The sequence below is a fragment of the Ornithorhynchus anatinus genome, chromosome X5 (assembly GCF_004115215.2).
Source record: "Ornithorhynchus anatinus isolate Pmale09 chromosome X5, mOrnAna1.pri.v4, whole genome shotgun sequence".
NCBI lineage: Eukaryota > Metazoa > Chordata > Mammalia > Monotremata > Ornithorhynchidae > Ornithorhynchus > Ornithorhynchus anatinus.
The window spans coordinates 1421996-1490024 of record NC_041753.1 but is presented as its reverse complement, the minus strand read 5'-3'; the positions used below and the strand labels follow the sequence as shown (position 1 = coordinate 1490024).

General features: G+C 50.1%; 8 protein-coding genes across 8 annotated transcripts in view; 2 read left to right on the top strand and 6 right to left on the bottom strand.

Annotated features, from left to right (window-relative positions):
- The window catches only part of LORICRIN (loricrin cornified envelope precursor protein), a 3571-nt gene extending 2936 nt beyond the window's left edge, over positions 1-635 (top strand). Inside the window, exon 2 of the mRNA XM_029055468.2 lies at positions 10-635. Within this exon, the coding sequence (XP_028911301.1) occupies positions 33-635 (603 nt within the window). The 5' untranslated portion in view covers positions 10-32. The remainder of the gene's footprint in view (positions 1-9) is intronic.
- Positions 636-9456: 8821 nt separating this feature from the next.
- On the bottom strand, positions 9457-21051 carry LOC114808147 (peptidoglycan recognition protein 3-like). The gene is made up of 10 exons (XM_029055863.2): positions 20982-21051; positions 18977-19050; positions 17623-17742; positions 17241-17439; positions 15964-16082; positions 13623-13772; positions 12370-12580; positions 11213-11331; positions 10022-10235; positions 9457-9844 (listed from the first exon to the last, which is right to left on the bottom strand). The coding sequence occupies exons 2-9, from the start codon at positions 19023-19025 to the stop codon at positions 10057-10059; spliced, it is 1146 nt and encodes a 381-aa protein (XP_028911696.1). The 5' UTR covers positions 19026-19050; positions 20982-21051; the 3' UTR covers positions 9457-9844; positions 10022-10056.
- A 4923-nt stretch (positions 21052-25974) lies between these two features.
- LOC114808162 (protein S100-A9) lies at positions 25975-29998 on the top strand. The gene is made up of 3 exons (XM_029055968.2): positions 25975-26048; positions 27797-27955; positions 29645-29998. Exons 2-3 carry the CDS (start codon positions 27827-27829, stop codon positions 29885-29887), a joined length of 372 nt encoding a protein of 123 aa, XP_028911801.1. The 5' UTR covers positions 25975-26048; positions 27797-27826; the 3' UTR covers positions 29888-29998.
- Positions 29999-37545: 7547 nt separating this feature from the next.
- LOC114808145 (protein S100-A12-like) lies at positions 37546-39024 on the bottom strand. The gene is made up of 3 exons (XM_029055861.2): positions 38936-39024; positions 38451-38603; positions 37546-37916 (listed from the first exon to the last, which is right to left on the bottom strand). Exons 2-3 carry the CDS (start codon positions 38583-38585, stop codon positions 37770-37772), a joined length of 282 nt encoding a protein of 93 aa, XP_028911694.1. The 5' UTR covers positions 38586-38603; positions 38936-39024; the 3' UTR covers positions 37546-37769.
- Positions 39025-44575: 5551 nt separating this feature from the next.
- On the bottom strand, positions 44576-46133 carry LOC100093072 (protein S100-A8-like). Its single transcript, XM_029054716.2, has 3 exons — positions 46048-46133; positions 45080-45237; positions 44576-44785 (listed from the first exon to the last, which is right to left on the bottom strand). The coding sequence occupies exons 2-3, from the start codon at positions 45215-45217 to the stop codon at positions 44645-44647; spliced, it is 279 nt and encodes a 92-aa protein (XP_028910549.1). The 5' UTR covers positions 45218-45237; positions 46048-46133; the 3' UTR covers positions 44576-44644.
- Positions 46134-47733: 1600 nt separating this feature from the next.
- LOC114807897 (protein S100-A15A-like) lies at positions 47734-49625 on the bottom strand. Its single transcript, XM_029054711.2, has 3 exons — positions 49471-49625; positions 48232-48401; positions 47734-48103 (listed from the first exon to the last, which is right to left on the bottom strand). Exons 1-3 carry the CDS (start codon positions 49529-49531, stop codon positions 47927-47929), a joined length of 408 nt encoding a protein of 135 aa, XP_028910544.1. The 5' UTR covers positions 49532-49625; the 3' UTR covers positions 47734-47926.
- A 3366-nt stretch (positions 49626-52991) lies between these two features.
- Positions 52992-58154, bottom strand: LOC114807898 (protein S100-A7-like). Its single transcript, XM_029054713.2, has 3 exons — positions 57981-58154; positions 55661-55817; positions 52992-53292 (listed from the first exon to the last, which is right to left on the bottom strand). Exons 2-3 carry the CDS (start codon positions 55808-55810, stop codon positions 53113-53115), a joined length of 330 nt encoding a protein of 109 aa, XP_028910546.1. The 5' UTR covers positions 55811-55817; positions 57981-58154; the 3' UTR covers positions 52992-53112.
- A 4494-nt stretch (positions 58155-62648) lies between these two features.
- LOC103168540 (protein S100-A12-like) lies at positions 62649-64406 on the bottom strand. Its single transcript, XM_029054710.1, has 3 exons — positions 64354-64406; positions 63541-63722; positions 62649-63066 (listed from the first exon to the last, which is right to left on the bottom strand). The coding sequence occupies exons 2-3, from the start codon at positions 63709-63711 to the stop codon at positions 62830-62832; spliced, it is 408 nt and encodes a 135-aa protein (XP_028910543.1). The 5' UTR covers positions 63712-63722; positions 64354-64406; the 3' UTR covers positions 62649-62829.
- Between the last annotated feature and the right edge of the window lie 3623 nt (positions 64407-68029).

Below are 68029 nucleotides of genomic sequence, written 5' to 3'. Positions count from 1 at the left end.
CCGTCTCAGGCTCGACCCTCGGACGCCCCGAGATGTCTTACCAGCAGCACCAGACGACGCAGCCGACCCCCATACCCCCGGTGGGCTGCGGCGGAGGGTCCGGCGGCGGCGGCGGCGGCGGGTCCGGTGGTGGGAGCGGGGGCTGCGGCGGAGGCTGCGGCGGAGGCTCCGGTGGAGGCTCCGGTGGAGGCGGCTACTTCCCGTCTCAGCAGCAGACCCAGCCCCAGGGCAACCTCCCCTCCGGCGGCGGCGGCGGCGGCGGCGGCGGAGGCTGCGGCGGCTCCTCCGGGGGCGGAAAGGCGTCCGGTGGCGGCAGCTGGTCCGGTGGCGGAGTCGTCATCGGGGGCGGCGGAGGAAAATCCTCCGGGGGCGGCGGTTCCTCCGGAGGCTGCGGTGGCTCCGGGAGCGGCGGTTCCTCCGGGGGCTGCGGGGGCGGCGGGGGCTCCTACACCCAGCAGACCACCTACGTGCCGGTGCAGACCTCCGGCGGCGGCTGCTCCGGCGGGGGCTCCTCCGGCGGGGGCTCGTCCTCCGGGGGCTGCTCCGGCGGGGGCTCGTCCTCCGGGGGCTGCTCCGGTGGGGGCTCGGCCCCCCAGACCCAGCAGAAGCAGCCCACCTCCTGGCCCACCAAGTAAAGCTGCGGTCCACCCCGACCGCCTGAACGGGGACCGGTCACTGTCCGTCCGTCCGGGCCAATAAAACGCTGAATCCTTCACTTCATTCGATCGTATTTATTAATAATAATAACGATGATGACATCTGTTAAGCGCTTACTATGTGCCGAGCACTGGGGGGGGGGGGAATACAAGGTGAGCGGGTTGTCCCACGTGGGGCTCACAGTCTTCATCCCCATTTTACAGATAAGGGAACAGGGAAGTTGAGTGACCTGCCCAAAATCAAGCGGCGGAGCCGGGATTCGAACCCATGACCTATGACTCCCAAGCCCGTGCTCTTTCCACTGGGCCACCCTGCTTCCCTGAGCGCTTACTAGGTGCAGAGCACGATCCTAAACGCTTGGAATGCACAATTCGGCAACAGAAAGAGACAATCCCTGCCCAATAACGGGCTCGCAGTCTTAAATCCACCCCTATCCGAGACCCCGAGTCCCAGCCGGGTCCGTTCGCTGGGTCGGAGGGAGGCGCAGGGCTGGAGGCGGGGGACGAGCCGAAGACCCGAGTTCAAATCCTCGTTCTGCCCCCAATCGCGTCAGGGGTTTGCAAGCGCCCACCCGCCGCAGTCAGAGCCCCAAGTGTCACCAGCAGCCTGACCCAAAGGCCGCTCTTTCATCCACTCGTATTTAATGAGCTCCCAGATCTGGCAGTCTGAAGGTCATGGGTTCTAATCCCGGCTCCGCCACTGGTCTGCTGGGTGACCCTGGGCAAGTCACTTCACTTCCCTGGACCCCAGTGACCTCACCTGTAAAATGGGGGTTCAGGCTGTGAGCCCCTCATGGGAGAGGGGCTGTGCCCAACTCCGTTGGCTTGTATCCACCCCAGAGCTTAGTACAGTGACTAGCACATAGTAAGAGCTTAACAAATGCCATCATTACTTTATGATTGAGGGCTTATTGTGGGCGGAGCACTGTACTAAGCGCTTGGGAGAGTAAAGTACAACAATAAACGGACACATTCCCTGTCCACAACGAGTTTACAGTCTAGAGACGAACACACACACGCACACGAGAGCGACGCCTCTCAGCCCCGCAAAACGCAAGCAACCAACTTCCTTTAATTCATTCATTTGTATGTATTGAGCGCCCACAGTGTACTAAGAGCTTGGGAGAATACAACAATGAGCAAACACATTCCCTGCCCACAACGAGCTTACGAGAGAGCCCCAACCCCCCCACCCCCCAAAAAAACACAAGCAAACGACTCCCTGCATCTAATGATTGAAAGCAATCTCCTCCCTCCCCCAAAGCCCCGGCACGTTTAATACACTGCTCAAACCCCCGACTCAAAACAACTTCCTGAGTTCTCGCAGGCTGCGACCCCTGAGGGAGGGGAGGGAAAGGAAGGATACTGTCTGATGTGAAAATGCCAATGTTTCTCTTCCCCCTCCGAACTGCTCTGTGAAAAACAGTGTGGTTCAGTGGAAAGACCCCTGGCCTGGGAATCAGAGACCCTGGGTTCTAATTCCAACTCCATCAGTTCCCTGCTGTGTGACCTTGAGCAAGTGACTTCACTTCTCTGTGCCTCAGCTTTCTCAACTGTAAAATAAGGGATTCAAAATCTGTTCTCGCTCCTACTCAGAGTGTGAGCCCCTTGTGGGATAGAGACTGCATCCAACCTAATTAATTTGAACCTACACCAGGGCTTAAAACAGTTCTCAAAACAGAGTAAGCACTTAACAAATACCGAAAAAAGTTACCTGCCTTGGTTCAACCAAACAGCAAAAAAATCAATCAATCGATTAATCATATTTGTTGAGCGTTTACTGTGTGCAGAGCATCGTACTAAGTGTTTAGGAGAGTAAGATATAACAGAGTGGGTAGAAACGTTCCCTGACTACAACAAATTTACAGTCTAGAGTGGGAAACAGACATTAGCATAAATAAATCAATTAGGGATATAGACATAAGTGCTGTGGGGCTGAAAGAGGGGTGAATAAAGAGAAGCAGCATGGTCCAGTGGAAAGAACATGGACCTGGGAGTCAGAGGACCTAGGTTCTAATCCTGGCTCCCCCTCTGCCTGGATTAACCTGGTGTGTGAGCTTGGGCAAGTCACTTCACTTCTCTGTGCCTCAGTTACTTAATCTGCAAAATGAGTATTCAGACTGTGAGCCCCATGTGGGACATGGACTGGGTCCAACCTGATCAGCTTCTATCTACCCCAGAGTTTAATATAGTGCCGGTCACATAGGAAGCATTTCACAAATTCCATTAAAAAAGGTGAGGGGGGTGGCTCAGTGGAAAGAGCACGGGCTTGGGAGTTAGAGGTCATGGGTTCGAATCCCGGCTCTGCCACTTGGCAGCTGTGTGACCATGGGCAACTCACTTAACTTCTCTGTGGCTGTTACCTCATTTGTAAAATGGGGATTAAGACTGTGAGCCTCACGTGGGACAACCTGATTACCCTGTATCTACCCCAGCTCTTAGAACAGTGCTCTGCACATAGTAAGTGTTTAACAAATACCAACATTATTATTATTATTAAATCCAACCATGAGGGTGTCATAGAAGGGAATGGGAGAAAAGGAAATGAAGGCTTAGTCAGGAAAAACCTCTTCCCAGTCAGCCCTGCTTGAACTGGAAACAAGAGGAAAGCGGCCTGGTTGGACTAAATCCCTGCTGGGCCTTAAGGAAGACACTTTTCCCCCTGGAATCTGAAGGTCTAAATTTGTCAGGTTATCCCTTTGTGTGGATCCAGCCAGAGGGTGACATCAGCTCTCTGGGAACCAGAGCCAGGGATTAGGAGAGGGAAAGGGATGGAAAGCGGTTGCTAAACAAAAGTGCCTTCCAAATCTACCTCCGCACACAACCATGATTACTCACTCTCCTCTCACCCCCACGCACAAAGCAGACCATCTCCACCCACAGGGGGAGAGTCCAGCAGCCCTAACCCCCCCTCACCACGAGATTGCACAAACCTGCCTCCCCAGAGTAGCTGCCCCAGAGTGACAGCACCCACCCACCCACAAACTCTCTCTCTTTCCCTCCCTCCCTCATTTCCCTTCACTCCCTTGTGCTGTTGTTCCAGGTCACCTCCTCTAGGAAGTCTTCACAGATTGGGTCCAAGGGAATGGGGAAGGGGAACCGTTTCCCACCTCTAAAGCAGACACAAATGCAGCCCCTCCTTCCCCACCCATTCATTCATTAATTCATTCAATCGTATTTATTGAACACTTATTGTGTGCAGAGCAGCATGAGGCTCTGCAGCGGAGTGATGTTTGGGGTAAGGGGTAGTTCCCCCCATTCTGAACACTGGGGCTGGAGTTACTACCCTATGCTTCTATAATAATGATGGCATTTGTTAAGCGCTTACTATGTGCCAAGCACTGTTCTAAGCACTAACTCTGTCTCTCTAAAACTCTGACTTTTCCTGAACCTCTCTTTTCTCTGTCTCTAAATGTCTCTGGCAATCGGCTTCTGACTCTGTTCCCCTCTAACCTTTCTGTAACTGTGTCTATCTCTCTGGGTGCCCTTTTCTGGTCTACTCCCTCTTTCCCCCTCTCTCTCTCTGCCTCTTTTTCTCTATCTTTAGTAAAAGTAAGTAGTACTGATATTTACTGAGCTCCCAGTTGGTGTAATGCACTGTCCTAAAGGCTTGGGAAAATAAGAGGTGACATGTTCCTTACCCACAAGGAGCTTCCACTCTAACTGGGGAGACAAACATAAAAATATTTACAAGTAGAACTGTCAACCTAAATAGTTGCATAGTTGAATGCCTTTCTGCCTTCGTCTCTCCTGTCTCTCTACTTCTGTTTCTATCTGCTCTTTCGTTATCAGCTTATATCTGGCTCCTCAGCCCCTCAATAATAACGATGGCATTTGTTAAGCCCTTACTATGTGTCAGTAATAATAATAATAATAACTATCGTATTTGCGAAGCGCTTACTATGTGTCAGGAACTGGGTGGATACAAGCAAATCGAGTTGGACACAGTCCCTTGTCCCATCTGGGGCTCACAGTCTCAATCCCCAATTTACAGATGCGGTAACTGAGGCAAAGAGAAGAGAAGTGATTTGCCCAGGGTCACACAGCAGACAAGTGGAGGAGTCGGGATCTGAACCCACGACCTTCCGACTCCCAGGCCGTGCTCTCTCCACTATGCCAATCTTGCAGCACTGTTCTAAGCACTGGACTGTTCTAAGCACTTAGACGCCCTCTCAGAACTAAATCTCTTCCCCTAGCCTGGGGAGAAGATGAGGGAACTCACCGGTATCTCTGCCTCTCATTAAGACCCTTCTATGGTGGCCCCTATCCTGGTTCCAGTTTCCCACCGAAGAGAGAAACAATGGGTATCTGGCCCCGAGGAAGAGAAGGCTGAAAGCCATGGGAAGACCCTCCTCCATTCATTCATTCATTCATTCATTCATTCAATCGTATTTCTTGAGCGCTTACTGTAGGCAGAGCACTGTACTAAGCGCTTGGGAGAGTACAATACAATGATAACAATATTAATAATATTGACTGAATTTGTTAAGCTCTTACTACGTGCCTAGCACTGTTCTAAGTGCAGGGGTAGATACAAGGTAATTAGGTTTTCCCACATCGGCTCGCACTTAATCCCCATTTTACAGATGAGGTAACTGAAGCACAGAGAAGTCAAGTGGCTAAGGGGTCACACAGCAGGCCAAGTGGCGGAGTCGGGATTAGAACCCATGTCCTCTGACTCCCAAACCCGTGCTCTTTCCACTAAGCCAAGCTGTTTCTCAATGAACAGATTCCCTGACTGTCAAAAGCATCCTCCCCCTACAGTGACAGAAGATTTCCTCCGTACCAAGCTCCAGAAACGGTCAATTATCAAGAGGAATTCGAACAAGAAGCGATGGCCCAGCGTGGCCGTGGGCGTTTCTTCCCGCGTGCGTCTTCTCTCCCACGGTTTCAACTACCATCTCGATGCAGAAGACGCCCAAATCTACATCTCTTCCCCGATCTCTCTCCCTCTCTTCAGGGTCTCGCCTCCTCCTGACTTTAGGATTTCCTCTCGTCACATCGGATTTACATGTCCAAAACAGAGCTCCTCAACTTTCCACCCAAACCCTCTCCTCTCCCGGACTTTCCCATCACTGTAGACGGCACCACCAGCCTTCCTGTCTCAAGGATGTTATCCTTGACTCCTCTCTCTCATTCAACCCAAATACTCAGTCCGATGCCAAATCCTGCCGGTCCCACCTTCACTACATCACTAAAATCCGCCCTTTCCTCTCTACTAAACTTCTACCATGTTAATACAATCACTCGTCCTATCCCGCCTAGATTACTGCATCAACCTCCTTGCTGACCTCCCAACCTCCTATCTCTCCCCACTCTAGTCCATACTTCACTCTGCCGCCCGGATCATCTTTCTACAAAAACGTTCAGGACACGTCAACCCCCTCCTCAAAAATCTTCAGTAGTTGCCTCTCCACCTCCGTATCAAACGAAAACTCCTCTTTATTGGCTTTAAAGTCCTCCATCACCTTGACTTCTCCTACCTCACCTTGTTTCTCTCCACATATTTCACCCCTCTGGTGCTAAATTTCTCACTGTGCCCCGTTCTCACCTGTCTACCCCTCTCCCCCCGCCCCAACTCCTGGCCCACGACCTGTCTCTGGCCTGGAACGCCCTCCCTCCTCAAATCTGCCAGACAATTACTCTCCCCACCTTCAAAGCCTTTCTGGAGGCACATCTCCTCCAAGAGGTCTTCCCAGACTAAGTCCCACTTTTCCCCATCTCCCACTCACTTCGGCATCGCCCTGACTTGTTCCCTTTCCTCTCCCCACGCCCCCCCCCCAACCAGCTCCAAAGCACTAATGTATATATCGACCATCCTTCCCGTCTCTCAGGCCCGCAATCTCGGTGTCATCCTTGACTCGTCTCTCTCGTTCACCCCACACATCCTATCCGTTACCGAGACCTGCCGGTTTCACCTTTACAATATCGCCGAGATCCGCCCTTTCTTCTCCACCCAGACGGCTACCTTACTGCTACGGGCTCTCGTTATATCCCGGCTAGACTACCTTCTCTAGCCTTCTAGCCTTCTCTCTGACCTCCCTTCCTCCTCTCTCGCCCCGCTCCGGTCTATTCTTCACTCCGCTGCCCGGCTCATCTTCCCGCAGAAACGATCTGGGCGTGTCACTCCCCTTCTTAAACAACTCCAGTGGTTGCCTATCGACCTCCGCTCCAAACAAAAACTCCTCACTCTAGGCTTGGAGGCTCTCCATCACCTTGCCCCTTCCTACCTCTCCTCCCTTCTCTCTTTCTACCGCCCACCCCGCACGCTCCGCTCCTCCGCCGCCCACCTCCTCGCCGTCCCTCGGTCTCGCCTAACCCGCCGTCGACCCCCGGGCCCCGTCCTCCCGCGGTCCCGGAACGCCCTCCCTCCTCACCTGCGCCAAACTGATTCTCTTCCCCTCTTCAAAACCCTACTTAAAACTCACCTCCTCCAAGAGGCCTTCCCAGACTGAGCTCCTCTTCTCCCTCTACTCCCTCTACCACCCCCCCTTCACCTCTCCGCAGCTAAACCCTCTTTTCCCCCTTTCCCTCTGCTCCTCCCCCTCTCCCTTCCCATCCCCTCGGCACTGTACTCGTCCGCTCAACTGTATATATTTCCATTACCCTATTTATTTTGTTAATGAAATGTACATCGCCTCGATTCTATTTAGTTGCCATTGTTTTTACGAGATGTTCTTCCCCTCGACTCTATTTATCGCCATTGTTCTCGTCTGTCCGTCTCCCCCGATCAGACCGTAAGCCCGTCAAACGGCAGGGACTGTCTCTATCTGTTGCCGACTTGTTCATTCCAAGCGCTTAGTACAGTGCTCTGCACATAGTAAGCGCTCAATAAATACTATTGAATGAATAATTTTCTTTATTTGCATTTATGTGTGTCTCGCCCTACTAGACTGTGAGCTCGTTGTGGGCAGGGAATGTCACTGTTTGTTGTTGTATTATACTTTCCCAAGCGCTTAGTACAGTGTTCTGCACACAGAAAGTCTTTAATAAATATAATTGAATTGAGTTTCCCGCTCTCGGGTGGCGGCGGGATCTCCACCGTTCCGGCCTCTGATGGAGAGAGCTCAAATCGGGCCAACAGGGGGCGCCCCGTCCCAGCACATAGTCTCATTCATTCACTTGTATTTATTGAGCTCTTACTATGTGCAAAGCACTGTACCAACCCATTCCTCAGCCTCACGAATGATAGTGGAGGTCGGGACTGGGGGGAGGAGGAGGGACAGCTGATCAATCAATCAATCGTATTTATTGAGTGCTTACTGTGTGCAGAGCACTTTACTAAGCGCTTGGGAGAGTACACTCTAACAGAGGCTCTAACCCCTGCTCCGCCACCTGTCTGCTGCTTGACCTTGGGCAAGTCACTTCACTTCTCTGTGCCTCAGTTCCCTCATCTGTAAAATGGGGATTGAGACTGTGAGCCCCACGTGGGACAGGGACTGTGTCCAACCTGATTTGCTTGAATCAACCCCAGCGCTTAATACAGTGCCTGGCACATGGTAAGTGCTTAACAAACACCATGATGATGATAATGATGATTATTATTATTATTCACAAAGTTGGTAGACACATTCATTCATTCGTTCATTCAATAGTATTTATTGAGTGCTTACTGTGTGCAGAGCACTGTTCTAAGCACTTGAGAGAGTACAATACAACAATAAATAGACATATTCCCTGCTCACAACGAGCTTACAGTCTAGAGGGGGAGGCAGATATTAATATAAATAAATAAATGACGGATATAGACATAAGTGCTGTGGGGATGAGAGGGAGTTAAGGAAGGAAGCAAATTGGAGTGATGCCGAAGGGAGTGGGAAAATCTGAGACTCCGTTACTAAAAATACCATCGTTACAGTTTGATGCCAGAGGGTTGGGGTGAGAATTCGGCACCTGCATTAGACTGTAAACTTCTGGAAGTCAGGGACAGTGCCCTCAGGGACACTTCTATTATCCTCTCCCAAGCACTTACTACAGTGGTCTGCATCCAGCAGATTGTAAAAGCATCTGGAGGGCAGGGATCATGTCTTCTCTTCTCCCTCCCCATTCTGTGTCACCCGGACTTGCTCCCTTTATTCATCCCTCTCACCCCAGCCCCACAGCACTTATGTCCATATTTGTCATTTATTTATTTCTATTAATGTCTATCTCCCCCCCTTAGACTGTAAACTCATTTGGGCAGGATTTGTGTCTGTTATATCGCTATATTGTGCTCTCCCAAGCATTTAGTAAAGTGCTCTGAAAACAGTAAGCACTCAATAAATATGACTGACTTCTAACTATATTATATTCTCCTATTAAAGGCTTAATAGGGGGCTCAGTGAATATGATGAATTAACTGATTGACAGCTCAGATGTCCCTAATATCTATTTTGGTCTCAGGGGTGAGGAGAGATTTGGAGGATGGTTTGGTGGAGGAGGGTTGACACACTGGGTCCCTTCTTCTTCAAAGCTGTTGTGTATATTTGGGTTTACAGGGAGCCTGATAGTTGTGGGTGTGTGTAGACCCAGACTTCAGACGATCAGGACATTTCTTGAAGGAACCAGTGTGGGGCAGGGGAGGGAAAGAGGGTTCTTCAGCCTGAGTTATCTGGATAATCAATCAATCAAACTTGACTGTTGTGTGACTTTGGACAAATCTCTTAACTCCTCTCTGCCTCAGTTACCTCATCTGTAAAATTGGGATGAAGACTGTGAATCCCATGTGGAACATGGGTTGTTTCCAACCCGATTAGCTTGTATCTATCCCAGGGCTTAATACAGTGCCTGGCACATAATAAGCATTTGACAAACACTGTAAAAAAATTGATCAAACAACGACATTTATTGAGTACTTACTGTGTACAAAAAGTACATTTTGGGGGAGTACAATACAGTAGAGGTGGTAGATACGATCCCAGTTCACAAGGACTTTACAAACTAGTGAGGAAGAGAGACATGAAAATAAATTACAGGTAGGGAAAGGTTCGGACCAGAAGAAAATCCAATGGCTCATCTACACAGATCAAATGAAGTGAATCAGAGAGATCTAGAAGATGATGACAGTAGTTGAGAAGCAGCATGGTACAGTGGATAGAGCACGAGCCTGGGAGTCAGAAGGTCATGAGTTCTAACTCTGAGCTCCGCCACTTGTCTGCTGTGTGATTTTAGGCAAGTCGCTTTGCTTCTCTGGGCCTCAGTGACCTCATCTGTAAAATGGGGATGGAGACTGTGAGCCCCACAAGGGACAGGGACTGCATCTAACTTAAATTTGCTTATATCCACTCCAGCACTTAGTACAGTGCCTGGCACATAGTAAACGCTTAACACATACCACAAGTATTGTTACTAGTGGCAAGAACTCTGACCCATCCTCCCATACGTACCCCAGAGTTCCACTGGTCCAGGGAGGGGGCGGGCCTCAGCCTTTGAAGTGGGGCCAGGTTTTGATGATGTCATGGGTGGCTCGGCCAGGGGAGATGGAGTTGATGACGTCACTGTGGGCCACCAGGAGGTAGTTGGGGTCCAAGTAGTCTCGGTCCACTGAGCAGCGGATCAGTCGCTGGGCGGCCATCAGCGCAGCCGCGTTGGGAGGTTTGTCTGCGGGTGGGCGAGGGGGCGGAGTAGGGGTCGGGGTCGTGGGCAGGGAGGGCGGGCTGACCGTCCCCGGGGACCTCCCGCTCCCCCACCTCACACCCTTTGTCATCTTCATGTTCTCTTAGTATTCTATTTCATCTCTCTTTTTCACGGTTTTGTGAAGCACTTTTTTATGGTATCTGTTAAGCACTTACCATGTGCCAGGCACAGTACTAAGCACTGGGTGGATACAAGCTCATCAGATTGGACACAATCTTTGTCCCACGTGGGGCTCACATTCTTCATCCCCATTGTACAAATGAGGCAACTGAGTCACAGAGAAGTGAAGTGACTTGGCTGGGAGTCAGAAGGACCTGGGTTCCAATTACGGCTCTGCCACTTGTCTGCTGTGTGACCTGGGGCAAGTCATCATCCCCCTCTCCAGACTGTAAGCTCACTGTGGACAGGGAGTGTGTCTGTTTATTGTTGTATTTTCCCAAGCACTCAGTACAGTGCTTTGCACACAGTAAACATTTAACAAATACGATTGAATACTAATACTACTCCTGGAGAAGCAGTATGATGTAGTGGACAGGGCCTGGACCTGGGAGTCAGAAGGTCATGTGTTCTAATCCCGGCTCCACCACTTGTCTGCGGTGTGACCTTGGGCAAATCACTTTACTTCTCTGGGCCTCAGATACCTCATCTGCAAAATGAGGATTGAGACTCTGTGCTCCACATGGGAAGGGGACTGTGTCCTAACTGTTTTTCTTTTATCCACCCCAGCGCTTAGTTCAGGATCTGGCACATAGTAAACACTTAACAAATGCCATCACTATTAATATTACTGTTCTTACATATGGTTAGTTTGGCTCTCTGCCTCTCTCCAGTGGCCTGGAGGAGTTAAAGTGTCTAAACCCTGAGGTTACTCAATTCCAACAAGGTCAGATGACTGGTTCCTCAGGGAATTTCCAAACATGGCTCTGGCCCCACACACTCACCTTCGAACAGGCCCAGGAAGGCGACTCCCAGGGCGATATCATTGTACCCATAGGTGTGGGCTCCCTCTGTGTCCCAGCCCACGCCCTCATACACGTTGCCGTCTTCCCCGACCAAGAAACTGGAGAGAGGGAGGGAAGACAATCGGTGAGGGGGGCATTGCCTCAAACATCCTCCCTTAGGGCCCACCACCCTCCCCGTCTCTACCTCCAGAGGCAGCATGGCCTAGTGAAAAGTGTCTAGTGCCCTCAAATCCGACAGTTACTCTCCCCTCCTTCGAAGCCTTTCTGAAGACCCATCTCCTTCAGGAGGTCTTCCCCATGTATCTGCTTATTCTTGTACTATACTCTCCCAAGTGCTCAGTAGAGTGCTCTGCACACAGTAAGTGTTCAATAAATATGACTGAACGAATGAATGAATGGAAAGAGCCCAGGAATGGAGAGTCAGGAGACCAAGGACCGAGTCCCAGCTGCATCAGTTGTACCCTCTGTAGCCCTGGGCAAGTCTCCACACCTCTCTAGGCCTCAGTTTCCTTCTCTGTACAATGGGGGTAGGATATCTATTTATTTATATTCATGTATGTATCCCTCTCTAGTCTGTAAACTCATGGTGGGCAGTAATGTGAGTTTTTTCTGTTACATTGTACTATCCCAAAGGGCTTAGTACAATGATGTGCACACAGGAAGTGCTCAACGATTGAATAACTGAACCAAAGTACTTGTTAAGTGCTTACTATGTGTCAGAAAACTTTCTCACTACTGGGGTAGGTACAAGTTAATTAGGTTGGGCACAGTCCCTGTTCCGGGTGGGGCTCTCAGTCTTAAGTAGGAGGGAGAACAGGTATTGAATCCCCATTTTACATTTGAGGAAACTGAGGCCCAGAGAAGTGCCCAAAGTCACACATCAAGCAATTGGCAGAGTCAATCATATTTATTGAGCTCTTACTGTGTGCAGAGCACTATACTTAGAGCTTGGGAGAGCACAATACAACAATAAAACAGACACATTCCCTGCCCACAACGAACTAGAACAATTGGCAGAGCTGTGATTAGAAACCAGTTCCTCTGACTCCCAGACCAGCACTCTCTCCACTAGGCCACACTGCTTGTCCGTCCTAGGCGCTCGCCGGAGCCCGCCCTCCCTGCCCCCCGGCTCTTACTTGTATCCCACGTCACAGAACTTCCTGCCATTCACGTGGAAGTCCTGGATGCCGCGGACCAGCTCCTTGCAACTGTCCAGCTCCGTGCATGGCTGCCCGGCCGTGTGAATGATGATGACGTATTTGGCCGGACGATCCAGCTTGCGGCAGTTGGCCATGGACCCCTTAGCGCCCCAGTCTGCCCGGGGAATGATCGTGGGGCAGCCTAGGACTGGAGTTAGGGGAGGTGGAGGGGGAAGCATTCAGAAGGGCTGGGCCTGCACCTGCCAAGGATCCAGGTTTTCTGGACTGCAGGAACATGTAACCCCAGCCACGGGGAGGGGGGTTGGGGGGTTGGGGGACACTCTTGCCTCATCATCGGGCTCTCGTTGCATGGTACCCATAAGGAAAGAGAGGCAGAGTCTACGGGGATGGAAGATACCTGGCACTCATCCTCCAGAGACCTCCAGCCCTTCGTCCCGCCCCCACCCTGCCACCGCCCTGTGAAGTTTCTGGACAGAGAACATCGAAGTGGCATTCCGGGGAGAAGCTGACCATCAAATCAGGACTGGAGTCAATCGGGAGATCCCGAATCCCACGATCGCCCTCAAACCCCTCTAACCCAACCCCAAAGCTTAGCTCTGATTCCCTTTGAGGATACACCCCTTCATCCCTCTCACAGACCCTCTCCCTACTCTCCTACTCCAACCCAGGCTGCACACTTTGCTCCTCTAATGCCAACCTTCTGACCGTATCTTGATCTCGTCTATCTCTCCTTTGACCTCTCGCTCATGTCCTGCCTCTGGCCTGGAACGCCCTCCCTCCTCATATCTGACAATGACCCTCCCCTCTTCAAAACTTTATTGAAGGCCCAGCTCCTTCAAGAGGCCTTCCCCGACAAAGTCCTCTTTTCCCACTCCCTTCTAGGTTGCCCTAACTTGCTCCCTTTATTCATCCCCCCTCCCAGCCCCACAAAACGTATGTCCATATCTGTCATTTGTTTATTTATATTAATGCCTGTGTCCCCTTCTAGACTGTCAGGTCACTGTGGTCAGGCAGTGCATTATATTATTTTATTGTACTCTCCCAAACACCTAGTACTGTGCTCTACACACAGTAAACGCTCAATAAATATGAGTGACTGACTGATCGACCCCAAACCCCCATCTGAATGAATCAGGGATGGCGGTCTGAATCCCATGGATAATTTGCTCACGTAGCCCTGGCCCTTGCGATAGCAACCCACCCCAGTCTAGTGGCTCCCGGCTCGTTACCTCCTGAGGGGGTCGAGCCAGGGGCCTGCAGACAATCTTCTCCTCGGAAAAGAAAAGGTTGAATGTAGTTGGGAGAAAGATGACGCTTTTGGACCGCGAAGCTGATCAGATGCTGGGCAGACGCCAGAGCTGCTTGGGAAGGAGCTCGGTCTAGAAGAGAAAAACCAGAGGGAAGGAGGCCTCCTGCTCGGAATTGGAGTGGTGAATGACTCCAACAGGCCTTTCCTGACTAAACCCTCATTTCCTCTTCTCCCACTCCCTCCTGCATCGCTCTTTTTTCCTTTATTCATCCCCCTTCCCAGCCCCACAGCACTTATGTCCATATCTGTCATTTATTTATGTTTTTATTCCTTTATATTAATAGCTGTCTTCCAGTCTAGATTGTAAGCTCAATGTGGGCAAGGAATGTGTCTGTTTATTGTTAAATTTACTATCCCAAGCGCTTAGTACAGTGCTTTGCACACAGTAAGCATTCATTATATACAACTGAATGAATGATTTCAATAAAGCCATTTTTTAATGGTATTTGTTAAGCGCTTACTATATGCCAAGCACTGCACTAAGCGCTGGGGTAAATACAAGATCACCAGGTTGGACACAGTCCATTCCCTCTAAGGGGCTCACAGTCTTAGTTCCCATTTTACAGATGATGTAACTGAGGCACAGAAAAGCAAAGTGACTCATCAAAGGTCACACAGCAGACAGGGAACAGAGTGGGATTAAGCCCATGCTCTTTCCACTAGGCCACACTGCTTCTCTACTAGGTCATGCTACATTTATTTCAAACAGTTTAGTAAGGAAGGGGGGTTGTCAGCCCCAAAGTACAGTGTCTTTTTTTTCATTCCCCCACCTGGTTGAAATGTTTCTTTCCTCCAGAAAACATCACTCAGCTGTAAAAACTGATATATCTGTCTCCCTCTCTAGACTGCAAGCTCACTGTGGGCAGGGAATGTGTCTGCTAACTCTGTTGTATTGCACTCTCCCAAGGGCTTAGTGCAGTGCTCTCCACATAGGAAGTGCTCAGTAAATGCCATCAAATGACTGAAGTTGCTGGGGGTGGTTTTCCCTTTCCATTCACTGAGGAAAAAGAGAATTTATTGTGGAGGTTATAAAAGACCCACCTGTTACTGTGGTTAAAACTTTCCAGGACATAGTGAAATACCTTCCGGCAGTCAGGTAATAGTTCTGCACCGGCAAATTATCCAGATAATTCAAATCACCAGAAAACAATCCCATCATTATCTGAGAGTCCTAACAATAATAATAATAACTGTGGTATTTATTAAGGATTTACTCTATGTCAAGCACTGTTCTAAGCACTGGGGTAGATATAAGGTAATCAGGTTGGACACGGTCCCTGTCCCACATGGAGCTCAGTCTTAATCCCCTTTTTCCAGGCGAGGTAACTGAGACACAGAGAAGTTGAGTGACTTGCCTAGGGTTACGCAGCATAGATATGGCAGAGCCAGAATTAGAACCCATGTCTTCTGACTCCCACGCCCGTGATCTTTGCACCAGGCCTTGCTGTTTTACTCATAAACAAGAGAACCAGAGACTCTCTTAGAGGTTTCTAATTGGGATTTTGAAAGGGGAGGTAGGGAGTCTCTGGATATTTCACGTGTAGACCCAGCCTTTCCATGGTTTAATGGCTGAGTGGATAGAGCCCGGGCCTGGTAATCAGAAGGACCTGGGTTCTAATCCCAGCTCCACCTCTTGTCTGCTATGTGACCTCGGGCAAGTCACTTTGCTTCCCCGGGCCTCTATTACCTCATTTGTAAAATGGGGATTAAGACTGTGAGCCCCAGATGGGACAGGGACCGTGTCCAACCCGATTACCTTACAACTATCCCAGCACTTAATACAGTACTTGACACATAGTAAGCGTTGAACAAGTACCCTCATTTATTTTATTTATTTTAACTTCCCCAGGCCTCAGTTACCTCATCTGTAAAATGGATATTAAGACTGTGAGCCCCATGTGGGAGAGGGTCTGAATGCAACCTGATTACCTCATATCTACCCCAGCGCTTAGTACGGTGCTTGGCACATCGGTAAGTGCTTAACAAGTACTATTATTATTATTATAATGATGGTATTTGTTAAGCACTCACTTTGTGCCACTCTACTAAGCACTGGAGTGGATATAAGCAAATGGAGTCGGACACATTATTATTATTATTATTATTATTATTATCTCCTCAAATGAATTATCAGGATTTCCAGTCACAGGAGTATGGTCTGCCTTGTGGTGGGTGGAGTGGTTTCCCCTGGCAATTTCTCCTGGTGTTCCAGGCCCCAGGGGAACACAGCATGGAGAACATAGTGGCAATCCTCATATTACCTGTCATGTTGGTGAAGAATGCGAAGCCAAGCGCCACCTCATTGTACCCTGCGGTGTGGTGGCCTTGGACGGTCCATCCCGTCCCCTCAAACACCTCGCCCGACTCCATGATCAGAAAGCTGAAAGTTCCAGAGAGAAATTCAACCAACTCACCCTGCTTCGCTATGGGGAGGGGGAGAATGAGGAGGAGGAATCGAGGGAGGAGAAGGGAAAGGAGTGGGGAGGAGGGGATGATGAAAAGAGGAGTGGGAGGAGGGGGGAAGAGGAGCTGGAGGAGGAGAGGAAAGAGAATGGAGAGGAAAAAAAGGGGGAGAGAAAATGGGGAGAAGGATCAATCATTCATTCATTCAATCATATTTATTGAGTACTTTGTGCAGAGCACTATACTGAGCACTTGGGAAAGTACAATACAGCAATAAACAATGACATTCCCTGTCCACAAGGAGCTTACAGTCTACAATCAACCAATCATATTTACTGAGCGCTAACTGTATGCAGAGCACTGTAATAAGCCCTCCGGAGAGTACAATAGCAGCAGCATGGCATGGTGGGTAGAGCACAGACTTGGGTGTCTGAAGGTCCTGGGTTCTAATACCGGCTCTGCAGCTTGTTTGCTGTGTGACCTTGGGCAGTCACTTAAATTTTTTGTGTCTCAGTTACCTCATCTGAAAAATGGAGATCAAGAGTGTGAGCCCTAAGTGAGACAGGGACTGTGTCCAACCCGATTTGCTGTATCTACTCCAGTGCTTGGTACAGTAGCTGGCACAGAGTAAACGCTTAACAAGTACCATAAAAAGAAAAAAAGAGGAAATGAGAGCCTAGTTGGGAAGACCTCTTGGAGGACACATGCCTTTAATAAGATTTTGAAGGTGGGGAGAACGACAGCCTTTCGAAAATGAAGAGGGAGGGCTTTCCAGGCCAGAGGCAGGACATGGGCGAGAGGTCAGTGGCAAGATAGATGAGATGGAAGTACAGTGAGAAGGTTAACATTTGAGGAATGAGGTGTGCAGGCTGGGCTATAGTAGGAGGGAGGAGGGAGAGGAGAGGGAAGAGAATGGGAATGGGGAAAAGGGGAAGGATGGAAACAGGAGGAGCTGAGGAGAGGGAAAAGCAGAAGGAAGAAGTGTGGAGGATGAATGGGGAGACAGGAAGGAGAGGGAAGAGACAAGGGAGGAGGAAGGGAGGCCAGAGGAGGAGCTGAGGAGGGGGGAGAGTAGGAGGAAGAAGAGTGGGGGATGAGGTGAGGGGGAGAGGGGCAAAGAGGGGGGTCCCCTCACTTGTAAGCGATGTCACACCAGCCGTTGGTGAGGGTATGGTGGTCTTGAAGCTGGCGCAGACACCAACTGCTCCCCTGTGCTCCACAATCCGTCCCAGCAATGTGATGAACGAGCAGGTAAGGAGTGGGGGTCTTCAGTGGCGCTGTGCAACGGGGGGCTTGGGCCCCCCACTCTGCTCGGGGGGTTATCGTGGGGGGGTCTGAGAGGGAGGGGGAGAGGGAGGGACTATAACCCCCCCCAAACACACACACCTAAAATACCTGCCCCACCCCCAGTGATGAGGAATGCACTTAGCAGGGGTCGATGGGGGGAAAGAGGAAGTGTGAGGAGGGGATAGCTTGGTATAGACACACTCCAGGGACCGCACACTCAGCCACCTCACCCTGGAAGACGTCCCGGAAGCAGCCTAGCAGGGTCTCGAACCTCGCCAAAGTGTCCGTGGCATTGGGGTGGGCCGTGGAGGGCTGGGGGGCATGGCTGGTCATTGCTGGGGGGACGGAAGCTGCAAAAGAGAGTCAGAACTTCATCCAGCCTTACCCACACCCCCGTCATGACCACATACCCTGGGATCCTACCATATTCGAAGCACATAGATGGCATCAGCCATATTTCCCAGTTTATATGATGACTTTTCCACATTCATGATGCACTTAATAATAGCAATAATAAAAGTAATAATAATTGTATTTGTTAGTAATAATAATAATTGTGATATCTGTTAAGCGCTTACTATGTGCCAGGCACTGTACTAAGTGCCAGGGTGGATTCAAGCAACTTGTGTTGGACACAGTCCCTGTCCCATGAGGGGCTCACAGTCTCAATCCCCATTTTAGAGATGAGGGAACTGAGGCACAGAAAAGTTAAGTGACTTGCCCAAGGTCACACAGCAGACAAGCGGCAGAGTCAGGATTAGAACCCACGACCTTCTGACTCCCAGGTCTGTGCTCTATCCACCCCTGCTGCTTCTCAGGACTTGTGTAGAGATGTAACATTAATTGTACATTAAGTTGTTTAAGCTGATTCCACTTTTTGAAAATTTTTTTTTTGTTTTCTGTTCATCTCCTTGCTGGCAGAGATGGTATTTTGGGCTTTTGTTGTACTTTCCTAAATCAATCAGTTGTATTTATTGAGTGCTTACTATGAGTGGAAAGAGCATGGGCCTGGGAGTCAGAGGACCCGGTTCCAATTCTGGCTCCACCAGTTGTCTTCTGTGTGACTTTGAGTAAATCACTTCACTTCTCTGTGCCTCAGTTATCTCGGCTGCCAAATGGGGATTGGGTCCAACCTGATTAGTTTGTATCTTTCCAAGCACTTAGTACAGTGTCTGGCAGTCAGTCAATCATATTTATTGAGAGCTTACTGTGTGTTGAGCTCTGTAGTAAATACTTGGGAGAGTACAATACAATAATAAACAGACACATTCCCTGTCCACAACAAACTTACAGTCTAGAGGCTGCACATAGGAAGTGGTTAACAAAGACCATTTAACTACATCTACTAGATTTGCTGGATTATACAATGCATGTTCCTGTATTTCCCTCCTTTACTCACCACATCGTCCCAAAGCACCCGCCGTATTTATCAGTTTATACCACACACCTCCCCTGTCATTTTCTCCCACTCGTGACCTTATCCTACTCCATCTGACCTCAATCTCCTTTAAGAAGACTTCCAGTTTGACTACTCCTTCCCTCTCCCCAAAGTAGTTAAACAAATCCCCTCTAAAGTTAACTCACCACTGAACCGCACTCCCACAGCCAGTAGGAACACCACCAGCCTCAGCATTGTGTGCGTGGATGCAAGACAGTCCCTGAAAAAATACAACCGGGTATCTTCAGCGGGAGGAAGAGGAGATCAGCCTTCCAGGACTGAAACATCTACAAGGATTTGTGTATCAAGGGCTCCGGTTTTTCCGAGCTCTGGGAAAGGAATGGCAATTTTGGTTCCTCTTAAGAAAATACCAACCCTCAAAGTGATTAATTGAATCGTTAGGAAGCATCTGCAGAACCAAAAATTTAGAAGAAAGGACAACGGTCAAATCCATATGATCCTTTGTAGCTGCCTAGACTGAGGGGAGAGCAGTGTGGCTTAGTGGAATGAGACCACACCCGGGACTCAGAGGACCTGGGTTCTAAACCCAGCTCCACCATATGCCTCCTGTATGACTTTGGGCAAGTCACTTAACTTCTCTGTGCCTCAATTACCTCATATGAAAATGGAGATTCAATACCTGTCCTCCCTCCTACTTAGATTATGAGCCCTTTATGGGACAGGGACCATCTGACCTGACCGTGCTGTTTCCATACTGTACTAAGGGCTGGGGGGGGGGGGGTATGAGCCAATCAGGTTGGACACAGTCCCTGTCCCATGTGGGGCTCACAATCTGAATCCCCATTTTACACATGAGGCAACTGAGGCACAGAAAAGTTTAGTGATTTGCTCAAGGTCACTCTCTCAAGCACTTAATATAATGCTCTATACATAGTAAGTGCCCAATAAATATGATTGATTGATTGACTGATTGATTGAAGCCCAGCCCAGAGGAAAGGCTGATTCCCATCTGATAAAATCATGGACCTCTTCATTGGACAGTGAGGATAATCTACTCTGGAGGCTGCTTGCCTTGCGGATAACACAGTTTGGATCTTCCATCGGTGCTTTCTCTGCTAACTGAATTGGCAGAGTGTGTCTGTTTACTGTTGTATTCTCCCAAGCGCTTAGTACAGTGCTCTGCACACAGTAAGCACTCAATAAATACTATTGCATGAATGCATGAAGGGCAAAAGGTGGATTATTCACAGAGTTAACTGTTTCTCATGGTTTTTCCCCTCATAAAGGCTTGGAAGCTCTCAGGTACCTCCTGGGGAATACTCCAGGTTGAAAATTGGGGAGCCCCTCTCTTTCTTCTCACTAACTGAGAAGCAGGATTGCCTAATGAATAGAACACCTGTCTGGGAGTCAGAAGGACGTGGGATTAGAACTCCTCCACTTGTCTGCTATTTGACCTTGAACAAGTCACTTAACTTCTCTGGGCCTCAGTTCCCTCACCTGCAAAATGGGGATTAAGACTGTGAGCTCCATGCGGGACAAGGACTGTGTCCAACCCAACTGTATCCACCCCAGTACTTGTACAGGGCCTGGCACATAGTAAGCACTCAACAAATAGCTTTGCTTCACTTGTATCTTTGCCAGTGTCTGGCACGTATTAAGCTCCAAACAAGTTATTATTACTAAAAGCCATCTAGTAGTTTTTGATTCATAGCGACTCCATGGATGTACTTTCTCCAGAACATCCTGTCCTCTGCCATAATCCACAACCTTTCTAATGGTTCTTCGGTTATCATTGTTATGGTCTCTCTCCCTCTACCTGTCAGCCTGCCTCTTCCACGTTTTCCCTGGACTTTTTCTAGCATTAGTGCCTTCTTCAAAGCATTAGTCCTCTTGATTATGTGTCCAAAATATGCTAATCTAAGTCGAGTCATTTGGCCTTCCAAAGACCACTTTGGTTTAATTTGCTCTAAAACCCATTTATTTGTCTAAAACAAATACCATTAAAAAAGAAAGAGTTGATCCTCTGGCTTTGAAGGGAATCTCGGAGAGGAGGAAGGTTCCATCCACGATCCCTCTCTGCCCACCTGGAGCTCAGGTAGCCTTCCTTTCCCCTCCCCCATCCCTTGTCGCCTGTCCCCCCATCCCAGGCTCAGTTGTCTCCCGGACCAGAGGGTGGAAGGGGCTGAGTACCTGCAATGGAGGAGGGGTCTTGGACCCTACGCTATCTCTGCGGCTGGAGCTGCTGGCTCGGATGGTGGACCCGTGGAGGCTCCAGGCCCCTGGAGGAGGGAGGAAAGTCAGGGGGAGGGAAATTCCCAGCTGTGTCTGTGACTCCTCCCCACTGGGAAACCAAACAGTGAAACTGGGAGAGGCCCGGCCTGCTTAAACTTGCCTGGCTGGATCAGTGTGTATGAGTGTGGGGGGGGGGGAAAGGGTCTGGGGGGGCTTTGTACCATAAAGGATAATGGGGGAGGGGAACGGGGAAAGAGAACCCCCTTGCAGTCCTTCGGACTTGGAGGTTTCAACTCGAGCCCAGTTAATCAATCAACACATCAATCAATCTATGGTATTTATTGAGCCCTCATTCATTCATTCATTCATTCATTCATTCATTCATTCAATCGTATTTATCCTGGCTCCTTTCCCCTACTTGGTCTCCTTTCTGCATTGCCTATGCACTTCAGTCTGTAGCCTTTGGATATCTGATATTCAACCCACACCCAATACCACAGCATTTGCATACATATCTTTAAATTATGTATTATAAATGATCTATTTACTCATATTAATGTCTGTCTCATATTATCGTCTGTTATGGTCAGGGAACATGCCTAATTCTGTTGTATTGTACTCTCCCAAGCACAGAGTACGTGCTCTGAACCTAGTAAGCTCTCAATAAGTACGACTGATACATTACTATCGGTATCATCCTATGCATCAGGTTAATCAGTTCAGTACAGCCCCTGTCTAAGAAGGAAGGAGAGCCGACGCGTTACAGATGAGGAAACCAGAATAGGAGATAGAAACTCTCTGCCCATTTTACAAATGAGGAAATGGAAGAACAGAGTGGTTCTGTGACTTACCCAAGGTCACACAGCAAGGCAGATCTCAGATTAAAATCTGAACCCTCTGACTCTCAGACCCGTGGTCTTTCTACTAGATCACACTGCCATTTTGTGTATTTGTGGATATTCTGTTATACATAATAATTGCACAAACCCCCACCAGGTTCTGAGGGGTTCGAGGTTGGGGGGAGGGGTTGGGTGATTTGGAAAGAGAGCTGAGAAAGCTCCTAATAAATCGGGGGGTGGGGGACAACTGGGGATCTGACAGACTGTTACCTTTTCAAGAAGGGAGATTGTACCTACATATTCTATTGTACTCTCCCAAGCGCTTAGTACTCTACACCCAAGAAATGCACAGTAAATACCATTGATTAACTAACTGATTAACTGATTGAGTGATTGATTGATTTAAGAGACCATTTAAAGGCCTACCTGGAGTTCAAACAACCTCTTCAGGGAAGTTCTGTGGGAAGGTTAACCCAGCTCACTCCCCAAATCAGTGGACCTGAGAGGTAGAGAAGCAGCTTAGCTTAGTGAATTGAGCACGGGCCTGAGAGTCAGAAGGACCTGTGTTCTAATCCCGTCTCTGCCACTTGTCTGCCGTGTGACCTTGGTCAAGTCACTTCACTTCTCTGTGCCTCAGTTACCTAATCTGTGAAATGGGGATCGAGACTGTGGGACATGGATTGTGTCCAACCTAAGTAGCTTGTATTCATCCCAGCACTTAGTACAGTGCCTGGCACATAGTAGGCGCTTAACAAATACCCCAATTATTATTATTATTATTATTATTGTTATTAGAGGCTGTTCCGGGAGAAGAGAAGGGGAATTCCAGGGTGCTTTGGAGGAGCCCCAGGGCTGTTTCACTCCCAGAGAGGGAGATCGCCCCAGCTACCCTGCCAAAGTGGGGGGTCCCGTTCCAGGGATCCTGATGGGCAGCTTGTTCTCGTCCTCGACAGCCCCTGAAAAAATCCTGCGGTAGAGAAGCAGCGTGGCTCAGTGGTAAGAGCACGGGCTTAGGAGTCAGAGGTCATGGGTTCTAATCCCGGCTCCGTCGCCTGTCAGCTTTGTGACTTTGGGTAAGTCACGACTTCTCAGTGCCTCAGTTACCTCAGCTGTAAAATGGGGATTAAGACTGTGAGCCTCACGTGGGACAACCTGATTACCCTGTAACTACCCCAGCGCTTATAACAGTGCTTGGCGCATAGTAAGCGCTTAACAAATACCAACATTATTATTATTATTATTATTATTATTACTAGGGGGAGGTGGGAAGTATTAACTCTGAGATGGGTACAGTCCCGCCGCCGAGGCCGCGTGACTCCGCCAGAGGGCGCCAGAAGCCCGTCTTCACGGGTAGCTCCTTCATCCCTTCTTTGAGCCTCAGTAATAATAACATTGGTATTTGTTAGGCGCTCACTATGTGCAGAGCACTGTTCTAAGCGCTGGGGGAGATACAGGGTCATCAGGTTGTCCCATGTGAGGCTCACAGTTAATCCCCATTTTACAGATGAGGTAACTGAGGCACAGAGAAGTGAAGTGACTTGCCCACAGTCACACAGCTACCAAGTGGCAGAGTCGGGATTCGAACCCATGGCCTCTGACTCCCAAGCCCGGGCTCTTTCCACTGAGCCACGCTGCTTCTCTATCTCATCTGTAAAATGGGAATGAACATGTGCGCCCCATGTGTCACATGGACTGAGTCTAACTAATTAGCTCGTATCTACCTTGAGGTTTAGTACAGTGCCTGGCAAGTGGCAGAAACAGAACTCCTCACCATTGGCTTTAAAACCCTCCATCACCTTCCTACCTCACCACTCTACTCTCCTATCACAACCCAGCCGGTATACTTTGCTCCTCTATTGCCAACCCTCTCACTATACCTCAGTCTTGTTTATCCTCCTGCCTACCTTTCGTCCACTTTCTGCCTCTGGCCTGGATTGCCCTTCCTCCTCATATTCATTCATTCAATCGTATTTATTGAGCACTTACTGTGTGCAGAGCACTGTACTAAGGTCTTGGACCTACAATTCAGCAATATTCATATTTCAAATGCAACATATTCAATAATTATTACTGAACAAAGATTCATAAAATAATTCATATTCAATTGAATGATAATTCAATGTTCAACCATTCAATGAAATGATAATTTAACTGAATTCAATTGAATTATAACTCATATTCAATCATTCTTATGCGACAGACAATGCTTCTCCCCCCTTTCAAAGCATTATTGAAGGCCCATCTCCTCCAAGAGGCCTTCCCTGACTAAGCCCTCCTTTCCTCTTCTCCCACTCCCTTCTACATCCCCCTGACTTGCTCCCCCCTCTCAGCCCCACAGCACTTATATACATATCTGTAATTTATTTATTTATATTGATTTCTTCCTCCACCTCTCCCTGGCCCCACACTGTAAGCTCATTGTGGGCAGGGAACATGTCTGTTTGTTATTACATGGTACTCTCCCAAGTGCTTAGTACAATGCTCTGCACATAGTAATTACTCAATAAATACGATTCACTGACTGCTTACTCGGCTACCCTCCCCCTATAGATTGTAAGGTCATTGTGGACAGGGAATGTGTCTTTTATATTGTTCTATTGTACTCTCCCAAGCCCTTTGTACAGTGCTCTGCACAGAGTAAGTGCCCAATAAATACGATTGACTGACTGACTGACTGACTGACTGACAAATGCTGTGCTAAGAGCTGGGGTATATATCAGATGATCAGATAGACTCCCCATCCCACAGGCTAAGAGTCAGGGAGTCTGAGATTGTATCCCCATTTTACAAAGGTGGGAAACAGGCAAAAAGAGGTTAAGTGACTTTATCCAAGGATGCACAGTAGGCCAGGGGCAGAGATTAGATTAGAACCCACATCTCCTGACTCCCATACCAAGGCTCCCTCCATTAGGCATCTTTGCCTCTCTGGCCTGGGGCCAGTTATCTGGATAATTCCAACCCAAGACCCCAGGAAGTGGTCTTCCCCAGAATGAAATCATTCTGAATGGTCCATTTCAATCCCTTCCTTTGAGGTTAGAGAGTTATGGGAGTGGGGGAGATAGTAGAAGGGAAGAGGGGGTCAAGGAGAAGAAAATTGCTGGTGGAAATTCAAGAGGAGAGTCTGGTGTCTACACTGGAAAATTATCCATCTCATTCCCTACCCCCAAAATGCCCAAAACTCCATAATCTGGGTAGGCAGTCAATTGTATTTATTGAGCACCTGCTGTGTGCAGAGTACTTTTCTAAGCACTTGGAAGAGTACAATAGAAAAATAAACAGACACATTCCCTGCTCACAACTACCTTACAATCTAGAAGGGAGACAGTCATTAATAGAAATAATGAATATTCATTCAATCATATTTATTAAGCACATACTGTGTGCAGAGCACTGTACTAAGTGCTTGGAATGTACAATTCGGCGACAGAGACAATCCCTGCCCAACAACGGGCTCACAGTCTAATCGACATAAGTGCAGTGGGACTGAGGGATGGTTACATAAAGGGAGCAAATTGGGGTGACGCAGAAGTGAGTGGGAGATGAGGAAAAGTGGGGCTTAGTCAGGGAAGGCCTCTTGGAAGAGATGTGTCTTCAATAAGGCTTTGAAGAGGAGGAGAGTAATCGTCTGTCGGCTATGAGGAGGGAGGACATTCCAGGCCAGCGGCAGGATGTGAGCGAGGGGTCGGTTGCAAGATAGAGGAGATGGAGGTACAGTGAGAAGGTTAGCCCACGAAGAGCGAAGTGTGCGGCCTGGGTTGGAGTAGGACATGGGTAGTGGAGAAGACGTGGGGATTGGAGGAGAGAATAGACATGGGGTTCCGTTGCCCCATGGAGTTTTCATGGGGAAAGGGTTCGGTGGGGCTGGAGGGGCAGGGAGGAGGATGGAGGGGGGACGGAAAGATGTTTCATCAAAATCACCAAGTGGTAATATCCCTCCACTTCCTCCCAGTTCCCAGCAGGCACCCTCCCAAGGCCGGGCAAACGACTTGGCCCGATTGACCAACGAGAGCCCCGGTGGGGCAACAGGACAGTAAGGACGTGTCCAAATCTAGGGGTGGGGAGAGAGGGGAAGGGAAGGGGGGACTGGGTGAGGTGGGGACCCGGAGGTTGAACTATAAATGTCCCCCCGGGCACCCCAACTTCTTTGACCTCTTCCCGGAATCTTTCTGCCGTTCTGTGCTTGGGGGTGAGTGGTGGGATTCTGGGGACACTGCAGCAGGAGGGAGCGGGGTTAGACTTCAAAGGGACTCTAGGTGGCCGTGGGGAATGAGGTAGGGGGGTGGATTAATCGCCCAAGGAGGCCGAGAGAATGGTGGAGTCCCTGTCGGTGGGTGATGGGAATAGGGGGAAATGTCTTTATAAAATCCAAAAAGCTCTCTCCTACCTTTCCTGTCAGTGTTTCTGAGAGGGGAACCAGGCCTGGAGGCAGGGTGCTGGACTGAATGGAAGACTCTCCCTCCTTTCCCTCTTTTCATAACCAAAACCCTGGAGGCAGGGGCCTGGATGGGGTGGAATCATAATGATTGTGGTATTTGTGGAGCGCTTACTGTGTGCCAAGCACTGTACTAAGAAGCAATGTGTGTCGCCTTAGGCAAGTCACTTAATTTCTCTGATCCTCAGTTACCTCATCTGTAAAATTGGGATAAAAGTATGAGCCCCATGTGGGTCAGAGACTGTGGCCAATCTGATTAACTTGTATCTACCCCAGTTCTTAGAACAGCGCTTGGCACATAGTATGTGCATTACTACATTCCCATCCCACATGAGGGCTCACAATCAAAGTAGGTGGGGAATAGGTAGAGAATTCCCATTTTACTGATGAGGAAAGTGAAACCCAACCAAGTTAAGTGACTTGCCCAAGGTCACCCAGCAGATCTGTGGCAGAGCTGGGATTATTATTATTAAAATCTAAGCCCCTAGACTCCCAGGCCCATGCGGTTTCCACTAGACAACCCTACCTCTCAGTGCAAGCTTTTCCATCCTTGCTCCTGTCCACCATCAATACTCTGGAGGCAGGGGGCAGGATGGGGTGGAAGACACTTCCTCACCACATGGTTCCCAACTACTCCACCTTCCTCATTTTTTATAATTTTTATGATATTCGTTAAGTATGTACCAGACACTGTTCTAAATCCTGGGGGAGATCTAAGCTATTCAGGCTGGACACAGTCCATGTCCCACATGGGTCTCAAAGTCACTCCCCATTTTACAGATAAGACCTCTGAGTCACGGAGAAGTAAAGTGACTTGCCCAAGGTCACACAGCAGACAAGTGGTCGAGTCAGAATTGGAACCCAGTTCCTTCTAACTCCCAGGCCCATGCTCTATCTGCTAGGCAACACTGCTTCTCTGTTAATCAGAAAGGGGCACAGTCCATGTCCCTCTTGGGGCTTGATTTTTCTACTTCTCCCACTCCCTTCTGCATCGCCTGGATTTGCCCCCTTTATTTCTTCCCCTTCCCAGCCCCACAGCACTTATGTACATAGCTGTAATTTTATTTATTTATGTTAATGTCTGTCCCCCCCTCTAGACTGTAAGCTGTGGGCAGGGAATGCGTCTGTTATATTGTTATTGCGGACTTTCCTAAGTGCTTAGTAGTGCTCTGCAGAAAGTACTGTAATAAATTACATTAATTAGATATCTGCAATGTATTTACATTACTGTTTATCTCCCCCTCTAGACTGTAAATTCATTGTGGGCAGGGTATGTGTCTGTTTATTCTTGCATTGTACTCACCCAAGGGCTCAGTACAGTGCTCTGCACACAATAAGCACTCAATAAATACAATAGACTAACAGTAAGCCAGTCAGTCAGTCGTATTTGTCAGTCAATCGTATTTACTAAGCGCTCAGTGAATACGTTCGACCGACTGACCGATGAAGCACAGAGAAGTGAAATGTCTTGTCCAAGGTCACAGGCACACATCTCATTTCAGACCAACTGGCCACCGCTGCCCTCTAAAGCCATGGAAAAGTCCTTGGAGAACATCATCAACGTTTTCCACCAGTATTCGGTCCGGGTGGGCAACCCGGACACACTGACCAAGCGGGAGCTCCGTCAGCTGATCAACAAGGAACTCCCCAACTTCCTCAAGGTAGGAGTCCCCTGGAGGCAAGGCGTTCGATTAGTCGTGGAGTTGGTGTGATTTTAGTTTTTCAAAGGTATTTTTTCAGTGCTTATTATATGTTTATTATAAGCGCTAGAGTAGATCCTTTCATTCATTCATTCAATCGTATTTATTGAGCCCTTACTGTGCAGAGCACTGTACTAAGCACTTGGGAAAGTACAACACAGCAATTAAGAGTGACAATCCCTGCCAACAACAAGCTCACAGTCTAGACGACATCAATACAAATAAACAGACATCGACATACATAAATAAAATTACAGATACATACATAAGTGCTGTGGAGCGGGAAAAGAGGGGAAGAACAAGGAGAGCAAGTCAGGGTGAAAGGGGGGAGATAAGAAAAATGAGACTTAGTCTGGGAAGGCCTCTTGGAGGAGATGTACCTTCAGTAAGGCTTTCAAGAGGAGGAGAGTAATTGTCTGTCGAACTTAAGGAGGGAGGACTTTCCAGGTCAGAGGCAGGACGTGGGCCAGGAGTTGGCAGTGAGACAGGCAAGATGGAGGCACAGTGAGAAGGTTAGCCCCAGAGGAGCGAAGTGTGCGAGCTGGGTTGTAGAAGGAGCCAAACTAATCAGGTTGGACCCAATCCACGTCCCACATGGGGCTCCCAGTCTCAATCCCCATTCTCCAGATGAGGTAACTGAGGCACAGAGAAGTGACTTGATGATGATGATGGTATTTGTTAAATGCTTACTATGTATCAAGCACTGTTCTAAGCGCTGGGCTAGTTACAAGCTAATTGGGTTAGACACAGTCCCTATTTCATATGGGGCTCACAGTCTCAATCCCCATTTTCCAGATGAGGTAATTGAGGCACAGAGAAACGACTTGCCCGAGGTGGTACCAGCAGACAAGTAGCAGAGGCAGAATTAGAACTCAGGTCCTTCTGACTCCGAGACCCGGGCTCTATCCACTAGGCCATGCTGCTTCTCTGACAGCCAGAGCCGCCAGAGGTGGGGAGATGGAGAAGGGGAAAGGGACCCTCAATTAATCCAACTCAGGATCATTTTCCCACTGAGCCCAGTTCATTCACTTGAATTTATTGAGCGCTTACAATGTGCAAAGCACTGTACTAAGAGCTTGGGAGAGTGCAATATAACAACAAATCGACACATTCCTGCCCACAACGAGCTTACAATTGAGAGGGTGTTGTGTGTGTTTCAATAGCATGGCCCCACCCCTGGCACCTTTCATTCATTCATTTAATTGTATTTATTAAGCGCTTACTGTATGCAGAGAACTGTATTAGCACTTGGGAGAGTTCAATACAACAATAAACAGACACATTCACATTCTCTGTCTATAATGAGCTTACAGTCTAGAGCAGAGGAGACGAACTTTAATAGAAATAAATAAATGACCGATATGGACATAAGTGGTGTGGGGCTGGGAGGGGGGATGAATAAAGAGAGCAGGTCAGGGCGACGCAGAAGTAAGTGGGAGAAGAGGAAAGGAAGACTTAATCAGGGAAGGCTTGTGGGAGGAGGTGAGCCTTCAGTAAGGTTTTGAAGTGGGGGGGAAAGCCATTGTCATTTGGATTTGGGGAGAAAGGGTGTTCCAGGCGGTGGCTGGCGGGAGGGAGATGTGCTAAGCTATGCGCGGGAGCGGGTACTGGTGTAGACGCGGCCTCTCGAGCCCCGGCTTGTCCCCTTAGGACCAGCAGTGCCCAGCTGATGTGGCCAAGATCCTCGAGGATCTGGACAGCAACCAAGATTCCCAGCTGAGTTTCGAGGAGTTTGTGGTGCTGATCACCCGCCTGACCGTGGCCTCCCACAACAAAATGCACGAGAACGCCGGCTCCGGCCCGGGCCACAGCCATGGGCCCGGCCTGGGCGAATCCGGCCATGGCCATGGCCACAGCCATGGGCCCGGCCATGGCCACAGCCATAAGCACTGAGAGTGGCCAGAGGCGGGGAGGGGAGCAGGGGACCGTCCGAGGAGGAGGACGAGGAGGAGAAGAAGCCTCCTCCTGCTGCAACACCGTCCTAAATAAACGCTTCCCCACCGACCCACGTTCCAAGTCATTCTTATTAATAATAATGATAATATTTAAGCACATTTATTGAGCACTTACTGTGTGCGGAGCACTGTACAAAGCACTTGGGAGAGGACACCACAACTGTATAACGGACACACTCCCTGCCCACATCGAGCTGACAGTCTAGAGAGGGAGACAGATGTGAATATGAATAAATCAATTATAGATATGGACAGAAGTGTTGTGGGGCTGGGAGACGGGTTGAATAAAGGGAACAAGTCAATCAACAATATTTACTGAGCACCTATTTTTTTTAGTAGTATTTAAGTGCTTACTATTTGTCAGGCGCTGCACTAAGTGCTAGGGTAGGTACAAGATAATCAGGTTAGACATAGTCCATGTCCCACTGGGGGCACCCAATCTTAATCCCCATTTTACAGGTGAGGAAACTGAGACACAGAAGTTAAGTGACTCACCCAAGGTCACACAGCAGACAAGTGGCGGAGCCCAGATTAGTACCCAGGTCATCTGACTCACAGGTCTGGGAGTGGATCTATCCACTAGACCAGTCTGCTGCTCTACTCTGTGCAGAACACTGTCCCAAGTGATTGGGAGGACATTAGAATTGGTTGATGTGATCCGTGCCCTTGATGATCTTACAATCGAAAGCAGTGAGTCCGACTGTAAAATATTTTACAGATCGGAGGAAGAGGACGTGGATATAGCTATTAGTAGTGTGGATAGGTCGATTTGTATAGCAGTAGCATGGGTGGGTTTGAATAATTAGTAATATTGTAATGTTTGTTAAGCACTTACTAGGTTTACAAGTAGATACAAGATCATTAGGTCAGATAATAATAATAATCATTATTATGGTCATTTTTAAGCACTTACTATGTGCCAGACACTGTACTGAGCAATGGGGAGGTTACAAGGAAATCAGGTTGGACACAGTCCCTGTCCCAAGTGGGGCTCACAGTCCCAATCCCCATTTTACGGATGAGGTCACTGAGAACCAGAGAAGTGAAGTGACTTGCCCAGTGTCTCACAGCAGACAAGTGGTGGAGCAGGATTAGAACCCATGACCTTCTGACTCCCAGACCCATGCTCTGTCCTCTATGCCATGCTGCTTCATATAGTCAGGTACAGCCCTTGTCCCACATGGGGTTCACTGTCTAAAGGGAGGTAGAACAGGTAGTCAGTCCTCATTTTCCAGAGAGGAAACTGAGGCACGGGTTTGGAGTTGGCCCTGAAAGACTAAGATGGGAGTTGGAGGATAGGAGAAATATGTCATGAGGAGAAAATCAATCAATCAGGGAAGACCTCCTCGAGGAGTTGCTTAAAGTTCCTGGCCTGGAACGCCCTCCTCTTTCCCACCAAAAAATCAGCCAGACACCAGTTCTTCCCATCTTCAAGACTTCCTAAAGTCTCACCTCTTCCAAGAAATCTCTGATTAAGCCCTCACACCCCAGCCACACAACCCAACCTCTCCCTTCCAACCCGTACATACCACCGATATCGATCTGCAAACTCCATTTATTCAATCATATTTATTGAGTGCTAACTGGGTGCAGAGCACTGTACTAAGCACTTGGGAAAGTACATTCATTCATCTTCCCAAACTCCGATTACTGTCATTTGTATCTTCATTTTCCTCCTGTTTTGACTCTATCTGAATCATTCTCTCTGCCACCCTCCTGCTAGAATTAGACTATTAATTCTCATAGAGCAGGGACCCTTTCTTTAGCATCTGATGAGTCCTCTCGAATGTTCAGTTCACCACTCTGCAAGCCATAGGCACTCAATAAATACCACCAACAAATTGACCCTCCAAAGTACAAACAGGGAAAAATCTACAAATCTCCCTTTCTGTTAAAAAAAAGGTATTTGTTAAGCACTAACTGTATGTCAAACAGTTTTAAGGCCTGGGTAGGTACAAGTTCATTAAGTCAGAAACAATCCCTGTTCCACATGAGATTCACAGTCTAAGAAGGAGGGAGAACAGCTATCTCCATTTTACAGCTGTGGAAACTGAGGCACAGAGAAATGAAGTGATTTGCCCAAGGTCACACAGCAAGCAGTTGTCAGAGCTGGGACTAGAAACTGGGACCTTCTGTCTCCTAGGCTAAAGCTCTCTCCATTCAACCATGCTGCTTCTCATCCTCCCTCATCCTCCCATAATGTTTCAACTGGATCAATCAATAAATCAATCGTACTTTTCGAGTGCTTATTGTGTGCAGAGCCCTGTACTAAGCGCTTGGAAGAGTACAGTATAACAGTGTTGGTAGACACATTTCCTGCACACCGCAAGCTGGGACCTGAAGGTGAGGGGCATAGTTTCCCTTTTCGGAGAGCAAAATTGGTGGACTCGCAGAGTTTCTGAGCCCCCAACTTTCATCTTTAATTTGGCCAGGTTGGTGGGATAACTGGGAGCTTTGGCTTTGGGAAAACTCCCCAATTCGACCTGAATTTCCATCACCCTCCTAAAATCACATCTCCTCCGAAAGGCCTTCCTTGACTAAGCCCTTATTTCCCCTATATACCCTCCCCTCTGCATCGACTATGCCCTTGTCCTTGCACCACTTAATAATAACTGTGGTATTTGTTTAGTGCAGGCTATGTGCCAGGCACAGTACTAAGCGCTGGGGTGGATACAAGCAAATCGGGTAGGACACAGTAGCACACGAAGCTCACAGTCTCAATTCCCATTATATAGATGTGGTCCCTGAGGCCCAGAGAAATGAAGTAATTTGTCCAATGTCACACAGCAGATAAGTGGCTGAGCAGGGATCAGAACCCAGGACCTTGTGAATCCCAGGCTTATGTTCTATCCACTATGCCATGCTGCTTCTCTTAGGCATTTTGGTACTCACCCCGACCCCAAGGCACTTTTCCCCATATCCTGACACTAGACTATTTCCCCGTCTGTAATTTATTTTAATATCTGATTCCTGCTATGAACCGTGAGCTCCTTCCATACTAGAATTCCGTTCTACCAACTCTTCTACTGTATTTTCCCAAGGACTTAGTACAGTTCTCTGCACATGATAAGCACCCAATAAATACCATTGATTGTTTATTAATTGACCCTGCCTTCTGCCACCTGTATATCCCGAGAGGGATTTGGGGTATGGGAGGTTTTCATCTTCTTTCAGTGGGGAGGGGCAGGAGGTGGTCTAGGGAACCCCACTGTTGAGGAGGCTGGGAGGTCTCCGGTGCCTGTTGGAATAATAATAATAATAATAATAATGGTATTTGTTAAGCACTTACTCTGTGTCAAACACTGTTCTAACCACTGAGGTAGATACAAGTGCTTAGTACAGTGCTCCGCACATAGTATGTGCTCAATAAATATGATTGATTGAATGACTGAGTGAATACAAGTTAATCACGTTGGACATAGTCCCTGTCCCACAAGGGGCTCACAGTCTTCATCCCCATTTTGCAGATGAGGGAACTGAGGCCCAGAGATGTGAAGTGAGTTATCCAAGGTCATATAGCAGACAAGTGGAAGAGTGGGAATTAGAACCCAGGTCCTTCTGACTCCCAGACCTGTGCTCTATCCACTAGGCCACTCTGATCTCTTTTGAAAGAGAATAAGGAGAAGGAGGAGATGGACTAGAAAGAGGAGAAAGATGGAGGAGAAGGAGGAGGAGGAGGAGGACATGGAAGAGAAAGAGAAGAAGGAAGAAGGAGGAGGACAAAGAAATGGGGGGAGGAGGAGAAGGAAATGGAGAGGAGGAGGAGGAAGAGGAGGAGATGGAGGTGGAAGAAATAGAAGAGTAGGAGGAGAAGATGAAGGAAGAAGTTAAGGTGGTGGAAAGAGAAGTAGTGCTTGGAGGCAAAAGGCTACTGCAGATAATAATAATAAAAAAATAGTAATATTTTTATGGTATTTGTTAAGCACTTACCCAAGCACTGTTCTAAGCACTGGGGTAGATAAAAGCTACTCAGGTTGAACACAGTAACTGTCCCATATGAGGCTCACCATCTCAATCCCCATTTTACAGATGAAGTAACTGAGGCCCAAAGAAGTTAAGTGACTTGCCTAAGGTCACACAGAAGACAAGTGGCAACCTCTTGGGGCTGCTGAAACCCTTCCCCTGATGACCCTGCCTGCAGGGGGGGCCAGCAAAGTCCCTCCCCTCCAGCCATGAACCCCTCAATCCCAGAACTCTGTGTGATTTGTTTGCACAACAGGAGTGAAAGAAAAAAGTTTCCCCACCCAAAGTTCCTGCCGCAAAAATTGACCAACATCCCATTGGGTCACTCAGCTGTCCTTCTCCTTTCAGCCCCTTCCCCAACCTGACCCAAGCCCTGGGGCAGAGAGTTACTAAATCAGGGTAATGACGGGCTTCCCTCCATAACTTCAGCCTCATGGCATTAATGTCCATATCCGTCATTTATTTATTTCTATTCATGTCTGTCTTCCTCTCTAGTCTGTAAGCTTGCTGTGGGCAGGGAATGTGTCTGTTATATTGTCCTCTCCCAAGCGCTTAGTACAGTGCTCTAAACACAGTAAGCATTCAATAAATACAATTGACTGATTGACTGACTCTGGCCCAGACAGCCAGAGCCTCCAACAAACAAGTCCTGGAGTCTTCCAACTGGAGCCTGGAAACTGGCTGAGGACAGAAAATGTGTCTGCCAACTCTGGTGTACTGTATTCTCCCAAGCATTTAGTACAGTGCACGGTACATAATAAGTGCTCTATAAATACCATTGATGATGATAATAATTGTGGTATTTGTTAAGCGCTTACTATGTGCCAAGTACTATCCTAAGCACTGGGGTGGATACGAGCAAATCAGGTTGCATCAGTCCCTGCCCCATGTTCGGCTCACACTCTCAATCCCTATTTTACAGATGAGGTAACTGCGGCCCAGAGAAGTGAAGTGACTTGCCCACAGTCAAACAGCAGACATGTGGTAGTGGTGGGATTAGAACCCATGATCTTCTAACTCCCAGGCCTGTGATCTCTCCACTGCGCCATGCTCCTTCAGTGATGATGATGATGCAAAGGAAGCCCCCAAAATCCACATCGCCCCCCCCCCACTCTAATCTACACATCCTGCTTCTTTCTCTATCTCAAGGACCACTTCCCCACTGAGCAAGAGTATCAGTGGAATTTACTGAGCACCCATTCAGAAAACACCCTCCAAGCACTTGGGAAAGTACAACTGTACTGAACACCCAATGGGTAAAGCACACTGTCCTAAGCATTTGGTAAAGTGTAGCAGTAATAGCGTTACCAAAGGTATTTACTGAACTCCTCCTGGGTGCAGCACACTTGTACTGAGCCCTCGGGAAAGAACTACCTAAAGAAGCGATATGTTCCCAGAAGTGAAATGACATGTACAAGGACACTCTGCAGACAGGTGGTGGAGCTGGGATTAGAACCCAGGCCTCCTGAGTCTCAGGTCCGTGCTCTATCCACCAGGCAGTGCTACTTCATTACCCTGATTATCTTGCCTCTACCGCAGTGCTTAGTTCAGAGCTTGGAACGTTATCGACATTTAACAAATATAGCTATCATTATCATCATCATCATCATCATCAGATCATACCTCTTTTTTCCAAAGAGAGATACAGAGAGGAATGGAAATCAGGTGGGCCTCCACAGGTGAGGAATTACCTGGATAATTCACTCATCATTCAGTGTTTTTGTGGTGTGCTTTCACTGCACAGAGCACTGTACTAAGTGCTTGGGAGAGTAAAATATAACAGCCCTCCCCCACCCCCTTTCCTTTCCCCACAGAACATCCCTCCCACCCATAATCACACACAAATTGGCATCTCTTTGCCTTCCATAACAATAACTGTGGTATTTAAGTGCTTACTATGTGCCAAGCACTGTACTAAGCACCAGACCATACAATATATGCAGATTGGACCCAGTCCCCTTCATATCTGGGGTTTACAGACTAAGAGAGAATAGGTATTTAATCCCCATTTTACAGATGAGGAAACTGAGCCACAGATACGTTAAGTGACTTGTGCTAAATCACACAGCTGGCAAGCGGCAGAGTTGGGATTAGAACCCAGGTCCAGACCTGTGTTCTCTCCACTAGGCTATGCCACTTCTCATGTGGGCACGGGGTAAATGTGGAGATGAAGGTAGCAGTTGGGACAGACAGATTTCTGTAACTCGATGTCCCCATCCCGGGATCCAGTTAGTTCTTGCTAATGCAATGGGGAGTGGCGAGGGTCACAGGGCCAAGGGGTTGGGGGTTTGGGGGGTAAGGGGAGTTTCCTCTGGTGTTTGCATCACAGCTGGGGTTGGGGAGGGCATTTGCAAAAAATTTCCCCAAAGTGCCCCCACCCCACAGCACATGTCCACAGTTGGGGTGGGGCACGCCAGGAAAGGTGACCAGATTTGGGGAGGAGGGGACAGGGGCAGAAGCACAGGGGAGCAGCAGTAGCTATCTTTCCTCACGCCTCTCCTCACACTTTTTTTTTCCTAAGGTATTTGTTAAGTGCTTACTACGTGCCAGGTGCTGTGCTAAGCGCTGGGGTAGATACGAGTTAGTTCGGACATGGCCTTAATCCCCATTTTACAGATCCTGCAACTGAGGCCCAGAGAAGTGACTTGCCCAAGGTCACATAGCAGACAAATGGTTCTAACACCAGCCTACTTATTTGGCCTTGCCCTTACCTCTCTTGAATTGACCCTTTGATCGGGTCCTCCCTCCTGCCTAGAGCTCCCTCTCCCTTCATATCTGACAGACCTTCACTCTCCTCATTTTACTAGAAGCAATGTCTCCTCCAGGCAGCCTTCCCTGATTAACCTCTCATTTCCCCTTCTGTGTTGCTACGCACTTGAATCCAAACCCTCTAAGCACTTCAGTAATCACTCCCAGCCCCATAGCGAGCTTTCTGTGGGCAGGGATTGTGTCTACAGCTCTGTAGAATTAGGTTCTCCCAAGCTCAGCACAGTGTTCTGCACAATATAAGCATTCAATAAATAGCATGGATTGACTGAGAGATGGGCAGAAAGTGGAGAGTCGGGAGAGGGAGATACAGAGAGGGAGGGAGGGAAAGGAGTCCTGTCCAAGGTCCATGGTTTATCCCCATTGGGGAGGGGGTCGCCAGTGGGGTTGGAGGACGAGGAGGAGAAAGACAGGTGGAAGATGAAACCAGGAAGATTTCCTGGAGGAGGTGATGGAAGAAGCAGGGAAGCTGTGGGGAGAGGGAAAGTGTGTGGGGAAAGCGTAGAACCAGTTTCAAGGACCAGGGATGAGTTGGGGGAAGGATGGGGGGACCCACCTCCCCCTCGACGCCGCCAGTGGGCCTCCAGCCGAGCTCCAAACTGCCTCACTTCCATCCAATTCCCCATCCCACCCCAAAGCGGGGAATCGGCTCTACCTCTAGTTAGGAAACACTCCCCTCCAGGAAGACCTCCAAGATTGCCTCAGCCTGGCTCTGAGCCTCCCCCGCCCCCCACTCCGGGACGTTTTCTCCTCTATGAGGGATGGGGGGGTAGGGGGGAGGGAGGCTTCTTCCACGCCCAGAGAGACGCAGACCTGAGACGCGCCCCTAAGGTGCGCCTAATTCACACATATTTATCGACGTCCACCTGTTGATTTATTTATTCATTTATTGAATCAGGCCCTCCCCCATCCCGACCTCTGAGGATAATCAGGTAGTGTGGATCGCGGGTCATTTTTGCCCGTGGAAACGCGCCGGGGAAGAGAGAAGACGGGGAATTTGGAGAGCGTGGAAGGGACGGTGAGATCGTTGCTCCTGTCGCCCCCTGGCGGCGTGGGCGCGGGATGGGCGGCGGCTCCGGGGTCACTCTCTTCTAGGGACCATCCTCGTGGATGTAGTCGTGAGTGGCGATCAGGACCGCGGTAATGAAACGCATGAACTCCCCAAAGTTGATCTCCTGGTCGCGGTTTTGGTCCAGATCCTTAAACAGAGCGTCCATGGCCTCGGGATTCTTCGGTTTCTGGGTGGAAGAGGGTGCAGAGAGCACGATTTTCCAGAGGTCCGAAATGGGGGGGGGGGGCCTCTCTCAGCACCCTCACTCCGGGGGTTGACTCCCAAAGGACGTCACGAGGACTCATTATTGGGGGATGGAAGGGAGGGGCTTGAAGAGGGGGGACACCGGGTTGAGGTTCAGGAGGCTGCAGGAGCTCGGTTGCAAATTCTTTCTGGTTTCGCCCTTCCACCTCCAGCTGGAGACCCCAGCTCCCAACGCCCCCCACAGCTGGAGACCCCAGTCCCCATTCCCCACCAGCTGGAGACCCCAGCTCCCATCGCCCCCCCACCCCCCCCGCCCTCCACGGTTCAGACTTTAACTGGGAATTCTTCCTATGGGGGCTGGACAGTTGTCGGGGGAAGGGGCGTATCGGGGTACACTTGAGGGTCTCTGAGCCCGGCCTAGAAGTCGAGCACCCCCCAAATCTTCCCTATTAGAAGCCCAGCTCCCCCTAAACACACACACACACACACACACACATTCCTGCAGCACCACACTCACCTTCTTGTAATTGGGTAGCTCTTTCTCGATCAGCTGCTTCAACTCCTTCTTGGACAGCTGGTCGAAATCTCCCACCCGCACCGAATACTGGTGGAAGACGTTCACGACGCCTTCCAAGTGAGATTCCAGCGACATGTTGAAGGGTGGGCTGACCTGGAGGGGAGGCAGAGTCACGGACGGCGTCAGGAACGGGGAGTGACGGGCCGGACCCCACGCTGGACCCCCAGAGAGGAGCAGCGACCGATTCCTCCCAGTGTCACCCCCATTCCTCCCGTTAATCCGAAGGAAATGCCGTAATTATCCAAATACCTGTACAGGTCTGCCCCAAATGCGACTTGGGAAAAATCGGGATGGGGGTGGGGGATATCCCAGAAGTCCACCCCGGGATCAGATGTAGGAGATACCAACGTGCCCTCTAGATTATCTTTCCAGTTCATAAAGCAGTGTGCCTCTGATTTTTTTTTTCCTGGCTCCGAGAGACTCACCTGATTCACAAGGAGTGGCTGAAAAAGATGGGTATGAAGGGGGTGCTCTGTGGAGAGGGCATTTATAGACTTTCCCAACGGCCGTGGCCAGAGGACCCTTCCCCACCCGACTCCATCCTCCTCTTGTGAAATTCTCCCTTTAAGACTCCTCCCCAGACCGTTAGCTGAGAATTATTTATTGCCACAACCTCAGTTTCCCCCCCCCCCCACCAATCTACTCCCTCCTTCCCCCTGGACCTTGGCTCTGATCTCGCCTTCTGTTGGCACAACTCCAGGTACGTCTGGGCATCTCCGTGGCCTGGGGGTGGTCACTGTAATTCCCACCTGCGGTGTTCTGTCCACAGTAAATACTTAATGTATACTATTACTACTGCGTGGCTCAGTGGAAAGAGCACGGGCTTGGGAGTCAGAGGTCGTGGGTTCTAATCCCGACTCTACCACTTGTCATCTGGGTGACTTTGGGCAAGTCACTTAACTTCTCTGTGCCTCAGTTACCTCGTCTGGAAAATGGGGATTAAAACTGCGAGCCCCACGGGGGAAAACCTGTTTACCATATATCTACCCAGTGCTTAGAACAGTGCTTGGTACATAGTAAGCGCTTAACAAATACCAATTTATTACAGTGGGAGCAGGAGGCAAAACACGAAAGACTGAGGAGGGGAGAGATGTGTGCAGAGTGACATTTCGGCAAGATGATACAGGCAGCAGAGAGTAGTGTACAGTGGAAGCAGTGTGGCCTTGTGGAGAGAACACGGACCTAGGAGTCAGAGGACTCTGCCACATGTCTGCTGTGTGACCTTGAGCAGGTCACTTCACTGCCCTGTACCTCGACTATCTCAACTGTTCAATGGGGATTAAGGTTCTGTGCCCCATGTGGGACAGGGACTGTGTCCAACCTGATCACCTCGAGAAGCGGCTTGGCATAGTGGATAGAGCACGGGCCTGGGAATGAGAAAATCATGGCTACCATCCCAGCTCCACCACTTGACTGCTGTGTGACACTGGGCAAGGCACTTCACATCTCTGGGCCTCAATTCCTTCATCTGTAAATTAGGGATTGAGATTGTGAGCCCCACATGGGACAGGGACTGTGACCAACTCGTTTTGCTTGTATCTACCTCAGTGCTTAGATGGTGCCTGGTACCTAGTAAGCACTTAACAAATACCATCATTATTATCGATCCTGGTGCTTAGAGCAGTGCTTGGCACACAGTAAGCACTTGACAAATACCACAGTTAGTAGTAATAGTAGGGAAATCTGGCCTGGTGAAAAGAGTATGAGTCTGTGACCCAAAAGATGCGCTCTTTCCCATGCCTGATTTGGCTCCTCAGGAAACTCACTTAACTTCTCCGGGCCTCAGTTTCCCCCTCTTTGAAATGGGAAGAAGATCCCAGCTCTTCCTCTGCCTTAGACTGTGGGTCAGGAACTGTGCCTGACTTGTTGATCCTGGCTCCACCTTAGTACTTGGCATGCTCTATGTGCTTAATCAGGATCATAAATAAATGAGACACAGAAGAGAATAGGGGAGATTAGAGAGGGGAGAGGGCGGAGGCAGGGAGACCAGGGTGGAGGCTGCTTCTGAGCTGCAGTGATTTGGCAGGGATGTGACAGAACAACAATAATTATAATAATAATGATAACTGGGATTTGTTAAGCACTTACTATGTGCCAGGCCCTGTACTAAGCGCTGGGGTGGTTACAGCAAATCGGGATGGACACAGTCCCTGTCCTAAATGGGGTTTATGGTCTCAATCCTCATTTTATAGATGGGGTAACTGAGGCCCAGAGGAGTGAAGTGACTTACCCAAGGTCATAGGGCAGACAAGTGATGGAGCTGGGAATAGAACCCAGGCCCACGCACTATCCACTAGGGTTGGAGTGGTGACCACCAGGGTGGAGAGGAAGGGGTGGATCTGGGAAACACCTTCATGGAGGAAAAACTGGCAGGATTTAACGTTGGGTGGCTTAAAGTGGCACAGAGGAGTTCCAGGCTAATCCAGAACTAAACCTAGGGTTTGGTCTCACCAAGATAAACCTGTCAGTCAGGTGGTACAGTACTCTGCACAGAGCAAGCACCTAGTGCAACATCAGGCACATTGTAGGTGCCCAGTACAGTGCCTCACCCACAGATGTTCAGGACAGTGTCCTGCACAAAGTCTGTTCAGAGTGAATACTACTGAATGAAAGTGATTCAGGAATACAAGGTGGGGAGAATGCAGTATCCTCTTGCTGTCCGATTTCTAAAAGGCAAACTGAATGACCCACATTCCTGTCCCTCAATCAATCGTATTTATTGAACACTTTTAGGGTCAGAGCACTGTACTAAGCATTTGGGACAGTACAGTCCGACAGAGTTGGCAGATACATTCCCTGCCCGTCGGAAAGTCTAGAGGGGGAGGCAGACATTAATAGAAATAAAGGCTATATAAATAAATTACAAATATGCTCTAAGTGGCTTGCCCAAGTTAAGTGACTTGCCCAAAGTCACTCAGCAGGCAAGTTGCCAGAGCAGGGATTAGATGTCAGGTTTCCTGATTCCCACGCCTGAGCTCTACCATAGCTGCTGATTTCCACAGAACTAAGTAGTGGCCAGGTGGAATTTGAGGTTCTCTTCTGCTCGAGGGAGGGGGCAGGGGGTCCAGGTCGCCCACCCCCACTCCACCATCAGTAGGCCCTGGGATTAGCCCAGCTATTGCCAAACCACCCCCAGATGCAAGCCTCCTTGCCCAACGGGCCCCTTCCTCTTTCTGAGGTTGCTGGGAGGAAGAGCTGGTGCCATTCTGGTACTGGTCAAGCCCCAGACCGGTCATCAAGGGGAAATCTGTTGTCGATATTTGTTAAGCACCTGCTGTGTGTTGAGCCCTGTACTAAGCGCTGGGGTTGATACGAGATCATCCGGAAAAGCAGTGGGACCTAGTGGCTAGACCCCGGGCCTGGGAGTCAGAAGGGTCTGAGTTCTAATCCCCGATTCGCCACTTGTCTGCTATGTGATCTTGGGCAAGTCACCTCACTTCTCTGTGCCTCAATTCCCTCATTTGTAAAAGGGAGATTAATACCGGGAGTTACATGTGGGACAGGGACTGTGTCCAACCTGATTAGAGAAGCAGCGTGGCTCGGTGGAAAGAGCCTGGACTTCGAAGTCCGAGGTCAGGGGTTCGATTCCTGGCTCTGCCACTTGGCAGCTGTGTGACTTTGGGCAAGTCACTTAACTTCTCTGTGCCTCAGTTACCTCATCTGTAAAATGGGGATTAACTGTGAGCCTCACGTGGGACAACCTGATTACCCTGTATCTACCCCAGCGCTTAGAACAGTGCTCTGCACATAGTAAGCGCTTAACAAATACCAACATGATTATAAGCTTGTATCTGTCCGCAGCGCTTAGCACAGTGCCTGACACATAGTAAGCTCGTAACAAATACCATTAAAGAAAAAAAATCAGGTTGGACACAGTCCCTGTCCCACATTTGGTTCACACTGAGTGGCAGTGGCTAGGTCTCATGGTGGCAAGAGTGAGGAAATAATATAAATTGTGGTATTTTTTGAGTGTTTATGGTATTTGTTAAGTGCTCATTATGTTCCAGGCACTGAACTAAGCAGTGGGGTAATTACAAGCTAATCAGGTTGGAGGCAGTTCATGTCCCATATGGAACTCACAGTATCAATCTCCATTTTACAAATGGGGTAACTGAAGAATGGAGAAGTAAAGTGACTTGCTCAAAGTCACATAGCAGACAAGTGGCAAAGCGGACAAGTGTCCAGGTCCTTCTGATGCCCAGGCCCGTGCTCTATCCACTAGACCACACTGCTTCTACTGCTTCTAAAGTGCTTACTATGTGCCAAGCACTGTACTGAGTGCTGGGGTAGATACCAAACAATTAATACTCCTTATTGAGCGCTTACTCTGTGCAGAGCACTGTACTACATGCTTGGGAGAGTATGATACAATAGTTGTCAGACACAATCCCTGCCTTCAAGGAGCTAATCAGGTTGAACAAAATCCCTGGCCTACTTGGGGCTCACATTTTAAGGGGGAAGGGAAAACAAGTACTTGATCCCCATTTTACAGGTGAGGAAACTGAGGTGCAGAGAAGGGAAGTGATTTGCCCAGGTCACACAGCAGTCAAATTCATTCAATCGTATTTATTGAGTGCTTACTGTGTGCAGAGCACTGTTATAAGTGCTTGGAAAGTACAATACAGCAATAAAATGGCAGAGCTGGGATTAGAACCCAGGTCCCCTGACTCCCAGCCCCAGAGTCTGTATGCTGCTTGTCTTTCGGGGCAGTCAACACCAACCCCTCCGTCCAGCCCCACGCCCTGACTTCTTCCACCCACCCCTAGCTCCCGCCCCCTCACCCTTCGGCTGTTCCAGAAGCCGGTGAGCAGGGTGGGTAGGTGATCTGGACTCTTCGAGGCCAGGTAGACTGTCAGCTCACTGCGAACAGAGAAATGGGCTACTGACCCTGTTATATTGTATTCTCCGGAGCACTTAGCCCAGTGCTCTGCACACAGTAAGTGTTCAATGAATATGATTGATTGATTGAGGTACTCCTGGATCAAATCACAATACCTTGAGTTATCCTCACGACATGCCTGGGAGGGAGAGCGGGTGTCCTATCCCTGCTTTAGAGAGGGGGAAACTGAGTACCTGCCTGAGATCCCATAGCAGACCAGATACAGAGCCAGGTTTGGAACCCAGATCTTGACTCCCAGCCCTGGACTCATTACTCTGGGCCTTGTTGTCTGTTGTTTGCCTTGTACAGATTGGGAAACTGGAACACAGAGAGGTCAAGAGATTTGCTTGAGGTCACACAGCTGACCAGATGCAGAGGCAGGTTTGGAACTCAGGGATCCTGATGCCCTGCCCGGGGATAATAATAATAATAATAGTGATGTTTGTTAAGCACTGACCTAAGCGCTGGGGTAGATACAAGGTATTTGGGTCAGACACAGTCCCTGTTCCACAAGGGGCTCATAGTCTTAACCCCCATTTTATAGATGAGGGAAATGAGACCCGGAGAAATTAAGTGACTTGCCCAAGGTCACACAACAGACAAGAGGTGGAGCCGGGATTAGACTCTGCCTCCCAGACCCGTGGTCTATCCACTAGACCACACTGTCTGTCGTCCCCATCGTACAGCTGGGAAAACTGAGACCCAGAGGTTAAGTGGCTTGTCCTAGGTCACCCAGCAGCCTCGGGGTCAGAGCCAGGACCAGATCGTGTGGGACCCTGCCAGCTCCAGGGTCATCAGTGGACTCTGAATTAATCCATCAATCAATCATATTTATTGAACACCAGCTGTGTGCAGAGCACTAAATACTTTGGGAAGGACTAGATGGTAGCCAGGATCCCTGCCCTGGAGGAGTTTACAGTCTAGTGGAGGGGACGGACACTGAAACAATCAATCTAAGTAACCTGTACCTATCCCAGTGCTTAGAACAGTGCTTGGCACATAGTAAGTACTTACAAGTGCAATGAATTATTAAATAAATTGAGGGTGGGGGAAGGAATTAAAGGCAGGGGGATTTGAGGAGGGGGGAGCGGTCCTAGGGGGTGCACACGCATACACACACATACACACAAAGTCCTCCAAACTGCCCTAGGGTCTACCCTGGGAAAGGAAATCCAGACCCCAGAACTCGGAGGGGAAAATTTTATTGGTGCAGCAACCCTGGTCCGGATCGCCACCTCGTCCCTCCCCGCGGGCCCTACTCCTTGTGGATTTCCTCATGGCAGGCCACGCCCACGCGGGTGACCAGCACCATGAACTCCTCGAAGTTGATCTGCTGATCCTTGTTAGAGTCGAGCTCCTTGAACAGGGTGTCCACCGTGAGCGGGTCCTTCTGGCTCTGCAGTGGGAAGAGGGACATCGCGCTCACTTCCACCGCCATGGGAGTGCACGAGGGCTTCCCGCGTGGTTCACTCCTATTTATTGAGCACTCTCTGTGTGTAGAGCACTGTGCTAGGCGCTTAGGAGAGTACAATACCACAATAAACGGAAACATTCCCTGCCCACAGTGAATTTATAGTCTAGAGGGTTGGCAGGGAGAGAGGGGGTCCTGATTCCATCCACCTGTGACCCCCCCCCCCAGATAACCCACCTCTCACCCTGGATCCAACCCCCACCGTGACCCCTGACCAACCTTGAGGAAAGTGGTCAGCTCCTTCTCCATCAGGTTCTTCAAGTCCCCCTTGGAGATGGAGTGGTAATGGCCCGCGACCAACGAGTATTTATGGAAAACATCGATTAGCGAGTCGATGGACTTCTCCAGCACCGTCATCCCTCTGCCTCAGTGCCCACCTGCAGAGAAACCAGGGTTAGGGGGTCGTTTGGAACTGGGGGGAGGGACGCCGCCGAAGGAGAAATATGAAAGGCTGTGGAGGAGGACAAAATTCCCACAAGGCTGGTGGGGGGTAGGGGGGAGGGAAGAGGGGCTTGAAGGGGGTGGTCAGAGTCCTGGGGTGATCCCCAGATGCATCCCAAAGTTGGACCCCTGTGGACACTGACGCCACAGCCGAATCTAGGGAAATAAACCAACCCCCTCGTTTCTAAACATAATAATAATGGTGGTATTTGTTAAGCGCTTACTATGTGCCAAGCACTATTCTAAGTGCTGGGGTAGATACAAGGTAACCAGGTTGAACACAGTCCCTGTCTCACATGCAGCTCACACTTTTACTCCCCACTTGACAGATGAGGGAACTGAGGCCCAGAGAAGTGAAGTGAATTGCCCAAGGTCACACAGCAGATATGTGGTAGAGCTGGGATTAGAACCCAGAACCTTCTGAGTCCCAGGCCCCGGTTCTATTCCCTGAGCCAGAAGGCTTTAGCCTGCATCGATCCAGATAGGGTCTACACTAACAAACCCAACGGTTAATTCAAAATTAAAATGTTTCTCTTCCCCTCCACTCCCTCGCCCCCAAAACCCCTGAGAAATCGGGATCCTGGGATCCGGAGGCAGGGGACTGGACAAGACCCTTCTACCTGCACAGGATGGGGGTCTGTGAGGACAGAGAGACCCCTTCCCGGGGGATCTCTCTGGGGTGGTCCTAGATTTGACGACGACCCCTTCCCTCCCCACCCGTCCAAGGAGATTAGACTGACACTCACCCACTTCACTGCACGAGGAACTGATGAATGGGGTTGGGGGCCGTCGGGGCTGGGGGAGGTTCTTATAGGGACCGCTCTGGGTTTGGAAATGCTTGGGGTGGGGGCTGAATCCTTGACCCCACCCCCATCACCAGGACCCCTTGGTCATTGCCAAAGCGGCTCGCCATTGCTTAAGGGGTGAGGTAACTGGGCGGCGGGGGAGTGCAGAGGACTGAGGGGGCGCAACGACTCTCCCCTTTCTCCTCCCCCTCCAGGGAGCTTACCTGGACTACCCCCCCCCCAAATTAGACCGGGTTCTCCCCGAGAGCAGGGACCATTCTAGGTCCCTAACCAGGGCAGAAACTCACCCCACTCGCCCCCAGCAACAGTCCACCCCACTGATGTGGACTGTGGAGGATGGAAGGGGTGCACAGAGGCTGGGCCTGGGTGAAATGAAGATGACCCCTCCCCACCCCTACTCAGGCCCCTCCCAAGCAGGAATTCCGGTGGGGTGACTACCGGGAAGGAGGTGTCACTGAGCCTGGTGTGGGGCAAGAAGAGGAGGTGGACCGGTCACTTCCTCCCTTTCCCCTCTTTCCCGCGGCCACCCTATAAACCCCATCCCCCTCCCCCCATCAGGTTCCTCCCAGCCCAGAACCCCCACCCTAGGGTGGGATGGGGGAGGGTGTCCTGGGTTTGCTCCCCATACCCCACAATTCCACCCGGCGCCGACACCCCGACACCCTCCGGCCAGCGCCTCCTAATTACAGGGTTTACGGCAGCCAGGATACCCCGATTTTCATCTTTCCCACCGCCCCCCCTCCCCGTCAACCGCCCCCCACCTCCACCCTCTAGCTCTAATAATCATCACTGTGGTATTTGTTAAACACTAACTACGTGCCAAGCACTGTAGTGGGTACGAGCAAATCGAGTTGGACATAGTCCCCGTCCCACATTATAATAATTATGGTACTTAAGCGCTTACGATGTACCGAGCACTGTTCAAAGCGCTGGGGTAGAGACAAATTAATCAAGTTGGACTCAGTCCCTGTCCCATGTAGGGCTCCCAGTCTTCACCTCCATTTTACAGATGAGAGAACTGAGGCCTAGAGAAGTGAAACGATGCAGTGTGGCCCACTGGAAAGAGCCCAGGCTTGGGAGTCAGAGGTCATGGGCTCGAATCCCAGCTCTGCCACTTGGCAGCTGAGTGACTGTGGGCAAGTCACTTCACTTCTCTGTGCTTCAGTTACCTCATCTGTAAAATGGGGATGAACTGTGAGCCTCCCGTGGGACAACCTGATTACCCTGTATCTACCCCAGCACTTAGAACAGTGCTCTGCACATAGTAAGTGTTTAACAAATACCAACACTATCATTATTATTATTATTACTTGCCCACGGTCACCCAGCAGATAAGTGGCAGAGTCAGGATTAGAAACCACGGCCTTCTGACTCCCAGGCCCGTGTTTCATCCACTGCAGCTGTATCCATTGCTCTCATCCTCCTCCTCCCCCCTCAGAGGACTCCTCCACTCCCTTTTTCCCCCGACCGTCTCTCCCCAGCACCCCTCCAATTAATAAACGCTACTGACCGAGCCCTTATTGTGTGCGCAGCACTGTAATAAGCGCTCGAGAAAGGGCAATAAAGCCGATAGACCCCATCCATGCCCTCGAAGAGAAGCCAACAGAACCGGTGATTTCATCCAACTAAATTTTTAATGTCCACGGACCCCTTACTCCCGAGATCCGCTCCGCTCGCCCCGAACCCCAATTTAGGCCGCGGCGACCCCTGGTGTTGGGGTAGGAGGCGCGGCGCCCCCTGGTGGCGGGGGAGGGAGGCGCCCCTCTTTCCAGACCTGCCGGCAGGGAGGCGCTGGTGTGTGGGGTGGGTAGGCCCAGCCTCAGTAGAGGCTGGGGGCGGGCTGGGATCCAGCGCACAGCTGACGGTGGTAGCGCAGGTGGTAGTCTTGGACCAGCTTGCCCACGATATACAAGAACTCGTCGAAGGAGATCTGGTTGTCTTTGTTCCTGTCGGCGACCTTGAAGAGCTCCCCGATATAGCAGGGGTCGCTACGGCCCTGGAGGGGAGAAGGGGCGAGAGATTTGGGGGTCGAGGACGGGTCGTCGGGCCTAGCACAGACACGAGGCAGGGGCGGCCCCCCCCAAGTCCACCCACCGGGGGGGGGGGGATGGAGGCCTCGCTCACCAGGTTGGTGAAGAACTGAGGGACGTTGTCGGTGAGCAGGTCTGTGAGCTCCTGCAGGGTCAGGGTCTCCACGTCCCCCTCGCGGGCCGCGTAGTGGTGATAACAGCGGATGATGTGGAATATGGACTCCTCCACCGGGGTGTCCGCCGTGGCTCCGAGAGGTCGCGGGGCTGGGAGGGGGATGATGAGAGTCAGACCCCCCCACTTTCTAGACTGTCAGCTCGTTGTGGGCAGGGGATGTCTCTAATAATAATAATAATGTTGGTATTTGTTAAGCGCTTACTATGTGCAGAGCAATGTTCTAAGTGCTGGGGGAGATACAGGGTCATCAGGTTGTCCCACGTGAGGCTCACATCTTCACCCCCATTTTACAGAGGAGGGAATTGAGTCACAGAGAAGTTAAGTGACTTGCCCACAGTCACACAGCTGACAAGTGATTATGGTTCTAGTGTTCTCTCCCAAGCGCTTACTATGGTGCTCTGCACTCTAAGTGCTCAACAAATACGATTGACTGACAGAGGCCCAGCTCCCACCAGACCCATCCTGAATCAGATGGGAGAGTTGCGGGGTGAGGGGAGAGGTAGGACACACATACACACTGAACTGGGTGCTCGGGAAGGGACAGAGGAAGGAGAGGCGGATTCCTCCCTTTCAGTGGGAGGGACAGGGAAGAGGAGGAGCCGGGAGGGATTAACCCAGGCGGGCTTCCTAGAGGAGATGGATTTGGAGGAGGAGTTTTGAAGGGAGGCAGAGATCCGGTTCGACTCTTAGGACACTCTCCACCCCATCCCTGCACCTCTCAGGCAGCACATAGACAAACACACACACACTGAACTGGGTGCTGGGGGAGGGACAGAGGAAGGAGAAGGTGGATTCCTCCCTTTCAGTGGGAGGGATTAACCCAGTCGGGCTTCCTAGAGGAGATGGATTTGGAGGAGAAGTTTGGAAGGGAAGCAGAGATCCGGTTCAACTCTTAGGACACTCTCCACCCCATCCCTACATCCCTCAGGCAGCGCACAGACACACACACACACACACAAACCACCCCCCTGCCCCCCAGGTGGTGTCTATACAGCCTAACGACCCAGATTATTCCAGAACAACCGGCACACTTTGAACTCCCGGATCTCAATCCTTCACCGGAGGAGATGCTGCCTGCCCCACCCACCACCTGCCCCTCCCAGGGATCTCCAAGACCACACCCCCCAACCGCACCAGCTGGCTCCAAAGCAGACTCACAGGGTCTCTCAGAGACCTCGGGTTCCCCTTCCACTGTCTTGGGGCCTCCTCCAGCCGCCATGGCTCCCTGTCGTCCTGGTAGTCCTCACCAGTGGCTATTTACCTGGTCCCATCAGGGAGATGCGTAATTAGTGACTTCCTCCAGTTCCAGTTTAATCACACACTGCAGTGACGTCGCGGTAGGATTCCGTGGGTGGGAGGGTGAAGAGGCGGGGGTGGACCAAGTCACCTCAGAGATGTATGTCAGCTAAGAGGTCAACCGGTCCATCCACCTGCCTCGGGGCTGACAGGTACTTGGTGGAAAACAGCTTCACATCAGTATAAAAGGGAGGGGAGGGATGAGCTGGTTGTGGATAGATTCCCTTCCCACATCAACCTACCTACCATGGTTCTGTTACAGGACGATCGGGTCTAGGCAAGCTGGTGTGGCTGACCCCGAGAGGACCCGGATGAGGTGTGGTCAGTGGTGGAGGAGCTGCCAGACCTGGGTGGTCTGCTTCCACCCAACCTACCCCCTCGTCTGGACCGGTCCCCCACCCCCCTCCACTTGGACTACCCTCCTTGTGCCTCTTGTTTGCTCATCCATAAAATGGGGATTTGAGCCCTATATGGGACGGGGATCCAACCTGGTTATCTTCTATCTACCCCAGCGCTTAGTACAGTCCTTGGCACATAGTAAACACTTAACACATATTATTGTTATTGTTGTTGAAACTATTATTTATCGTTATTATTATTTTTCCTCCTCATCAGGATTAGGCTGGAGCTGGGCCAGAGTTAGCCTGGGATAAAGATTAGAGAAGCAGTGTGGCTTAGTGGCAAGAGCACGGGTTTGGGAGTCAGAGGTCATGGGTTCTAATCCCAGCTCTGCCACTAATCAGCTGTGACTTTGGGTGAGTCACTTAACTTCTCTGTGCCTCATTTACCTCACCTGTAAAATGGGGATTAAGACTGGGAGACCCAAGAGGGACCAGGGACTGTGTCCAACCTGATTACCTTGTATCTACCCCAGCGCTTAGAACAGTATGTGGTACATGGTAAGCGCTTAACAAATACCCCTGGTCCACGTCCTACCTCTGGCCTGAAATGCCCTCCTTCCTCACTTCCGCCAAACTAGCACATTTCCCCCTTTCAAAGACCTACTGAAAGCTCACCTCCTCCAGGAGGCCTTCCCAGACTGAGCCCCCCCTTTTCCTCAGCTCCCCCTCCCCATCTCCCCGACTCCCTCTGCTCTACGCCCCTCCCCTCCCCGCAGTACTTGGTTAGATATGTACATATTTATTATTCTATTCATTTTATTAATGATGTGCATTTATAATTCTATTTATATTGACGCTTTTGATGCCTGTTGTTTTGTTTTGTTGTCTGTCTCCCCTCGTCTAGACTGTGAGCCCGTTGTTGGGTGGGGATTGTCTCTATGTGTTGCCGAATTGTACTTTCCAAGCGCTTAGTACAGTGCTTTGCACACAGCAAGTGCTCAATAAATACGATTGACTGAATAATAATAATAATAATAATAATAATAATAATAATAATAATTAATGTTATTATAAAGACATTGCCGGCAGGGGGAGCCAGACGATAAATTAAGACATCTGTCGCCTACATTATTGCTCCACAAGGGGGCGCAAAGAGACAACGTCAGGGAGAGGCAGTCAGGGATTTTCTTATTTTTTATGATATTTTGTTAAGCGCTTACTATGTGCCAGGCACTCTACTAAGCGCCGGGGTAGATGCAAGATAATCGGGCTGGACACAGTCTCTCTCCCACATGGGGCTCACAATCTTAATCCCTATTTTTCAGATGACGGAACTGAAGCACAGAGAATAATAATAATGTTGGCATTTGTTAAGTGCTTACTGTGTGCAGAGCACTGTTCTAAGCGCTGGAGTAGATACGGGGTAATCAGGTTGCCCCACGTGCGGCTCACAGTCTTCATCCCCATTTTACAGAAGAGGGAACTGCGGCACAGAGAAGTTAAGTGACTTGCCCACAGTCACACAGCTAAGTGGCAGAGTCGGGATTCGAACCCATGACCTCTGACTCCCAAGCCCGGGCTCTTTCCACTGAGCCACTTCTCTTACCCTAGCATCTTGCCCAAGGTCACATAGCAGACTCGTAGCAGAGTCGGGATTAGAACCCAGAACTTCTGACTCCCAGGTCCGTGCACTTCCCACTAGGCAACGCTGCTTCTCTAAATGTCCGAGTGGAAAACGACCCAGAAAAGTCACATGGGAGACTTCAGGTTACATGATTCACTGTCAGCTCCCTCTAGAATTTAAGCTTCTTGCGGGTAAAGATTGTGTCTACCAACTCTATGGTACTGTACTTTCCCAAGTGCTTAATACAGTGCTCTGCACACAGTAAGCACTCAATAAATACCTTTGATTGACTGATTACAGATAGGAGTGCCTGTCTCTCAAGAGAAGCAGTGTGACTCAATGGAAAGAGCCTGGGGTTGGGAGTCAGAGAACGTGGATTCTAATCCTAGCTCTGCCACTTGTCTGCTGTGTGACCTTGGGCAAGTCACTTAACTTCTCTGTGCCTCAGTTACCTCATCTGAAAATGGGGATTAAGACTGTGAGCCCCACGTGGGACAAGCTGAGTACCCTGTATCTACCGCAGCGCTTAGAACAGTGCTCTGCACATAGTATGCGCTTAACAAATACCAACATTATTATTATTATTCTCTGTGCCTCATTTCCCTCATCTGCAAAATGGGGAGTAAGACTACGAGCCCTATGTGGGGCAACCTGATTATCTTGTATCTAGCCCAGTGCTTACAGCAGTGCTTGTCACGTGATAGGTGCTTACCAAATACAATAATAATAATAATATGGGGATTAAGACTGGGAGCCCCATATGGGACCACCTGATTAGCTTGTATCTATTCAGTGCTTAGAACAGTGCTTGGCACATAATAAGCTCTCAACAAATACAATAAAAATAATATAGGGATTAAGACTGTGAGCCCCACATGGGACACCTGATTACCTTACAGTGGCAAGAGCCCGGGCTCTGGAGTCAGAGGTCATGGGTTCGAATCCCGGCTCTGCCACTTGTCAGCTGTGTGACCGTGGGCAAGTCACTTCACTTCTCTGTGCCTCAGTTACCTCATCTGTAAAAGGGGGATGAAGACTGTGAGCCCCACGTGGGACAACCTGATTCCCCTGTGTCTACCCCAGCGCTTAGAACAGTGCTCTGCACATAGTAAGCGCTTAACAAATACCAACATTATTATTATTACCTTATACCTACTCCAGCGCTTAGAACAGTGCTTGGCACATAGTAAGCGCTTAACAACTACCGTAATCATTATTATTATTATTTCTTCGGCGTAGTGTGTGTGTGTCCTGTCTCCTCCACCCAATGTGAGAGACCCCTAGGCCAGAATCGAGTCTCTTCCTCTTTCTTCAGCACGGTTGTTGTTGTGTGTGTGTATATGTGTGTTTGTGTGTGCCCTGTCTTCTTCCCCCTTCGCCCCCAGCACATCCTCCCTCGGGGAGACAGGACTCCAGACTTGTGAGCGCGTTGAACATGATCCTTTATTTCCATCCGGCACCAATCGCGCAGTAGGGAGACGATGGGGTGTTGGGGAGGGGGCCCCGGGGAAGCGAGATGCCCTCGACCACCCCCCCGGCTCATTTCCGCTTATCGTCGCATGGCTTGTTGCCGCAGCGCGGGTTGCCGTGGTATTGGTTGTGATAATCGTTGGCCAACACGCCCAGCATCCCGGCGAACTCCATGAAGTTCACTGCGCCGTCATGGTCCTTGTCGTTGTCACTGAACATCTTATCCAGGGAACCCGGATTATTCCGATTCTATGAGGGCACAGAGAGAGTGAGGGACGGGGGGAAAGGGGGATGAACACCCTCAAATCAGGGGGGGGGGGGGAGGGTCCGTGGAAAATAATAATAATAGCATTTAAGCGCTTACTATGTGCCAAGCACTGTTCTAAGTGCTGGGGTAGATACAGGGTAATCAGGTTGTCCCACGTGGGGCTCATGGATTTAATCCCCATTTTACAGATGAGGTAACCGAGGCACAGAGAAGGTAAGTGACTTGCCCAGTAATAATAGTATTTAGGTGTTTATGTGCCAAGCACTCTTCAAAACGCTGAAGGCCGGCAGGTTATCCCACGTAGAGTTTAGTATTCTTCCCCATTTTACAGATGAAGGAACTGAGGCACAGAGAAGTTAAGTGGCTTGCCCAAGGTCACACAGGAGACAAGTAGTGGAGCCAGGATTAGAACTCATGTCCTCTGACTCCCAAGCCCGTGAGGAGAGAAACACTCAATGCCTGGCACACAGTAAGTGCTAAACAAGTACCATAATTATTATTATTTCTCTCCCCTCACCATTTTGCCTTGATTTTATGGGTGGGGGAGATCTAAATTGTCTCCTCCTGTCGTGTAGGGAGAGACGGTGAGCGAGAGGACCATAGAGAAGAAACTCTGTTCCCTTCCATTTGTCTGCGCTAGTGAATAATAGTACTGGTAATAATAATAATAGTAATAATTGGAGTATTGGTTAAGCACATACTATGTTCCAGGAACTGTACTAAGCCCTGGGGTGGATACAAGCAAATCAGATTGGACAAAGTCCCTGTTCCATGTGGGGCTCAACATCTCAATCCTCATTTCACAGATGAGGGAACTGAAGCGCAGAGAAGGAAAGTGATTTGCCCAAGATCACACAGCAGACAAGTGGCAGGGCTGGAATTAGAACCCATGACCTTCCAGGCCCGTGCTCTAGCCCCTATGCTGTGGTGATAGTGGTGGTGATGCTGATTTAAGCCCTTACTATGTAGCCGGCACTGTACTAAGTGCTGGGGTAGGTTCAACTTCATCAGGTTGGACACAGTCCCTGTCTCCCATGGGGCTCACATTCATTCAATCAATCGTATTTATTGAGCGCTTACTGTGTGCAGAGCAGGAGAATGTGAATTTAATCCCCATTTTGCAGATGAGGAAACTGAGGCTGGGAGAAGTTAAGGGACTAATGACTGCACACTATCATATCATCCAAAGGGGAGGCTAAAATTTTCACAGATTATCTAGACTCTTGGACAGTCTGTTTTCATTCAATAGTATTTTCTGAGGCTTTACTGTGTGCAGAGCACTGTACCGAGAGCTTGGGTGAGTACAACAGTAAACAGACATACTCCCTGCCTAGAGTTTACAGCCTAGAGGACGAGCTTACAGTCTGTTTTGAAAATTATCCCGATTTAGGCTACATTACGCTAGCGTAACATACCTAGATGGGATTGTTCAAATGCGGTCTACATGGGACCCTACCCAGATTACTCAAGAAAGAGAAGCAGCGTGGCTCAGTGGAAAGAACACAGGTTCATTCATTCAATAGTATTTATTGAGCGCTTACTATGTGCGGAGCACTGTACTAAGCACTTGGAATGAACAAGTCGGCAACAGATAGACAGTCCCTGCCGTTTGACGGGGGTTTAGGAATCAGTGGTCATGGGTTCTAATAATAATAATAATAATATTGGTTATTGTTAAGTGCTTCTATGTGCAGAGCACTGTTCTAAGCGCTGGGGTAGATACAGGGTCATCAGGTTGTCCCACGTGAGGCTCACAATCTTAATCCCCATTTGACAGATGAGGTGACTGAGGCATAGAAAAGTTAAGTGACTTGCCCACAGTCACACAGCTGCCAAGTGGCAGAGCCTGGATTCGAACCCATGACCTCCCAAGCCCGGGCTCTTTCCACTGAGCACGCTGAATCCCGGCCCCACCACCTGTCAGCTGGGTGACTTTGGGCAAAATCACTTGACTTCTCGGTGCCTCAGTTACCTCATCTGTAAAATGGGGATTAAGACTGTGAACCTCACGTGGGACAACCTGATTACCCTGTATCTACCCTAGTGCTTAGAACAGTGCTCGGCACATAGTACGCGCTTAACAAATACCAACGTTATTATATTAACATATCATATATTCAAACCATGCTCTCACAACAGTAAGCGCTCACTAAATATCATTGATTAATTGATCTCTCACTCCTTGTTCTCTTCTCCTTTCCTCTGCCTCCCCCCGCACTCACCCCCCTGGCTCTTCCCCTCCTCCACCTCTCTGTCTCGCACCCCTCACTCTCAACCACCCCCGCCTCCCACCTTTCCCTTGCCCAACACCCCCCAAAGGCCCCGACCCGGCCTGGAATTCGAACTCACGCAGGCTTCCAGGAACTTGGGGTAGCTCTCCTTGATCAGGGCCAGGAATTCGCTCTTATTCAGTCTGTCACTGTCCTTGTCCAACCGGGAATACTGGTGGAAGTTCTTCACTAGACCATCCAGGGCCTTCTCCAGGACGGTGCACGACATCTCGGATCTGCAACAGACAGAGGAGTCGCTACCCTGAGCCAACCCGGCTGCTCCCGGGAACGGGCTGGGTGATGGTGATGATGATATTTGTTAAACGCTTACTCTGTGGCAAGCATTTTCCAAGCGCTTTGGGGCAGAGCCAAGATAATCAGGTTGTCCCACGTGGGGCTCGCAGTCTTAATCCCTTAATCCTCAAAATCACACATCTGACAAGTGGTGGAGCTGGGATTAGAACCCATGACCTCTGACTCCCAAGCCCGGGCTCTTTCCATTGAGTCACGCTGCTTCTCTAATATTAATACTAGTTGTGGTATTTGTTAACTATATGTACAATGTGTGCAGAGCACTGTACTAAGCGCTTGAGCGACTACAAAAATAAAAAGATACATTCCCTGCCCTCGACAAGTTTACAGCCTAGAGGACGCATATATACCAGGCACTGTACTAAACGCTAGGGTGGATATCAGCAAATTGGGTTGGATACGGTTCCTGTCCCCGCATGGGACCCCCAGTTTTAACACCCATTTTACGGATGAGGTAACTGAGGCACAGGGAAAGGAAGTGATTTACCCAGGGCCACACATCATACAAGTGACAGCGTTGCTTAGTGGAAAGAGCGCGGGCTTGGGAGTCCGAGGATGTGGGTTCTAATCTCGCCTTTCCCACTTGTCTGCTATGTGACCTTGGGCAAGTCACTTCACTTCTCTGTGCTTCAGTTCTCTCATCTGTAAAATGGGGATTAAGACTGGGAGCCCCACGTGGGACAACCTCATTACCTGTATCTACCCCAGCGCTTAGAACAGTGCTTGGCACATAGTAAGAGCTTAACACGTACCATTATTATTATTATTATTAAGGGGGGAGGGGGAAAGAGACCCCCCCACCAGCTCCCCGCGGACTCCAGAGTTGGGAAGACTCTTCCTCTCGGCGGCCGCTGCACCTCGCTCCGCGGGGTTGGGAAGAAGCCGATAAGAGACGCCCCCGCCCTCCTCCATCGCCCCGCGTATCTATCTCCCGAGGGGACCATTCCTCCCATACTGCCTCTCACCCCGCACAATCCGTTATAATAATAATTGTGCTATTTGTTAAGCGCTTACTTTGGGCCGGGTACTGTGCTAAACGCTGGGGTAGATTCAAGTAAATACAAGAGAGAAGAGACATAAGATACAAGAGAAGCAGCATGGCTCAGTGGAAAGAGCCTGGGCTTGGGAGTCAGAGGTCGTGGGTTCTAATCCCGACTCTGCCGCTTGCCAGCTGTGTGACTTGGGGCAAGTCACTTCGCTTCTCTGTGCCTCAGTGACCTCATTTGTAAAATGGGGATGAAAACTGTGAGCCCACGTGGGACGACCTGATCACCTTGTATCCCCCCAGCGCTTAGAACAATGCTTTGCACATAATAAGCGCTTAACAAATACCACTCTTATTATAAGTATTATTATTATTATTATTATTAAGTAAATCGGGTTGAACACCGTCCCTGTCCCAAATGGGACTCACAGTCTTAATCCCCATTTTATAGATGAGGTCGCTGAGGCTCAGAGAACCGCCCAGCGGGAGGGAGAAATCAGTCCCTCGGGATCGAGGCTCAGAGACCGCAGACCATCGCGCCGAGATCACACAGCACCGATGGATCTCCCCTCCCGCTCCACTTAAACCTGTGAACTCGACCTCCATCCCCGGTCCCAGTAGACCCCTAGCAGAAGGGTGAGGGGGGCGGAAGATAAATCATCGGGTCCAGCCCCCTGCCCACGAGCAGGCAGGCGCCTAAATCTTCTCGGCATCCCCGCCCACGGTGGTCGGAAGCCTCTTTTAATAATCATGATGGCATTTGTTAAGCGCTTATTATGTGCCAAACACTGTTCTAAGCGCTGGGGATAATACAAAGTGATCAGGTTGTCCCACTTGGGGCTCACAGTCTTAATCCCCATTTTACAGATGGGGTAACTGAGACCCAGAGAAGTGAAATGACTTGCCCAAAGGAGGTCTTTTACCTCCTTTGCACTCCCTCCGTCTCCCGCTGAAGGGGTTTTGCCCTTGCCCAGCCGAGGGCCAAGTCTAACCCGAGCCCCTCTCGCTGCAGAGCCAAAGTCATTTCCTCCCCAGCCTCTCTTTCCCACCGTCCCACCTTCCGGGCGAGGCGGAGAGGACGGCGGAGCGGAGATGGACTTACCGGACGACTCGGGAGAGTTGGAGAAGAAAGAAGAGAAAATTTGGAGCCCCACACAGGTGAAGAGATGGAGGATGAGGAGGTCCGGGTGGAGCGGTCCCTTTATAGCGCTCTCCTGGCTGGGTTTGGGGCGCGCCCCATCTGTCGAAATTCGCTTCCCGATGATCCGGGCCTGGGCGGTGTAAAACCTGCCTCTCTTGGCTCCTTCCTGGAGTCCGCGTCCCCTTCCCCGCCCCCTCGCCGGTGCCACCCAAAGCTTCACCCCCCTGCCCCACTTCCTTTGGGACCCCCCCCCCCCGCATTAGATCGTACATTCTCACCGCCCCCCACCCTCACCACCAACAGTCTCCTGTTTACTGCCTTACTTTGATGTCTGTCTCCCCCCTTCTAGACTGTGAGCCCGGTGTGGGCAGGCATTGTCTCTCTTTGTGGCTGAATTGCACTTTCCCAGCGCTTAGTACAGTGCTCTTCACGCAGTAAGTGCTCAGTAAATAGGATTGAATGAATGAATCTCCGAACAAAGGGCTTCACTCCAGAGTCTAATCACAAAGCCCTCCTGATGTTCCTTTGTGTGTGAGGTATTTTTTTAAAATGGTGTTTGTTAAGCGCTTACTACAGTGGTAATAAGAATAGTCATTGTGGTATTTGTTAAGCGCTTACTATGTGTCAAGCACTGTTCTAAGCGCTGGGGTAGATACAGAGTAATGAGGTTGTCCCACGTGGGGCTCATTGTCTTAATCCCCATTTTACAGGTGAGGTAATTGAGGCACAGAGAAGTTAAGTGATTTACGCGAAGTCACACTTGATAAGTGGCGGGGCTGGGATTAGAATCCACGACCTCTGACCTCCAAGTCCGTACTCCTTCCACTAAGCCACGCTTACTATGTGCCGGACACTATGCTACTAATAATAATTATGATATTTGTTAAGGGCTTTCTATGTACCAAACACTGTTCTAACCTTTGGGGTAGATTCAAGGTAAGCCACATGGGGCTCACAGTCTTAATTCCTATTTTACAGATGAAGTAACTGAGGCCCAGAGAAGTTAAGTGGCTTGCCCTAGGTCACCCAGCAGACAAGTGGCAGAGCCGGGATTAGAACCCACGTCCTCTGACTCCCGAGCCAGTTCTCTTTCCACTAAGTCACGCTGCTTCTCGTATGTGCCAAGCCCTGTTCAAAGCGCTGGAGTAGATAGAAGCTAATCAAGTTGGAAACTGTCCATGTCCTACATGGGGCTCACGGTCTTAATCCTCCTATCCAGAGTCTATTCAGAGAAGAGAAAGTGGGGGAGGTCTCCCAGGCCCCAAATATAGCCCCCCACTCCCCTCTGCAAAAAAAAAAGTGTCCACGTCACGGTCTCTCCTGCGTTTTTGAGTCCCTCCCACCCTCTCCCACTCCCCTTTTTCCTGGACTGAGTCACTTTCCTGGCGAGGCGGAAGAAGGGGATGCACCGAGGTGACCCCTCACCCTTAGAGGGCAAGAAGGAGGACCGGGGAGGGGCGGGGGGCGTCTTCAATACAGGACTGACCCCGACTCTCTCCCCGCAACCGGTCCGTCCGCATTACGGCACTCGGTTGGGAAATAATAATAATAATGCTATTTGTTAAGCTCTTACTATTTGCCAAGCACTGTTCTAAGGACTGGGGTAGATACAAGGTAATGAGGTTGTCCCCCGTGGGGCTCACAGTCTTCATCCCTATTTTCCAGATGGGGTCACTGAGGCCCAGAGAAGAGAAGTGACTTGTCCAAGGTCACGGAGCAGACAAGTGGGGAAGTCGGGATTAGAACTCACGTCCTCTGACTCCCAAACCCGCGCTCTTGCCAGATCGAAGAGGAAAAAGGGACTCTCCCCCTTCCCCCGTTTCCTCCTCTTCCTCCCGCCCGTGGCTCTCGGCTCCTGCAGCCACACGTGGGGAGAGACGAGCCCGTCACCGCTTCGGGTTCTCTGAGTCAGGGGGAGGGAGGGGAAGGAAGAGGAGAAGAGGGAGGGGATTCACGCGTCCCCCTCCCCAGTACATACAAAGAACAAAGAAGCAGCGTGGTTTAGTGGAAAGAGCACGGGGTTGGGAGTCAGAGGTCGTGGGTTCTAATTCCGCCTCCCCCCCCTTATCAAGTGTGTGCCAGTTACTTAATTTCTCTGTGCCTCAGTTACCTCATCTGTAAAATGGGGATTAAGACTGTGAGCTCAACGTGGGACAACCTCATTATCTTGTATCTACCCCAGCGCTTAGAACAGTGCTTGGCACATAATAAGCACATTCCCTGCCCACAACGGCCTCACAAGTCTAGAAGGGGGGAGACAGACTTCAGACCAAGCAAACGGGCAGTAAACAGGATACTGATGGTGGTGAGGGTGGAGGGCGGTGAGGATGTACCTTGTATCTATCCCAGCGCTTAGAACAGTACTTGGCACGTAGTAAGCGCAAGCGCTAAACAAATGCCATGATTATTATTATTACATCTTTCCCAGCTCCCGGGACCGACTGCGGCGAGGCCTGCATCCGCGTAGACGGGGAGATGAGCGGTTCGTGGTAAAGACATGCGCGTCCCTGCCCTCCCGGGGGGAAGAGGAAATGGGGAGGGGGACCTCTATTCTGGTTTATAGTGGTGGAGGGGCGAGGGATCGGTCGGTAAATCCCCGAAACCGGGCCCCCGTGGGAGACGCGTTAATCCGGGTGGCAAGAAGGCGGGTGGGGTCCGGACCGCCTTGGGGCGGATTAGCGAGGAGTGGGTTTCATCCCTCTGAATCCCAACTGTTTAAACATACACACAGACACACACAGAGCGGCTCGTGTCCTCGAAGCCAAAATCCGGCTGCGGGGCCTCTAGATCTACGTGGGCCAATGATCCGAATTATTCAAGACCCCCTGCCCCGTCCTTCTCAACGTCAACCCACCGTGGTTCCGTTATAGCGCGATAGGGTCTAGGCAAGCTGGTGTTGCCGACCCCGAGAGGATCCGGGTTTGGTCAGTGGTCAGTGGTGGAGGGGTTGCCGGACCTGGGTGGTCTGCTCCTACCCAACCTACCCCCTGGTCTGGACCGGTCCCCACCCCCCTCCCGCCTGGACTGTCCTCCTTGCGCCTTTTCTCTTGATTTTTCACTGTCCCTTCTGCCATTCGAAGCCCCCCACCTCCAGACTTACCCCTTCACTGCAGCCCCCCCCGTCCCATCATCCACCCGTTTTCTCACCAGTCTCCCCCGCCCCCATCTCCCTGGTAGCCCCTCGAGGCCAGGGGCCGCATCTCCCCAGGGAGGACCCGAGGAAGGGTTTTGGGGGTCTTCTGCCCCACCCCAGGAGCTAGGAGGGTGAGGCCTCTGTCCCTGCCAGCTGTGCCAACTGTGTGCCAACCGCCGAAGGGAGGAGAGAAGCGCCGAGCAAGAAAACCTAGCAGCAGCCCCTAGGCTTGGGTGGCCCGGCGGAAAGGGACGTCACGTTGAGGCTCGCGTGTCTGGGTGCCTGTCCGTGTGCGCTCTTGGGTGTACAATTGTGTGTAGATGCGCGAAAATGTGCCGAGGTGCCTCGTTGTGGTTGACGTGTGCAATGGTGTGTTAAAGGTATGCGTAAACCCAGCGCTTAGTATAGTCCCTGGCACATAGAAAGTGCTTAACGAACACCACAGTTGTTAATGTGTGTGGGGTGGGGAGTTTGTACGTGTGAAATAGTCGGCCTAGTGGAAAGAACACGGGCCTGAGAGTCAGAAGAACCTGGGTTCTAATCCCGGCTCTGCCACTTGACTGCTTTGTGACCTTGGACAAGTAACTTCGCTTCTTCCGTGTCTCAGTTATCTCATCTGTAAAGTGGAGATTAAGGCTGGGAGCCCCATGCGGGACAGGGACTTTGTCCAACCAGATTTACTCATCCCCATCCCAGTGCTTAGTAGAGTGCTTGACACGTAGTAAGCGCTAAACAAATAGCACATTTATTATTATTATTATTCTATCTACATGTCTGTGCAAGCATCTTCGTTGTCTGAAACAGCTTTTATTGAGTGCCTTTTGAGTGCAGAACTCTGTACCGAGCGCCTACTAAAGCAGCGTGTTTTAACTCAATTGATAGTACTTTAGCGCTTACCGTGCGTAGAACTTTAAACTAAGCGATCGGAAGAGTACACTACAATAGAGTTATATACACTATAGCTCAGTAGGCGCTGTACTGAGCTTCTACTGAATGTAGAACACTACTCCGGAAGGCTACTGCGAGCAGAACTCTGTAGTAGATGCGCATTGGGTGCAGAGCGCTGTATCGGATGCCTGTGGGGTCCGGAGTGCTGTAGTGAGCGCTTACCGAATGCACAGAGCTGTTACTCTGGGCTATGCAATGTACTGGGTCTTTTGGAAGAAACAACGGGCGGGGTTTTGATGCGTAACGTTGTGTTTAACACCCGAAAATGTCTGTGGATGTTAGTAGCTGTGTGCGTCTGAGTGGGTTTGCGTGGAAGTCTGCGGGTGTGTTTTTGTGCATGCATATCTGTGTGGGCGATATTGTGCGTTGGTCTCCATTTAGGTATTCGAGTGTGTTTGTGTGTCCGACTGCATCTTTGTGCCTGAGTGTGTCCTTGGGGAGGGGGCTTTTCGGCGGGTTTTCCCCCTCGCCCCCATGTGCCTTGGACCCCCACCCCTTGACCCCCCAAACAACACACCCTCCCTCCTAGAGATCAGTCAGAGACAGGATCAGCGTGAAAGCGGAAAACGTTTATTAGTGGTGTCTATCACAGAGGCAGGAGCAGCCCCCGAGGGTTTCGCCTCCGGATTTTCGCTTTTTCCATTCAGGGTTGGCGGTGGGGAGGGGAGAGGGGTGTTGGGGCGGTCAAGCTGGACTCGTCCGGCCCCCTCCCCTTCTCGACGACCGCACTCAGTGGTGGTGACCGTGGTCGTGGCCCTCCTCAGTGGGCCCTTGAGTAGGGGTCTGACCGGGGCGGTCCCGACCTGGGAGCGTATCCTGGCAAGGATTTTCTACCTCGTGGGATCTGTCATGGGCTTCGATGGAGATGCGGCTCAGCACCATAACGAACTCTTTAAAGCACAACTTTTTGTCCCCGTCCACGTTGGCTTCCTTGTAGATCTTGTTCAGGGCGTCGCGGTTCTTGACCTGAGGGAGAGGGGCGGAGGAATACAGAGAATTAATCCGGGAGCAAAGGGTCTCAGCTTTTCCACCTGGAGATAGAGAGGGATGGAGGAATACGGAGTATTAATCCGGGACGAAAGGCTCTCGGTTTTTTCCGACCTGAGGGAGAGAGGGATGGAGGAATACAGAGAATTAAACCGGGAGCAAAGGCGCTCAGTTTTTCCTACCGAAGGGAGAGAGGGATGGAGAAATACAGACAATTAATCCGGGAGCAAATGAATCTCATTCATTCAGTCAGTCAATCAATCGTATTTATTAGGCTCTTGCTGCTTTCTCGCCCTCCTCCTAGCCTGCTGTGTGTCCTGGGGCCAGTGACTGAACCTCTCTGTGCCTCCGCTGTATACTGAAGGACCCAGAACCCCCACTTTCGTCCTCCCGGGTATCCTCTCCCCATCTCTCCATCCCTCCCCCCAACCTCCTTCCTCGTCCACGACTCACCACCTTCTTGTAGAAGTGTGGGGCTTCCTGGATGACCATCTCTTCGAACTCCGCCTTCTCCAGCCCGTCTCGGTCGCCGCCTTTTTCGGAGTACTTGTGATAGACGTCGATAATGACGAACATTTCCTTCTCGGCGGGGGTGTTTTCCTGGATGACTTTGGCGGCCGACATTTCTGCAGAAACTGAAGCCAGGAGAGAGACGGGAGACAGAGTGAGGAGAAGAGACAAAGAGAGACAAAGAGACAAAGGGGAGTTGGGGGGAGGGAAGGGAGTCTATCCCCCAGGTTAGGTTAGGTTGGAGACCACAGAGACAAGGAAAGACAAAGAGACAAAGAGAGACAAAGAGATAAAGGAACGAGGGAGGAGTCGATCTGCAGGTTGGAGAAGTGGATTTGGGGATCTTTCCTGTTCCCCTCTAGGTCTCGGCGGAGGGTTGGGGGGGGCGAAGTCGGGGTCAAACAAATGAAAAAAAAACCAGAGGGAGAGGGAAGAGATGGGGGAATCGTCCCTCCTCACCCCCCACCCTCCAGAGCTGACAGCGCTGCCAAACCCTATAATAATGATAGTATTTGTTAAGCGCTTACTATGGGCCAAGCACTGCTCTAAACCCTGGGAGAGATACAAGTTAATCAGGTTGTCCCACATGGGGTTCACACTCTTAATCCCCATTTTACAGATGAAATCACTGAGGCCCAGAGGAGTGAAGTGATTTGCCCAAAGTCAAACCGTGGGAGCAAACGCCCCCCTGCTCTCCCCCACCCTCACCCCCATCTCCCCCCACGGGCGGGCAGGAATCACGGGACCTGGCCGTACCTGAGAGTGGAGATGGAGAGAGCGGTCGGAGTTTGTCGGGGATCGGTTAAGGGTTGGCGAGGATTCGCCGCCACCGGGCAACTTTATAGTCTCCCAGAGAGCGGGATCCGCCCGCCACGCCCCAGCCAAAGGAGACTTCGCTTGGGTTTATGCAACTCCAGATCTCTCGGTCTCCCAGTCCAGGATATTGGGGGAGGGGGTGTCCGACGGGGCACAGGCGGAACACGGACCACCCCCCTTACTCCTTCGACTCCCCCACTCACACACACAGTTTAATTGTCCCCGCCCTTCCTCTCTTGGTTCGACCTTTTGCAGCAAAAGGGAATGCGGTTAGACTTTTCAACCTGTCTGACTTGGGGTAGAGAGAGAGAGGAGGGTAACAGAGGAATTGAGGGAAGGGTGGAGGGTCCTGTCCCAAGAAATCTCTAATCTGTTTTCGGACAGCTCAACTAGGAGGCAGGGGGTGGACGTGTTGGTCTCGCAGGGGTGGTCCCCTAAGGCCCTGGGGTTCATTATTGCGAGGGGGAGCCCCTACTTAAACCCTCCCCTCAATTCCCTGCCCCGGTCTCCCAGAAACCTGCCTCGTTCTGGGAACAATAATAATAATAATCATGATATTTGTTAAGGGCTTAGTAGGTAACAAGCACTCTTCTAAGCGCTGGGGTAGATACAAAAAATAATAATGAAAATAATGATGATATTTGTTAAGCGCTTACTATGTGCCAAGCACTGTTCTAAAACCTGGGGTAGGTACAAGGTGATCAGGTTATCCCACGTGGTCCTCACAGTCTTAATCCCCATTTTACAGATGAGGTATCTGAGACACAGAGAAGTTAAGTGACTTGCCCAGCATCACACAGCTGACAAGTGGCAGGGCCGGGATTAGAACCCACCACCTTAGACTCCCAAACCCATGCTCTTTCCAGAGCTGCTTTGCTTCGTGAGGGAGACCCCCACCAATCTCGACCACCGCCCAGAGAGAGAGAGGGGACCCCCAGGCCTGGGTTGGTAAAATCTAAACCCTCAGCAGTGATCAGAGTCAGGGTCCAGCAAGCCTCCTTCCATCTCTCCTCATCTCCCCCTCTCCCTCCTGCCTTTCCCTCTCTTGCCCCCTCACTCCCAGCTTTCCGGAGACCGTATCTGTAGTTATGTCCATATCTATGATTTATTTTATTTCCATTAATGTCTCCCCCTCTACACTGTAAGCTCATTGTGGGCAGGGAATGTATCTGTTTATTATTCTACTGTACTCTCCCAAACGCTTAGTACAGTGCTCTGCACACGGTAAGTGCTCAATAAAAATGACTGATTTAGTACAGTGCTCCACACTCAGTAAGTGCTCAATAAATTAATTGAATTAATTCAATTAATCATATTTATTCATTTATTGAATAATAATAATAATTGTGGTATTTGTCAAGTTCTTACTATGTTCCAGGCACTGTACTAAGCTCTGGGGTGGATATAAGCATTCCTTTATTCATTCAATGGTATTTATTGAGCGCTTACTGTGTGCAGAGCTCGGTACTAAATTGGATGCAGTCCCTGTCCCACATAGAGGTCACAGTCTTCGTCCCCTTTTTACAGATGAGGTAACTGAGGCCCAGAGAGGTGAAGTGACTTGCCCAAGGCCACACAGGAGACAAGTGGCAAGAGAGTCGTTCCCCCTACCCTTCTCCAGAGGGAAGGGCCAGGTCAAAGGTCTTGACCCCCAGGTTTCCTTGGCACTTCCCTGCTTCTCCCCCCTCCCCTGTATCCCGCTCTCCTGCCCCTCCCTACGCGGAAATCCAGAGGGACTCAACCGCACCCGAGTTGGCAGGGCCTGGAGCGAAAGAAGGGATGGATCTGTCAGTGAAGAATATTAATTACATTCATGTGAATGCCAGCCGCTTGGGAAACGGGGTAGGGGGGAGAGACTAGGGAGGGGCAACCCAAGAATAGGGGAGAGGGGTTGGCCTGGCTGGGATGCATTTGATGGATGAGTCCGTCATCGACCATATGTACTGAACACTTCATTCAATCGTATTTATTGAGCTCTTACTGTGTGCGGAGCTCTGCACTAAGCGCTTGAGAGAGTGCACTACAACGACAACAATAATAATGATGATGACGGTGTTTGTTAAGCGCTTACCATGTGCCAAGTACTGTTCTAAGCGCTGGGGTAGATACAAGGTAATCGGGTTGTAATTACTGTTGTAAAACTGTGGAGCTCACAGTCTTAATCCCCATTTTACAGATGAGGTAAGTGAGGGACGGAGAAGTTAAGTGACTTGCCCAAAGGCACACAGCTGATAAGTAATCCCGATTAGAACCCACGACCTCCGACTCCCAAGCCTGTGCTCTTGCCACTAAATCACGCTGCTTCTCTCCTAAATAGTCACATTCCCTGCCTACAAATGTAGAAAGGGAGGCAGACATAAACAGGAATAAATACATGACAGACATGCTCTTCCCCCACCTCCCTACTCCACAGCAATTATGTATATAGCTCTAATTTTATTTATTGATATTGATGTCTCTTTATTTGTGTTGATGTCTGTCTGCCCCCCAAACTGTGAACTCGTTGTGGACAGGGATTGTCACTCTTTATTGCTGTATTGTACTTTGTCAAACGTTTAGTACAGTGCTCTGCACGTAGTATGCGCTTAATAAATACGACCGAATAAATGAATATAAGTTCTGTGGGGCTGGGAGGGGGGATGAATAAAGGGAGCAAATCAGGGAGACATGGAAGGGAGTGTACACTTACTGTGTACCAGCATGCTTGACGCATAGTTAGCGCTTAAGAAATACCATTATTATTATTATTATTATTATTATTATTATTAAACGCTTGGGAGAGTACAACAGAGTTTGGAAGCACAGTTCTTGCCAGTAAGGGAGCTTGCAATCTAAAGGAGGAGCGTTGATGGAGGATCAGACTTCATTAATTATTTTGGGAGTGGCGGGGTAAACCTGGCTGGCGATAATAGAGGAAGGGGGTCAGGAAGACCAGGAAAATTGATGGGGAGGAGAGGGGGCAGCAAGAAGGGCTGGCTGGGATGTGTGACCTTGGGCAAGTCACTTCACTTCTCTGGGCCTCAGTTCCCTCATCTGTAAAATGGGGATTAAGAATGTGAACCCCAGGTGGGACAGGGACTGTGCCCGACCCGATTTGCTGGTATCCATCCCAGCCTGGCACATAGTAAGCGCTTAACAAATACCACAATTAGTGGCAAGAGCACAGGCTTGGGAGTCAGAAGTTGTGGGTTCTAATTCTAGCTCTGTCACTCGTCTGCTATGTAACCTTGTGCGGTCACTTAACTTCTCTCTGCCTCAATTACCTCATTTGCTAAATGGAGATTGAGACTGTAAGCCCCACGTGGGATAACCTGATTACCTTGTATCTACCCCAGTGTTTAGAACGTGCTTGGTGCGTAATAAGTGCTTAACAAATACCCTTATTATTATTATTATTATTTTATTATTGAGGTCAGGAGCAGGGTTTGACTGCTGGGACCCGGGACCCAGAGCCCGGCTCCCCAACCACAAGGAAAATCAGGTCGGTCCACTTCCCGGAGCAGGAAAAAGCCTAGGGGTCACGACTGGGGGCACCACCCATACTCCTATTTCACCACTGGCTCTCTGTCACAGACCCCTCCACCCCGGAAACCCTCTCCCCCAGCCCTGAACTTTA

Bases quoted from the DNA above. Each gene is read 5' to 3' on its own strand.
- LOC114808162 (XM_029055968.2), top strand. From the start codon at position 27,827: ATGGAAAAGTCCTTGGAGAACATCATCAACGTTTTCCACCAGTATTCG. The intron at 27,956-29,644 runs GTAGGAGTCCCC...TTGTCCCCTTAG, and splicing joins AACTCCCCAACTTCCTCAAG to GACCAGCAGTGCCCAGCTGA.
- LOC114807898 (XM_029054713.2), bottom strand. From the start codon at position 55,810: ATGTCGTGCACCGTCCTGGAGAAGGCCCTGGATGGTCTAGTGAAGAAC. The intron at 53,293-55,660 runs GTGAGTTCGAAT...GTGCCCTCATAG, and splicing joins CCAAGTTCCTGGAAGCCTGC to AATCGGAATAATCCGGGTTC.
- LOC114807897 (XM_029054711.2), bottom strand. From the start codon at position 49,531: ATGGCGGCTGGAGGAGGCCCCAAGACAGTGGAAGGGGAACCCGAGGTC. The intron at 48,402-49,470 runs GTGAGTCTGCTT...TCCCCCTCCCAG, and splicing joins CGAGGTCTCTGAGAGACCCT to CCCCGCGACCTCTCGGAGCC. The intron at 48,104-48,231 runs GTGAGCGAGGCC...TCTCCCCTCCAG, and splicing joins CTCAGTTCTTCACCAACCTG to GGCCGTAGCGACCCCTGCTA.
- LOC100093072 (XM_029054716.2), bottom strand. From the start codon at position 45,217: ATGACGGTGCTGGAGAAGTCCATCGACTCGCTAATCGATGTTTTCCAT. The intron at 44,786-45,079 runs GTTGGTCAGGGG...TTCCCACTGCAG, and splicing joins AGCTGACCACTTTCCTCAAG to AGCCAGAAGGACCCGCTCAC.
- LOC114808145 (XM_029055861.2), bottom strand. From the start codon at position 38,585: ATGTCGCTGGAATCTCACTTGGAAGGCGTCGTGAACGTCTTCCACCAG. The intron at 37,917-38,450 runs GTGAGTGTGGTG...TCTTCCACCCAG, and splicing joins AGCTACCCAATTACAAGAAG to AAACCGAAGAATCCCGAGGC.
- LOC103168540 (XM_029054710.1), bottom strand. From the start codon at position 63,711: ATGTCGGCCGCCAAAGTCATCCAGGAAAACACCCCCGCCGAGAAGGAA. The intron at 63,067-63,540 runs GTGAGTCGTGGA...CCTCTCCCTCAG, and splicing joins CACACTTCTACAAGAAGGTG to GTCAAGAACCGCGACGCCCT.
- LOC114808147 (XM_029055863.2), bottom strand. From the start codon at position 19,025: ATGCTGAGGCTGGTGGTGTTCCTACTGGCTGTGGGAGTGCGGTTCAGT. The intron at 16,083-17,240 runs GTGAGGGGACCC...TGGAACTTTCAG, and splicing joins TGGTGTGACATCGCTTACAA to CTTTCTGATCATGGAGTCGG. The intron at 10,236-11,212 runs GTGAGTGTGTGG...GCCCACCCGCAG, and splicing joins CTTCCTGGGCCTGTTCGAAG to ACAAACCTCCCAACGCGGCT.